Consider the following 72,089-nt stretch of genomic DNA (forward strand, 5'->3'; position numbering starts at 1 on the left):
ATTTCACTGTTGACTATAAATAATTAATCCCCCAATAAAGAAATTTTAAGAAATGAATCAAACATCTGGATATCAAGCCTGAAACTATCAAATACATAGAAGAACATATCCTTGACACATTTTAGGACCTTAACATTAAAGATGTATTTGGAGACTCCACCTCATAGGCAAGAGAAATAAAAACAAGACTAAATAAATGGGGCTACATCAAATTAAAGAGCTTCTACATGTCAAAAGAAAATTCCATGAGGATAAATAGAAAATCCATTAACTGGGAGAAGATATTTGCACACCACACTTCAGACAAGCAGTTGATATTAAACATCTATGAAGAATTCATATGTATCAAGGAAAAGCAAAAGAACAACTCAATTTTAAAAAGTGGGCAGAAGGGGGAGGAGCCAAGATAGAGACTTGGTAGCAGCTGCTGGTGTGAACTCTGACAACAATTGCTGGAAAGGATAGGATCCTGGACTTCAGTAGGACGGGGAACAAGGCGTTCTAAGCGTGACACCAAGGAGGTGACTATAGCTCAATTTGGGTTAGAAAATAGTGAAAAAAGAAAGGAAATCTTTTGATTATTTCTGAAACTCCCCCCTCTCCCCAATAACCAGACCCCAGGGGTAGGGAGCCCCTGCTAGCAGGCTCCTTGCTGACCTTCTTTCTTTAACAAGATTCCTGGCTCACCAGGGGTGTCATTCCAATCCTGTTTCTTTCTGAATCCCTTGGCTCTTTTTTTTTTTTTTCCTGCATAAGTGACTTAGGCCCAATTGGAGTGATAAATATCTGACCAAGCAAAGCCTCATCCACCTGGTAAAGATTGCCTGGAAGTTTTTTTTCACCATCAGTTGTCTCTGCTCAGGGGGGCTGAGCTAATCCGGAGCCATTCAAGCTGCAGACACACTTTTAGAGCTTTTTACTGTGTTCTATTTTATAATTACTATTATATATACAAGTGTCCATTTGCCCCTCCTCCCTCAGGTTGACCAAAATTAACTCTTATTGTAGTTTTCATTGCTAGGTGACTGAATCTCTTGTTCATTGTGAGAGGAACTTGTTTCACTCTTCCTACCTCCTCTATCTACTCTCCCCTTCTCCCTCCTCCTAGCTAATTAAAATAAATAAATAAAGTAAAAATTAAAAAACTCTCTTTTCACTGCTCTTTTTTTTACTGTTTTTTCTTTTTTCTTTTCTTTCTCTCTTTTTTCCCTATCTTCCTTTCTTACTTCCTCCTTCTGCTTTCTGAATTCACTGATACTCATTTGTGAATTATTTTGGAGAAGAAATCTGACTTAGAGTGGACTCTCTTTGTGTGTGTCTCTGCTCTACTTCTCTTTCTCCTCTTGATACCCCTAGAATTTACAGTGGACAGTAGATTTGCATAATTGTGTGTTCTTGCTATCCCTTTTTTCCTTTCTATTTCTTTTTCATTTGGATTTGGTTGCTGTTTTTTTTCTTGGACTGGAGACATTGTTGAGCTAACTGGCATTGGTTAAACTGCTTGAATCTTTCCTTCAGTTACTATTGTAATTTCTGAGGGTGGTGATTACATTTGTCATAAAGATATTTAGTATAGTGTGGCTTGTACTCAAAACATAACAATTGAGGAACAACATAACATAAAAATAAAAACAAATTAATTAGAAAAATTGGTTAAACCAAGAGCAAATAAAACCGCTACTACAATGAATGAAGACAAGAGCCCAGAATAAACTACAAATCAGCCAGAAGTAACCATAGATAAGAAAAGTATGCAAGCAATAATATACTTATTAATCATAGAAATGAAAACAACTTTGGAGGAAAGGGCTAGCAGTATTAGGTAAACAATAGATGAGACCCTCAAGGAAAATACTAACTACCTCAAGGTAATTAGAGAACTGAAAGCTGAAATAGCTTAACTGAAGAAAGCAGCTGAGGGAAGGGAAATCACACTAACAGAAGCAGAAAACAGAATTAGCCAGACAGAGGATGAGCTAGAGAAAACTAAGAAAGAGGTAAAAGAGCTCAAAAAGAGATTGAGATACACTGAAAACAACAACAGAGACATAGGGGATGATCTCAAAAGGAGTGACATTTGTATAATTGGCCTGCCAGAGGAAGGAAGAGAGGAAGGGGAAGTAAACATTCTAGAAGAAATTATAGAAGAAAACTTCCCAGACCTGAACAACAGAAAGGATATTAAGATTCAAGAGGCTGAGAGAGTCCCAAATGGAATCAATTTAGACTGGAAGATGCCAAGACACATCATAGTTACAATGAAAAGAAGTAAGGATAAAGAAAGGATCCTAAAGGCTGCAAGAGAGAAACAAAAAGTCACACACAGGAGAAAACCCATAAGACTATCAGCAGACTTCTCCACTCAAATTCTAAAATCCAGAAGAGAATGGCAAGATATGCATGAAAAAGAGTTTTAACCAAGGATAATATATCCTGCTAGACTTTCATTCAAACTAGATGGAGGGATCAAAACCTTCTTAGACAGCAGTTAAAGGAAGCAACCAGCACAAACCCTGCACTGAAGGAGGTTCTAAAAGACCTCTCATAAATATGAGCATCACTATAATACTTGCAATACATCAGAGCAAATAGAAAATTGTTGAATAATGGCATTACAATACATTAAATCCATAATATCAGTAAATGCCAATGGCTTAAATTCACCCATTGAAAGGCACAGAGTTGGAGGATGGATCAGAAAACATAACCCAACCATAAGCTACTTGGAAGAATCCCACTTGACCCATCAAGGTAAATACAGACCTAAAGTTAAAGGATGGAAAACCATCATACAGGCTAATGGACCACATAAAAAGGCAGGAACAGCCATTCTCATCTCTTACACAATAGATTTTAAATTAAATAAAGTAATAAAAGATAGGCAAGGCCATTACATAATGATTAGAGGATCAATCAGCCAAGAAGACTTAACAACTATTAACATCTCTGCACCCAATGAGAGACCATCTAAATATATCAAGCACCTACTCAAAGAACTTCAAAAATACATCAATAGTAATACAATAATAGTGGGAGACTTTAACACCTCACACACTTAGAGAGATCAACAAATCAGAGAATCAACAAAGAAACAAGAGAGTTAAATGAAAAGATGAAAAGACTAGACTCCTGGACATTTTCAGAGTTCTTCACCCCAAAAAACTGGAATACACGTTCTTTTCAAATCCACACAACACATACTCAAGGATAGACCACATGTTAGGTCAAAAAGACAGCATCAGCAAATTCAAAGCATTGAAATCATCCTAAGTATCTTCTCAAATCACAGTGTAGTAAAGCTAACATTTAACAACAAACAGAAAATTATTAAAAGACACAGAATGCAGAAACTAAACAGCATACTCCTTAAGAACCACTAGGTCAGAGAGAAACTCAAGCAAGAAGTTCAAATATTCCTGGAAACAAATAAAAATGAAGACACAAGCTATCAAAATATTTGGGACACAGCAAAAGCAGTATTAAGAGGGAAAATCATAGCCATACAATCACATATTAAAGAACAAGAAAAAGCTCAAATAAACGACCTTGCTGCACATCTTAAGGATTTAGAGGAAGAGGAACAAAGGAACCCTAAAGCAACCAGAAGGACAGAAATCACTAAAATTAGAGCAGAAATAAACATTGAAAATAAGAGAACCATACAAAAGATCAATGAAGCCAAATATTGGTTTTTGAAAAATTAAACAAGGTTGACAAACCCCTAGCCAGACTCACTAAACAAAAAGGGAGAAGACTCAAATTAATAGAATTCTAAATGATAGCAGAGATATCACAACTGACAGCACAGAAATCCAGAAAATCATGTGAAACTTCAACAAAGAACTATACGCCACCAAGCTAGAAAATCTGGAAGAAATGGAACAATTCCTAGAAACATATGCCCTTCCAAAACTGAACCAAGAAGAACTACAAAACCTAAATACACTAATCACAGACAAAGAAATCGAAACAGTTACTAAGAATCTCCCCAACTACAAAAATCCTGCATCAGATGGCTTCATAAATGAATTCTACAAAACCTTCAGGGAACAGCTAACATCCATACTTCTATAGCTTTTCCATAAGATCGGAGAAACAGGAACACTTCCTTCCACCTTCTATGAAGTCAACATCACCCTGATACCAAAAGAAGATAGGGACAAAACAAAAAAGGAAAACTGTAGACCAATATCTCTGATGAACAAAGATGCCAAAATATTAAACAAGATCCTAGCCAACCACATACAGAAGTACATCAAAAAGATTGTTCGCCACTACTAAGTGGGATTTATCCCAAGAATACAAGGATGGCTCAGCATACCTAAGTCAATCAATGTCATTGAACACATCAATAAAAGCAAAACCCAAAACCACATGATTATCTCAATAGATGCAGAGAAAGGAGAAAGCCTTTGACAAAATCCAACACCCATTCATGCTCAAAACTCTACAAAAAATGGGAATAGATGGAAAATTCCTCAAGATAGTGGAATCCCTATATAGCAAACCTGCAGCCAACAACATACTCAATAGACAGAAGCTGAAAGCATTCCCCCTCAGATCGAGGACTAGACAGGACTGTCCAATATCACCATTACTCTTCAACATAGTATTGGAAGTTCTTGCCAAGGCAATCAGACAAGAGAAAGAAATCAAAGGAGTACAGATTGGAAGGGAAGTGGTCAAGCTCTATTTGCAGATGATATGATAGTATATATAGAAAAACCTAAAGAATCTGGCAGAAAATTACTGGAAGTTATTAGGCAATGTAGCAAGGTGTGAGGCTACAAAATCAGTGCACAAAAATCAGTGGCATTTCTTTATGCAAACACTAAAACTGAAGAAGACATCCAGAAATCACTCCCATTCACTGTTAGAGCAAAGTCAATAAAATACCTAGGAATAAAACTGACCAAAGAAGTGAAAGAATTGTATACTGAAAACTATGAGTCACTATTCAAGGAAATAGAAACTTATACCAAGAAATGGAAAGACATCCCATGCTCATGGATAAGAAGAATAAATACCATCAAAATGAATAGTCTCCCCAGAGCCATATAAAAATTTAATGCAGTACTCATCAAAGTTCCACCAAGCTTCTTTAAGAGAATAGATCAAACACTACAATCATTTATCTGGAACCTGAAAACACCTAGAATTGCCAAAACCATCTTGAGGAAAAGAAACAGAAATGGAGGCATCACACTCCCAGATCTCAAACTATATTGTAAGGCCATCATCATCAAAACAGCCTGGTACTGGAACAAAAATAGGCACACAGACCAGTGGAACAGAATTGAAAGCCCAGAAATAAATCCCCACACCTATGGACATCTAATATTTGATAAGGGGGCCCAAAGTATTAAATGGAAGAAGGAGGCTCTCTTCAATAAATGGTGCTGAGAAAACTGGGTTATAACATGCAGAAGAATAAAATTGAACCACCTTATCTCACCAGAAACAGAAATCAACTCCTAATGGATCAAGGACCTGGATGTTAGATCTGAAACTATCAAATACTTAGAGGAAAACATTGGTAAAACAATTTCCCACCTACACCTCAAGGACATCTTTTGTTGTATGCTTTACATTGGGTTGTTCTAGCTCTCCCCCTGCCAAGAAAATTGGTTCAGTCCTGCTAGTTTCGCGGGCCTGCTTGTCCCTACCCCAAGGAACCCCAAGAGAGTTCCAGAGTTCCAGAGTTCGAGAGTGTTTGGCGCCGCCGCGGGGGAAAGAGGCAACAGAGTTCTGTTTGGTGATTAGTTTGGGTTATTTTATTAATCGTTGTTCCTGAATAAAGAAATACAGCTTCCTTGCCCAGCCGTATGTCTCTGGTTGTCTCTGTTACCTGCCCGTGAAGCTAACCCAGCCAGCTGGAGCCTCAGAATTTTAACAACAATCTTTGATGAAACAAACCCAATTGCAAGGAAGACTAAAGCAGAAACAAACCAATGTCACTACATCAAATTGAAAAGCTTCTGCACAGCCAAAGAAACTATCTCACAAACAAAGAGACCCCTCACAGAATGGGAGAAGATCTTCACATGCCACACATCAGACAAGAGACTAATAACCAAAATATAAAAAGAGCTCAGCAAACTTCGCAACAAAAAGCAAATGACCCCATCCAAAAATGGGCAGAGAATATGAACAAGACATTCACTTCAGAAGAGGTCCAAAAGGCTAACAAACATATCAAAAACTGCTCCAGGTCACTGATTGTCAGAGAAATGCTAATAAAGACAACATTGAAATACTACCTAACTCCTCACTCCTGTGAGAATGTCATACATCAAAAAGGACAGCAGCAACAAATGCTGGAGAGGATGTGGGGACAGAGGAACCCTTCTACACTGCTGGTGGAAATGTAAATTGGTCCAGCCTCTCTGAAGATCAGTCTGGAGAATTCTCGCAAGGCTAGACATAGACCTTCCATATGACCCAGTAATTCCTCTCCTGGGGATATACCCCAGGGAATCCATAATGCCCAATCAAAAAGATACGTGTACATCCATGTTCATAGCAGCAAAATTCGTAATAGCTAAAACCTGGGAGCAGCCCAGGTGCCCAACAACAGATGAGTGGCTGAGAAAGCTGTAGTATATACACATAATGGAATACTATGCAGCTATTAAGAACAATGAACCCACCTTATCTGACCCATCTTGAATGGAGCTAGAAGGAATTATGTTAAGTGAGCTAAGTCAGAAAGATAAGGATGAGTATGGGGTGATTCCACTCATCCACAGAAGTTGAGAAAGAAGAACATAAAGGGAAACTAAAAGCAGGATCTGACTAAGTTGAGATAGGGCACCAAAGTAAAAAGCCCTATGGTGAGGGGGAGGGTGGACATTCAGCTTCCTGGGCTGGCAGGGGATTGTGGGGCTGGGTGGATGGAATGGGACACAGTCTTTTGGTGGTGGGAATGGTGTTTATGCACACTCCTATTAAAGTGTAGTCATATAAATCACTAATTAATATGAGAGGCAAAAAATTGATTGTATGTCTCAAACTTTTTAAAACACAGACTGAGTCTTTTTAATACATAGGCTGAGTCTTTGATATGCAGACTCTCTCAAAAGCCTAGACCAGGTAGATCAGAAACAACTGGTGGCATAGCTATATACAAGATACTGGGTATTATACAGCAAACCCTAACAAAGGGACTTTTCAAAGTTAACCCAGTTACCAAATAATGTGATGATAACAATAGCTATCCATTGTCTTCTTGAACCCTAAGACAGCAGGAACCTCACATTTCCACAATAGAGCCTATATTTTCCCCAGTCCTGGAACCTTAGGGTGGGACCCACTTTCCTGCATGCTCCTTTCAATTCATATCAAATAATATTGCATCTGACGATTACAACCTAATCAACACAACAAGTGCCACCTCAGCATGTTTCACTTCAGACTGTTCAGAGATTTCATGTGTGGGATGACAACCCTTCAGCTTCATTACTTGGGTGAGACCTTTCCTTTCATAGTATTCTCTAATTCCATTCCAGGTGGTCCACTTCCTAATAAAGTCCCCAAACCTAGATATAGACCAGGTCCCAGGAGATAGAGCATATGTTCAAATGTTTCCATAAACCAGGGCAAAATATATACCTGAAAGCAGAATTACACAAGAGTCTGCAGTGAGTACCCCCCCCCCCAACACTTCATCTGCACTATTGCAGCCATTAGGTCCATGATTTTTCAACAATTTGTTTGGCTTTGTATGTTAACTCTCTTTTCAGCCACCAGGTTCTGGATGCTAGCATGATGCCAACCAGACTTCCTGGACTGACGACCCCAGTAATGTGTCCTGGAGCCCCACATCCCCAGAGACCCACCCTACTAGGGAAAGAGAGAGGCAGACTGGGAGTATGGATCGACCAGTCAACGCCCATGTTCAGCAGGGAAACAATTACAGAAGCCCGACCTTCTACCTTCTGCAACCCACAATAACCCTGGGTCCATACTCCCAGAGGGATAGAGAATGGGAAAGCTATGAGGGGAAGAGATGGGATATGGAGATCTGGTGGTGGGAATTGTGTGGAGTTGTACCCCTCCTATCCTATGGTTTTGTTAATGTCTCCTTTCTTAAATAAATAAAGTGGGCAGAAGATATGAATAGACAGTGGACAGAAGATATGAATAGACAGTTTTCTAAAGAAAACACATGGTTGGGGCCGAGTGGTGGTCCACTTGGTTGATTGCACATAATGCAATGTATAAGGACCCAGGTTTGAGCCCTCAGTGTTGTAGGTATCTCTCTGTCTCTATCCCTCTTTATAAACTCTACCCTTTTGATTCCTGCCTGTCTTTATCCAATAAACAAATATATTTAAAAGAGGTGGGCACACAACCCGCAGACATAAGTGAAAACTCCACTTCATTCATTAAATAAATGCAAATGAAACCCACATTGAAATTCCACCTCACACTTATGAGAATGACCTCATCTACAAAACAGGAGAGGATAAGTATGGAGAGAGAGAGAGAAACTCTATTACAAGGCTGCTGGGAGTGCAAACCGTTGCAACCACTGTGGAGAACAATATGTAAGATACTTAAACAGATACAAATGAAAACACCTTATGATCCAGCAATTTCACTAGAAGCTAGAAGCTCTTTATCCAAGAGACATAAAAACACCAATTCAAAGGGATATATGCAAACTGATGTTTATAGCTGCATTGTTCACAATAGCCAAAATATGGATGCAATTATCCTGGGTCCATACTCCCAGTGGGATAAAGAATATGAAAGCTTCCAGTTGAGGAATGGAAGGTTTAACTCTGCTGGCAAGAATAGTGTGGAATTGTACCCCTCTTATGCAAATGATTTGTTGATCATAATTAATTTTTTTAAAAATTTAAAAATGATTAATGATAATTGAAAAAAAATGTTTCCCTGGATAAGCAACTGGCCTCATTATGCCTTATTTGTTTAAAACCCTAGAGCTGAGGGTTTTTTAAAATATGTGTTGAAGGGTTGGTAGGGGGGAGTGGGTGAACGGGATAGGATTCCTGATTTTCAGGTCAATGGGAGTTTCAACATTGTTTGATCTATTTCCCCTCTGATTCCAACTCCAGATCTGATATGTGTGGTGTGTACACAGTCACCCAGGGCTAAATGTTAGGCTTTTCCAGCCAACCCAGTCTATGTTTATTGCTTTCTCTATGTAGCTACCTGCCTCAGTGCCAAGTCTGCACTTCAGATGTTTCCATCTGTGTTTCTCTCCTCCCTTCTCCCAGATCAACTAGGAATACCAAAGGAGACCACCTGGGACCTCAACAAGGCAGGACTAGAATGACTTCAGAAACCCATCAAATCACCAGTGAGTGCCAACACGTGTGGCTCATGGACAAAGAGGAGACTAGGGAGAGATTAAGTGGCTGGTAAAAGTTCAGCAGTTTACCAGTTGAGACACTACCTCAAGTCTGTTTCACCAACAAAAAGATGGTTGAAGGGAGGAGAGGACTCCCTTAAGACTCACCAAATGCAACTGGGAGTCTCCATTGCTACTGCCATCAGAGTCTGGAGCAGCAGGGGAGAGACCCTGTGCTGACACCAGGGGACAGAGAACTAACCAGAAAACTCAGGAGAAGACCTATACCTCAGTGGCCTAGCGGTGGGGCTATGAGAGTCTCTTTGAATAACCACTGGATTATCTATACCTCACCCTGCTTTATCTCTAAGTCAGGAGTCAGTGATTAAGCTAAGAAGCCTACTTATATTTTAAAAGCCCTCAGGCTCCCATAGCCTACAGGGAAGGAAAAGAACAAAAGAGGCTTCTAAACCACTGTGCTCCAACACAGGGATTAAAATAATATTGAAAAAACTGTCAATTTCCACAACTGTGAACCCTTTAATTACCTTACTTAAACACAAGTCAATCCAGGCAACAGTGAACAGTATTTTGAAAAGTACTGAGAGAAGAACCTCATAACATACTATATAAAATGGTTAAACCAACAAGAAGAAATATTGGAGAAATGAATCAGAACAAGAGTCCAGATAAAAGTCCCCCAAAGGGTGAAGAACAAAATAATGAGGTCAACATCCAAACACTAGTTAAGGAAATAATCAGAGGAGTGAGTAAAGAGTTTGAAAGAATTGTCATCAGAAATATAGGAGCAACAAATGAGACTCTGGAAGAAAACACTAATTATCTCAAGGTTATTAGAGAGCTGAAAGCTGAAATAGCTGAGCTAAGAACACAACTAGCTGAACAAGCTAAAACAGTATCAGAACAGGGTAACAAAATAGATGAACTCCAGAAAACAGTAGAGGGGAGAGAGAATAGAATCAATGAGGCTGAAGACAGAATTAGCAAGATCAAGGATGAATTAGAGACAACTAAAAATGAAGTAAGAGATCTCAAAAAGAGACTAAGAGACACTGAAAACAACAACAGAGACCTATGACATGGCTTCAAAAGAAACAATATACTCATTATTGTCTTACCAGAGGAAGAAGAGAGGGAGGGAAGAAAGCATTCTTCAGGACATAATAGCTGAAAACTTCTCTAGTCTAGACAGCATAAAAGACATAAAGGTTCAAGAAGCTCAGAGGGTCCCAAACAGAATTAACCCAGACTTAAAGACACCAAGACACATCATATTTAGAATGGGAAGAAATAAGGATAAAGAAAGGATCCTGAAGGCTGCAAGAGAAAAAACAAAGAGCCACCTACAGAGGAAAACCCATAAGATTAGCAGCAGACTTCTCCACACAAACACTAAAGGCCAGAAGAAAATGGTAAGGTGTATATCAAGTGCTCAATGAGAAAGGCTTTCAACCAAGAATACTGTATCCTGCTAGAGTGTCATTCAGACTATTTGGAGGCATAAAAACCTTCTCAGACAAGCAACAGTTGAAAGAATCAGCTATCAGCAAGCCTGCCCTGAAAGAAGTTCTGAAAGGTCTCCTATAAACAGTCAGACCACCATAAATATGCCATATATGATAACATTCTAAAAATCTACAAGAATAGCATTCAAATATCTTCAATCTTTGATATCAATAAATGTCAGTTGCCTGTATTTACCAATAAAAATGCACTGAGTAGGAAGATTTATCAGAAAAAAAGAACCCAACAATACGCTGTCTACAGGAAATCTACATAACTCAACACAGACTCAAAGTGAAAGGATGGAAAACTATCATACAAGCCAATGGCCCATAAAAAAGGGCAGGAACAGCTATTCTCATATCTGACACGATAGACTTTAAAACCAATATAATAAAAAAAGATATGGATGGACACTACTTAACATTCAGAGGATCAGTCAAACAAGAGGTCTTAACAATTAATACAATATATGCACCCAATGAGAAGCCATTTAAATATATCAAACATCTACTGAAAGAGCTACTGCAATTTCTTAATAGCAACACAGTCATAGTAGGGGACTTCAACACTCCACTCTCTCAACTTGACAGATCATCCATGCAGAATATCAATAAAGAAATGTGGGAGCTAAATGAGGAAATAGATAAACTAAAACTATTGGACATTTTCAGAGTCATTCATCCCATGAAAGTGGAATACACATTTTATTCAAGTCCACATGGGTCATTATTATCAAGGGTAAACCGTATGTTAGGCCACAAAGACAGCATCAGCAAATTCAAGAGCACTGGAATCATCCCAAGTATCTTCTAAGACCACAGTGGAATTAAACTAACACCTCACAATCAACAAAAGATTAGTAATCGTCCCAACATGTGGAAGCTCAACACTACTTAACAACTGGGTCAAAGTGGAAATAAAGTAAGAAATCAAAATATTTTGAGAGTTCAATAAAAATGAAGATACGAGCTATCAAAATATTTGGGACACATCTAAGGCAGTACTGAGAGGGAAGTTCATAGCCATACAAACACACATTAGGAAAGAAGAAAAAGTACACATAAACAGCCTGATTGCACATCTTATAGACCTGGAAGAAGAAGAACAAAGGAACCCTAAAGCAATCAGAATGATGAAATCATAAAAGTTAGGGCAGAAATTAATAACATTGAAAATAAGAAAGCCACACAAAAGAGCAATGAAAGTAAATGTTGGTTCTTTGAAAGAGTGGACAAACTTGACAAATCTTTAGCCAGACTCACAAAACAAAAAGGTTAGATGACCCAAATAAATCAGATACTAAATGAAAGAGGAGATATCACAAGAGAAACCACAGAAATTCCGCATACCATGCTAGATTTCTATGGACAACTATATGCCACCAAGATAGAGAACCTGGAAGAAATGGATGATTTCCTAGATACCGATGAACTTCCAAAATCAAGTAAAGAGGAACAAAAAAACATGAACAGGCCCATCAAGCTAATGAAATTGAACAGTTATCAAAAACCTTCCCAAGAATAAAAGTAATTGACCACATGGTTTTGCAAATGAATTCTACAAAACCTTCAAAGAAAAACTAATACCTCTACTTTTAAAAGTCTTCCAGAAGATTGAAGACACTGGAGTACTCCATGCCAGCTTCTATGAAGCCAACATCACTTTGATACCAAAAGCAGACAGGGACACAACCAAAAAAGAAAACTACAGACCAATATTTCTGATGAACATAGATGTGAAAATATTGAACAAAATTCTAACCAACTGGTTATAGAAGTATATTAAAAAGATTGTTCATCGTGGTCAAGTGGGGTTTATCCCAGTCATGCAAGGTTGATTTAATATACATAAATCAATAAACGTGATCCACCGCATCAACAAAAGCAAGACCAAGAACCACATAGTTATATCAATAGATACAGAGAAAGCCTTTGGCAAAATACAACATCCCTTTATGACAAAAAGACTACAAAAAATGGGAATAGATGAAAAATTCCTAAAGTTAGTGGGGTCTATATACAGCCAACATCATACTCAGTGGTGAAAAACTGGAAGCATTTCCCTTCAGATCAGGTACTAGATAGAGATGCCCACTATCACCAGTACTATTCAACATAGTTTGGAAGTTCTTGCCATAGCAATCAGGCAGGAGCAAGAAATTAAATGGATACAGATTGGAAGAGAAGAAGTCAAACTCTCCCTATTTACAGTTGACATGATAGTATACATTGAAAAGCCTAAGGAATCTAGCAAGAAGCAATACAGTAAGGTGTCAGGCTACAAAATTAACATTCAAAAGTCAGTGGCATTCCTCTATGCAAATACTAAGTTAGAAGAAGTTGAAATCCAGAAATCAATTCATTTTACTATAGCAACAAAAACAATAAAATATCTAGGAGTAAACCTAACCAAACAAGTGAAAGACTTGTGTACTTAAATTATGAGTCACTACTCAAGGAAGTTGAAAAAGACACAAAGAAGTGGAATGATATTCCATGTTCATGGGTTGGAAGAATTAACATAATCAAAATGAATACACTACCAAGAGCCATATACAAATTTAATGCTGTCCCCATCAAGATTCCAAACACATTTTTTAGGAGAATAGAACAAATGCTATAAATGTTTATCTGCAACCAGAAAAGACCTAGAATTGGCAAAAAAAAAAAAAAAAAAATCTTGAGAGGAAAGGACAGAACTGGAGGCATCACACTCCCAGATCTCAAATTGTATTATAGAGCCATTGTCATCAAAACTGCTTGGTATTGGAACATGAATATACACAGTGACCAGTGGAATAGAATTGAGAGCCCAGAAGTGAACCTCCACACCTATGGACGTCTACTCTTTGACAAAGGTGCCTAGACTATTAAAAGGGAAAGCAGAGTCTCTTCAACAAATGGTGGAAACAATGGGTTGAAGCATGCAGAGGAATGAAACTAAAGCACTGTATTTCACCAAATACAAAAGTAAATTCCAAGTGGATCAAGGACTTGGATGTTAGACCACAAACTATTAGATATTTAGAGGAGAATTTTTGCAGAACCCGTTTCCACATAAATTTTAAAGACATCTTCAATCCAACTACAAAGAAGACTAAGACAAGCATAAACCTAGGGGACTACATCAAATTAAAAAGCTTCTGCACAGCTAAAGAAACCACTAGGCAAACCAAGAGACCCCTCGCCAAATGGGAGAAGATTTTTACATGCCATATATCAGACAAGAGTTTATTAACCAAAATATATAAAGAGCTTGCTACACTCAACAACAAGAAAACAAATAACCCCATCCAAAATAGGGAGAGGACATGGACAGAATATTCACCACAGAGGAGATCCAAAAGGCCAAGAAACACATAAAAAATTGCTCCAAGTCTCTGATTGTCTGAGAAATGCAAATAAAGACAACAATGGGATGACACTTCACTCCTATGAGAATGTCATACATCAGAAAAGGTAACAGCAGCAAATGCTGGAGAGGTTGTGGGATCAAGGGATCCCTCCTGCACTGCTGGTGGAAATGTAAATTGGTCCAATCTCTGTGGAGAGCTCTTAGGCTAGATATGGACCTACCCTATGACCCTGCAATTCCTCTCCTGGAGATATATCCTAAGGAACCCAACACACCCATCCAAAAAGATATGTGTACACATATGTTCTTAGCAGTACATTTTGTAATAGCCAAAACCTGGAAGCAACCCTGTTGTCCAACAACAGATGAGTGGCTGAGCAAGTTGTGGTATATATACAGAATGGAATATTACTCTGGTATGAAAAATGGTAACTTCACCATTTTTCAGCCATTCTTGGGTGGTCCTTGAAAAAATCATGTTAAGTGAAATAAGTCAGAAACAGAAGGATGAATATGGGATGATCTCACTTTCAGGCAGAAGTTGAAAACAAGATCAGAAGAGAAACACAAGTAGAACCTGAACTGGAATTAGCATATTGCACCAAAGTAAAAGACTCTGGGGTTGATTGGGGGGGAGAGAATACAGGTCCCAAAAGGATGACAGAGGACCTAATGGGGATTTTATTGTTGTATGGAAATCTGGGAAATGTTATGCATGTTCACACTATTGTATTTACTGTCAAATGTAAAAGACTAATTCCCCAATAAAGAAATTTAAAAAAAAAGTCTCCGTCTGTTTTCCCTCAGCAGTTCTATGATCCAGATGCCTCTGCCCCATGTTGTTGCCTCCCAACCCATTTCTTTTCTTTTGTTTTTTTCTGAAAACCTCCCCTACCCCCACTGCAGTGTGATATTCCTTCCTTGCTACTCCTTGTCCATATCCATTGAACTTCCATTCTTCATTTTCATTTTAGATAACCCAGTTACTATTTCTCTCTCAGAGCTGGCTTAGTGGTAATGATTTACTTTAGCTATTGGTTGTTGTAAATCTTTTCATCAAACCTGAGTGTTAGCCTAAATGGATAGGGTGTTCTTTATTTTATTTTATTTTATTTGGATAGAGACTGAAGTTGAGAGGGAATTAGGAGATATAGAGGGAAAGACAGACACCTGCAGCATTGCTTTACCACTCTTAAAACTTTCCCACTACAGATGGGGACCAAGGGCTTGAACCCAGGCCTTTTCTCACTGTAATATGTGTTATACCAGGTGTGCCACTGCCCAGCCCCAGAGTAGGATAATTAGAAAAAAAGTGCTTGAAATGTTGCTATGTTAGCAGAAGTTTACCACCAGTCAGTAAAAGTAATGTAGTATCCTCTCCTCATTATATATGTATACATACATATATACATAAACAGGATATAATGTATATTATAATTCAAAGAGATTGACAAAGTCAACATTTAAATAAGACATACAATTAAATATTTATGTACAGTTTAGTTTTAATAGGATTTGTATATACATAACAAATTGAAATTCTGCTATATAATCTAGCAAAATGTTGCAGAATGATTATTACTGTAATGTAGCAAAGTAGATTATGAAGTCTTTGAAATCTAGGTTCTCACTTTTTTTATTTGCTTAGGATTGCATCCTAGTATCAAGTAAACAAGCTTGTACACCATAGATGCTCAAATTAGTGAAAATTTTATATGCATTGATATACAGAAAATTGTTATATACACAGATACTATCACTGAAATCTGAGAAAGCTTACTGCTCTATTTCCCACGATGGAATTTATAGAGTTAATAATTGCTGGTGACTGAGCTCTGAGCTCTGCCCCAATGGTCACCTTCCACACAAGTGGGTGGGACAATCCTTCACTGAGGGAGGACTGATATGAGCTAAGGAGATCAAAAACAGTCAGGAACAGCCATTGAGAAGCTGTGCACCATGACTGAGTCTGTGCTGAGCACCCCCAGGTCCCTGGGCAGCATCTCTGGGCTCCTGCAAGTGGTCTCCCTGCTGAGCCTGGTTCTTCTACTGCTTAAGGCAGCCCAGCTCTACCTGAAGAGACAGAGGCTGCTCAAAGCTGCCCAGCAGTTCCCATCCCCTCCCTCCCACTGGTTCTATGGACACTCCAGGGAGGTAAGAAGGAACTGGGTGGGAGTGGGAGGGCATAGAAAGTGGGCTTTGAGAGTAATGATAATGTTAGACCATTGTACTGAGTCTCTGCATATGACAAGGGAAATCCAATTTACCTCTCAAATCTTGGGACTCTTCATCATACTCGGGGGATTTCTATTCTTTTAGAAATACATTGCTGGTATCTCAGATCTGTCAGATTCTCCTTTCTGAAGCTGTTCTCATGGTGTTACACTTTGTGTAACAATAGTGGCTATTCTTTCTTTTTTCTCCTCAATCTTGCTGAGCACCTCTTGCTCTTCTTACTGAAGAAGGTTTCTAGATGCCTTTTGCCCAGTAAATGAGTCCCATCCTCTCCAGCTGGCCCTCTGCTTGCCAAGGATGACAAATATCACCTGCCCTGTGTGAGTCATAGTCTATTAAGATGATGAACAGGGGTCTCAGAACATGTCAGGTAACTAGCTGAGGGGTTAATCTGGGGGAAAGGTGGGAATATCAGATTTAAGAGACAGTTTGCACTTGCCCAGGACAAAAGTTTGTAGGTAATGATTTTAGTGATAAAACCCTGATGTGTGGTTGGTACATGTGTGACAGAAATTTCAAATGGCCTCAGTTACAGAGTATTTGCATTTCAATTGCACAATTACACAGAATGTTACCAACCCTGGCTCTCATTCCTGAAATCTCTGTGCTGTTGGAACTGAGGGTGTCATCTTCCTCACCCCCAATAGCCAGTACATAGTTAACATAGAGGAGTGTTTGTTTAGATGTGTGTAGAGATGGAAGAAGTAAGGAGAGAGCAAGTGCTGACTGGGAGAGAGCCAGTACTACTCACCATATTCTTCCAGTACCAAGACCAAAGCAGGAAGCCTAAGAGTGAAATGAGGGGTGGGGGTCTCCAAGGAGGATTCATTAAAAGGTTTGTGGGTTAAAGAAATATTGGAGGAAATGGAATGCTGCAGATAGTTGGGGTTTCTTTCATTCAGAAAAAGCAATATGATTATCAATGGAGAAGAGTTACACCATGCCCTCTATGTCAACTGACCATGTCTCTTGTGTGTCATTCTGACAAAGTGCAGTCCCAGTCACCCCCTCCAAGTTGTCTTTTTTGGGTCTCCAAGAACAGTAGAATACCTCCTCACCCTTCAAAGCAGCACTGACTGGATTCATTTGTTTCATATGTAGGGTGACAGATGTGATCACTTGGGAGAAGTGGTCTCTGATTCAGCTTTATAACTCAGTAGCATCTTGGGCAATGATGATTCAATGAAGGAGCAAAGTTCATATAGAGAAGCTGATATTCACTTCTAAATAGGTCATCTTTCCTATTCTCTATTATGTAGCATTAATAATACTCTACTGGCATGTCCTCTTACTTTCTTTTCAGTCTTCTCCACACAGGTAAGGATCTGTACTTGTGTCCTAATTCAGTATCTAATCAGAGCCCGGCTCAACAAATAAACAAATATATGCTGAATGAAGGAGCCTTGCCCATAGTCAGGCAAATTTTATTCCTTTTTCCAGGAAGGTGCAGGCAGAGGTTAGATGCCTGCAGAGCAGAGAAACTGAGTTCATTAGAAGCAGTGAAATAAAGGAGAGCTGACCCAATGAGTCTGTGTAAGCTCAAGTATCTATGAGAATTCCAGGGGCAGCAAATCAGAGCTGTCTTAAAAGCTGAAAGGAGGTAGTTGCTCTGTGTCAATGAGCAGTGGAGCTCATTGACACAGCTAGAGGCAGGAGCCTGTGCACATGCAGTAAGAGGCTTGGCAGGTGTGAGGAGCAGCAGCAGCATCTCTGTGATGGAGCAGTGTGTCAGGTTGTGTCACGGGGGAGAGAGAAGAGACCGGAGCTGAGCAGGAACAGAAATCTTCATTCACACAGGCACCCCAGAAATGGGCAGACACCCCAGAAATGGGTGAGAGCAGAGTAGTTTAGACCACTTGGAGCTAGCAAAATGGCTGCCTCCCACTATGACTAGCAGCCCTTTTCTGGGTCAAGTCGCATAAGAGAAAAAAGGAGCAAGAGAGAGAAAGCGGAAGCAGGAGGGCTTTTATGGGAGAAATTCCAGAAGTGGCAAGTTGGGACGGGATTGGCTAGAAAAGGGGGTGGAGAAAACAAGGCATTCTGGGAAGGTAGAAAGCTTCCATAGCAATGGTTGCTAGGGTTTCAGCTCTCCTGGGAATGGGCGATACCCTGAGGGGATAATATGGTGGTGGAGGAGTTACTTTAAAACAAGGCAGAAGATTGATATGTAAATAATAATACTCTCATGGAAATATGGTGGTTTGTGGGTCCTGCCTAACTCAACCACATCTGTACAATATCCCAACACCTCCCCCTTTCTTTTTATCTAATGGCCATAGTATAGGACATTTAGAGTGGAGCAGGCTTAAATGTTTTTTAAGGAATGCCAGGCTCCGGTGGGAAGATGTAGGATGTTTCTGTGGGGGAGGGAAGACTTACATAGCTGCCAACCTTGTGAGATTTATGTGTCCCCCTCTTTTGCTCAACCCCTCTGTAGAGAGAAAGACTTACCTGGAGGGACTTATCTCATAGGTTAATCTCTGCCAGGCTTCACCATTTCTTCACAATTTTTTCTACATCTTTCCTACATCTTTCCCTATCTTTCTATCTAGTCATCACATTAAAATGGGTCAATGTCTGAAAAGACTCCATCTGTGACCGAGGAATAGTAGTATAGGGGTGAACAGAAATCTTTTGGGCATAAACCTGAACGATATCATGCAGGCATTTCAAAAGAACAAGACAGGAAGGGACAAATAGGAGAGCAGCAAGAGCCAGTGTGATGCCAAGGGGAGGCCTGGTGCTCATAGGGGTGTTTCCTGCCTCTGGGGGGGCATCTCCTGCCTCTGGGGGCAGGGGTAGTAATGAGGGGGCATTTCCTGCCTCAAAGGGCAGGGTCTGCAGGTGAGAGGCTATAGCCTGCCAAGCCAAGGGGCTATTCATCGCTGTATAGTCCCCAAAGCAACTGGCTGCAAAGTCCATGAACTACTATAGGTCAGCCTTTGAGAAACCCAGCAGTGTAAAGGGAAGGAAGCTGCTGTAAAATGGTATAAAGTGTCCAAGAGGTGTACCAACAAGTCCTATAAAAGTGTCAGTTCAATGTCGACGACCAGGAGAAGAAATGACAGGGGTTGAAACGCTGCACATCTATCTCGATGGGGAAGGTCAGCCACTGGAATTCTGCTTTTCTATAGGGAGTGAGTTGGAACCACCAAAATGTGACAGGTGAAGCAGAAGCAGGAAGGGCAGACATCGATGGGCAAGAGAAGGCAATAAGAAAGTTCTGTCCTTGAAGTCTGTGAATAAGGTTTTTTAGATCATGTCAGGTCACATCATGGGTCACAGGGGGTTTGCTGTAGTCATGTCATCTTGTGGGCGATGTCAGAGGACAGGAGTCCAAATGGATTTCTGGGAATTCCTATGAAGGAAACACAACAAATCTGCTTCCCATGGTTAGCAGGGCATCTGGTTCAAATTTTTATAGATATTTAAAAAGGTTTAATGTAACTGAATATTGGGGGGATGTATCTCCCCTTTTTTCTTTACTTGATTGGGCCTAGGCATTTGGCGGGCCTTTTCAACAACCATTTGTCTTTGGGGGTTGTAAGGGATGTCTGTGGCATGGGTGATGTATAAAGGAAAAATAAGTCTTTAAATTGTTGGCTGACAAAGGCAGGCCTATAGTGGCAAAACGAGATACACCAGTTAAGTGTAGAAAAATATGTGAATTTTGTTAATTTATATAAGTTGAATATGGAGGAATGTCTTATAGTTTAATACCTTACCATATGAGCAGATGCTTCTTCATGTGAAGGTTTGACAGCTGTAGTCACTTACTTACAAAAAAAAATAAAACTTGTAACAAGTTAGCAGTTTACTGTAATTGATAACTTAATCATTATAATTGGTTTAAGTACCTTTATAATTTTGGAAGGCCTTTCTAGTATGATTTTAAGGCTGTTTAACCAATTTAAGTGCAATAAAATGTGGTAAGGCAAAGAACCATTGCTAGAGCCTCAGGCATGAGAATCATTAGCATATCCATTATGTAATCTATCATTCGCCTGGGCTGGTTCTACCTCTTTAATTTAGAAGGTATTTGAGAGCTTTACATATCAGTAAAGTCTTTTCTACCTTTTGTTACACCCATTTAAGATGGAGACACACCCTAGGTGTGTGCAGGATTTTCAGACCAAATTTAGTCAAAATATATTGATTTTTAACTAATTTTTACCTTAGACTTTAAATGCAAATTAATTTTATCTTATGAGAATTATGTTGAAAACTCTTTTATTTAACTTTGTTTGGTAAGAATGTAGCTTCAAATTTACACTTTTAACCTTAAAGTTAATGTTTACCAAACTTTACACACACACATAAACATGGTCTTTAATACACAAGAGGAGAAAAGCTTTTGTTATGAAGACATATCATTTTAAACACAAATTTAGATCTGTACTGTCCTAGTTGAACCATTTCTACTCACACAGTTTAAGTCTAAAACGTTTCACATTTATACCAAGACTAAAAAAAAAAAATCAAAAGAGGAAAAAACAATTTTTTGGACATCTCTAGAAACCATGGCTGTGTCCAACATTTTTATATAAAGATCTGTAATACAGCTCTCCAGCTCAAATGTAACTTCTGGGGGCCATGCGGGATCAAGTGGATTCCTCTCTGGTTCATTCTCTGCTCCAATGAACAAGAATTTCAAAGGACATGCCTTCAGGTGTATGCTTTCTAAATTCTTTGTTAGAAGTGCAAAGTAAAGTTAAGAGGAGAGACTGGGGGGGATGGATTTCCTGAGGGTCTTTGGGCCCAAAAACCCAGGTTAAAAGCCCAAGGTCAGGGGCTAGGTGGTGGTGCACCTGGTTAAGCATATATGCTACAGTATGCAAGGACTCAGGTTCAAGCCCCTGGTCCTCACCTACAAGGAGAAAGCTTTGTGAGTGGTGAAGCATTGCTGCAGGTGTCTCTCTGTCTCTCTCCATCTTTATATTCCCCTTCCCTATCAGGTTTCTGGCTGTCTCTATCCAATAAATAATGATAATAAAAATTAAAAAACAAAAACAATGTCAGTGACCAAGGCCCAAGACCCTCTTTGTTCAAAATCTGCTCCTTTATAACACTCCTTATATCACACCAGGGCCCACTTTTCATTGGCTGGATCAAGGTAACTCCTCCCCCTTCATATAGTGCAAAATGAAAAAAGGGAACCCTTCATCAAGTGAATCTCTGCTCCACATAAGCAAACTCAGTGAGAATAAACTATGTTCAGAATATGCTAGCATGCATCCCAGTTCCATGTGTGTCAACCCAGCAAAAACTGAATGTACTTTCAAGGACCCCCCTGTGTCCTGAATTTTTCCTCAGCATAACCAAAGAATGAGACTGAGGCTGCTTGGAGGCCAGGGAGTTATATTTATTCCTCATTAATGGGTTTCAGGTCAATTCCCACCAGGCCTGAACACCTTTTTACCTCTGCACCCAGACTTTTAATCTTTTTTCAAGCTGGGCATGGCACAAGCTGAGTGGTAACCAACAGAGTCCATCAAGGTGCTGACAATGTCAAAAGTGAGAGCAGACTGACTACAATCAAAGGTTTCCTACCAAGATTTCCACTCAGGATATTGCAATGTGAAAGTGAGAGTCTACCACTTGCAGTGGTTTTCCTTTTCTATTTTTTTCCTTTGAATTTTTCATTTCAATTTAACTCTAAATGCACAGGTTCAATGAAGGCATATTTTGCCTTCTCCTGGCCACCGATGCACAAGGGATCCAAAAAAGAGAATAAGACAACAGCAAAGGTTTTGGGGGGGAGTTTATTATTAAGAAATAGTCATCAGGAAGGAGAAGACAGAAGAGTAAGAAGGAGTCTTCTGCTTCAAAGCTGAGACAGAGACTTGTCAGCAACTTCCAGCTGCTGGGCTGGAATGCATTGGTTTTTATACATTTCAATAAAAACTGTTGTCAGTGGGAAAGTAGGGATTAGGGTTGTGTCATAATTGCCCTGGTGTTAGGGGCAGATCTTATTCAATTGCCTCCAACTGAATTGCCAGCTGTGGGAGCCTTAACCTTTGATATTCATAATGACAATGTTTTTGTACTTGTAAATGTCTTAAACCTTGGTGTATTCACTGTCCTAGTTCTGAACTGTCAGCCAGGCAAGAGAATTATCATTTCCAAACTTCATTTTAAATGGACATATTAAGTACATTGAATGACATCTACAGACAATTTTTTAATTATCTTTATTTGTTGGATAAAGATAGCCAGATATCAAGAGGGAAGGAGATGAAAGAGAAAGAGAGAGGGAGAGACAGAGAGAGAAAGGGAGAGGGACCTACAGCCCTGCTTCACCACTTGCAAAGTTTCCCCCTGTAGGTGGGAAATGGGGCTCGAACCTGGGTCCTTGTGTATTGTAATGTGCACTCAACCAGGTGAGGCACTACTTGGACCCTTGTGTTTATTTTTTTTAGTCATCCATATGACTCCGCTTCCCCAGAGACCCACCCTACTAGGGAAAGAGAGAAGCAGACTGGGAGTATGGATCGAACAGTCAATGCCCATGTTCAGCGGGGAAGCAATTACAGAAGCCAGACCTTCTACATTCTGCAACCCATAATGACCCTGGGTCCATGCTCCCAGAGGGATAGAGAATGGGAAAGCTATCAGGGGAGGGGGTGGGAAATGGAGATTGGGTGGTGGGAATTGTGTGGAATTGTACGCCTCCTACCCTATGGTTTTGTTAATTAATCCTTTCTTAAATAAAAATTAAAAATAGTCTCTCCTCTCCCGGATCAACTAGGAATACCAAAGGAGACCACCCAGACCGAAACAAGACAGGACTAGAATGACCACAGGAACCCAGTAAATCACCCGTGAGCACAAACACGTGTGGCTGGTGACAGAGAGGAGAGAGTGGCCTAAGGAGAGATTAAGTGGCTGCTAACAGTTCAACAGTTTATCAGCAGAGACACCACCTCCAGTCTGCTCCACAACAAGGGGACAGCTGAAGGGAGGAAAGGACTCCCCAGAGACTCACTAAGTGCAACTCTGAGTCTCCATTGCTACTACCCTCAGAATCTGGAGCAGCAACAGGGAGGGACACCAGGGGACAGAGATCTAACCGGGAAACTCAGGAGAAGACCTATACCTCAGTGGCATAGCTGAGGGGCTGTGAAAGTCTCTTTGCGTAACCACTAGATTATGTCTGCCACACCCTGCTTTATCTCTTGGTCAGGAGTCAGTGATTAAGCTAAGAAGCCTATTGATAGTTTAAAAGCCCTCAGGCTCCCATAGCCTACAGGGAAGAAAAAAAAAGAGGCTTTTACACCACTGAGCTCCAACTAGGGATTGAAAAAACTGTTAACATATATAAAATGGTTAAAACAACAAGAAAAAATATTGGAGACTTGAACCAGGACAAGAGTCCAGCTAAAAGTCCTCCAGAGGGTGAAGCATAAAACAATGAGTTCAACATCCAAACATTAGCTAAGGAAATAATAACAGGAGTGAGTAAAGAATTTGAAAAAATTGTAATCAGAAATGCAGGAACAACAAATGAGAATATGGAAGAAAATTCTAATTATCTCATGGTTATTAGAGAGCTGAAAGCTGAAATCGCTGAGCTAAGAAGGCAACTAGCTGAACAAGCTAAAACAGTATCAGAGCAGGGCAACAAAATAGATGAACTCCAGAAAGCAGTAGAGGGCAGAGAGAATAGAATCTATGAGGCTGAAGACAGAATTAGCAAGATTGAGGATGAATTAGAGACAACTAAAAAAGAAGTAGAGATCTCAAAAAGAGACTAAGAGATGCTGAAAACAACAACAGAGTCCTATGGGATGACTTCAAAAGAAACAATATACGCATTATTGGCTTACCAGAGGAAGAAAGAGAAGGAGAGGAAGAAAGCATTCTCCAGGCCATAATAGCTGAAAAATTCTATAGTCTAGACAACACCAAAGATATAAATATTCAAGAAGCCCAGAGGGTCCCAAACAGAATTAACCCAGACCTAAAGACACCAAGACATGTCATACTTTGAATGGAAAGGAATAAGGATAAAGAAAGGATCCTGAAGGCTGCAAGAGAAAAACAAAGAGTCACCTACAAAGGAAAACCCATAAGATTAGCAGCAGACTTCTCCATACAAACACTACAGGCCAGAAGAGAATGGCAAGATATCTATCGAGTACTCAATGAGAAAGGCTTTCAGCCAAGAATACTATATCCTGCTAGACTGTCATTCAGACTAGATGGAAGCATCAAAACCTTCTCAGACAAGCAACAGTTGAAGGAAGCAACCATCACCAAGCCTGCCCTGAAAGAAGTTCTGAAAGGTCTCCTATAAACAACCAGACCACCACAAATAGGACATCTATCAAAACACTCTAAGACTCTACAAGAATGGCGTTAAAATATCTTCAATCTTTGATATCAATAAATGTCAATGGCCTGAATTCACCTATTAAAAGACACAGAGTAGGAAGATGGATCAGAAAACACAACCCATCAATATGTTGTCTACAGGAAACTCACCTAACTCAACAAGACAAACACAGACTTAAAGTGAAAGGATGGAAAACTATCATACAAGCCAATGGCCAACAAAAAAGGGCAGGAACAGCTATTCTCATATCTGACATGATAGACTTTAAAATAGATAAGATTACAAAAGATAGGAATGGACACTACTTAATGCTCAGAGGATCAGTCAATCAAGAGGACTTAACAATTATTAATATCTATGTACCCAATGAGAAGCCATCTAAATACATCAAACTTCTACTGAAAGAGCTACAACAATATATTAACAGTAACACAATCATAGTAGGGGACTTCAACACCCCACTCTCTCAACTTGACAGATCATCCAGGAAGAAAATCAGTAAAGACATAAGGGAGCTAAATGAAGAGATAGATAAACTAGAACTATTGGACATTTTCAGAGTCATTCATCCCAAGAAACTGGAATACACATTTTACTCAAATCCACATGGATCATTCTCAAGGATAGACCATATGTTAGGCCACAAAGACAGAATCAGCCAATTCAAGAGCAGTGAAATCATCCCAAGCATCTTCTCAGACCACAGTGGAATTAAACTAACACTTAACAATCAACAAAAGATTAGTAACAGTCCCAAAATGTGGAAGCTCAACAGTACACTTCTTAACAACTTCTGGGTCAAAGAGGAAATCAAGGAAGAAATCAAAATGTTTCGAGAGTTCAATGAAAATGAAGACACAAGCTATCAAAATATTTGGGACACAGCTAAAGCAGTCTGAAGAGGGAAGTTCAGAGCTATACAAGCACACATTAGGAAACAAGAAAAGGCACAAATAAACAGCCTGATTGCACATCTTAAAGACCTAGAAGAAGAACAACAAAGGAACCTGAAGCAACCAGAAGGACAGAAATCACTAAAGTTAGGGCAGAAATAAATAACATTGAGAATAGGAAAACCATACAAAAAATAAATGAAAGTAAATGTTGGTTCTTCAAAAGAGTAAACAAAATCGACAAACCTTTATCCAGACTCACAAAACAAAAAAGGGAGAAGACCCAAATAAATCGGATAGTAAATGAAAGAGGAGATATCACAACAGACACCGCAGAAATTCAACATATCATGCGAGGCTTCTATGAACAACTATATGCCACCAAGCTAGAGAACCTGGAAGAAATGAATGATTTCCTAGATACCTACCAACTTCCAAAACTAAGTCAAGAGGAAGTGGATAACATGAACAGGCCCATCACAGCTAAGGAAATTGAAACAGTTATCAAAAATCTTCCCAAAAATAAAAGTCCTGGACCAGATGGTTTTACAAATGAATTCTACAAAACTTTCAAAGAAGAACTAATACCTCTACTTTTAAAAGTCTTCCAGAAGATTGAAGACACTGGAATACTCCCTGCCAGCTTCTATGAAGCCAACATCACCCTGATACCAAAAGCAGACAGAGACACAACCAAAAAAGAAAACTACAGACCAATATCTCTGATTAACATAGATGCAAAAATATTGAACAAAATTCTCGCCAACCGGATACAGCAGTATATAAAAAAGATTGTTCATCATGACCAAGTGGGGTTTATCCCAGGCATGCAAGGTTGGTTTAATATATGTAAATCAATCAATGTGATCCACCACATCAACAAAAGCAAGACCAAAAACCACATGGTCATATCAACAGATGCAGAGAAAGCCTTTGACAAAATACAACATCCCTTTATGATCAAAACACTACAAAAATGGGAATAGATGGAAAATTCCTGAAGATAGTGGAGTCTATAGATAGCAAACCTACAGCCAACATCATACTTAATGGTGAAAAACTGGAAGCATTTCCCCTCAGATCAGGTACTAGACAGGGCTGCCCACTATCACCATTACTATTCAACATAGTGTTGGAAGTTCTTGCCATAGCAATCAGGCAGGAGCAAGGAATTAAAGGCATACAGATTGGAAGAGAAGAAGTCAAACTCTCCTTATTTGCAGATGACATGATAGTATATATGGAAAAACCTAAGGAATCCAGCAAGAAGCTTTTGGAAATCATCAGGCAATACAGTAATGTGTCAGGCTATAAATTTAACATTCAAAAGTCAGTGGCATTCCTCTATGCAAACACTAAGTTAGAAGAAATTGAAATCCAGAAATCAGTTCCTTTTTCTATAGCAACAAAAACAATAAAATATCTAGGAGTAAACCTACCCAAAGAAGTGAAAGACTTGTATACTGAAAATTATGAGTCACTACTCAAAGAAATTGAAAAAGACACAAAGAAGTGGAAAGATATTCCATGTTCATGGGTTGGAAGAATTAACATCATCAAAATGAATATATTACCCAGAGCCATCTACAAATTTAATGCTATCCCCATCAAGATCCCAACCACATTTTTAGGAGAGTAGAACAAATACTACAAATGTTTATCTGGAATCAGAAAAGACCTAGAATTGACAAAACAATCTTGAGAAGAAAGAACAGAACCGGAGGCATCACACTCCTAGATCTCAAATTGTATTATAGGGCCATTGTCATCAAAACTGCTTGGTACTGGAACATGAACAGACACACTGACCAGTGGAATAGAATTGAGAGCCCAGAAATGAGGCCCCACACGTATGGACATCTAATCTTTGACAAAGGGGCCCAGACTATTACATGGGGAAAGCAGAGTCTCTTCAACAAATGGTGTTGGAAACAGTGGGTTGAAACATGCAGAAGAATGAAACTGAATCACTGTATTTCACCAAATACAAAAGTAAATTCCAAGTGGATCAAGGACTTGGATGTTAGACCACAAACTATCAGATACTTAGAGGAAAATATTGGCAGAACTTTTTTCCGCATAAATTTTAAAGACATTTTCAATGAAACGAATCCAATTACAAGGAAGACTAAGGCAAGTATAAACCTATGGGACTACATCAAATTAAAAAGCTTCTTCACAGCAAAAGAAACCACTACCCAAACCAAGAGACCCCTCACAGAATGGGAGAATATCTTTACGTGCCATACATCAGATAAGAGTTTAATAACCAACATATATAAAGAGCTTGCCAGACTCAACAACAAGACAACAAATAACCCCATCCAAAAATGGGGGAAGGACTTGGACAGAATATTCACCACAGAAGAGATCCAAAAGGCCGAGAAACACATGAAAAAATGATCCAAGTCTCTGATTGTCAGAGAAATGCAAATAAAGACAACAATGAGATATCACTTCACTCCTGTGAGAATGTCATACATTAGAAAAGGTAACAGCAGCAAATGCTGGAGAGGGTGTGGGGTCAAAGGAACCATCCTGCACTGCTGGTGGGAATGTAAATTGGTCCAACCTCTGTGGAGAACAGTCTGGAGAACTCTCAGAAGGCTAGAAATGGACCTACCCTATGACTCTGCAATTCCCCTCCTGGGGATATATCCTAAGGAACCCAACACATCCATCCAAAAAGATCTGTGTACACATATGTTATTGGCAGCACAATTTATAATAGCCAAAACCTGGAAGCAACCCAGGTGTCCAACAACAGATGAATGTCTGAGCAAGTTGTGGTATATATACACAATGGAATACTACTCAGCTGTAAAAAATGGTGACTTCATCGTTTTCAGCCGATCTTGGATGGACCTTGAAAAAATCATGTTGAGTGAAATAAGTCAGAAACAGAAGGATGAATATGGGATGATCTCACTCTCAGGCCGAAGTTGAAAAACAAGATTAGAAAAGAAAACACAAGTTGAACCTGAAATGGAATTGGAATATTGCACCAAAGTAAAAGACTCTGGGGTGGGTGGGTGGGTGGGGAGAATACAGGTCCATGAAAGATGATGAATGACATAGTGGGGGTTGTATTGTTAAATGGGAATCTGGGGAATGTTATGCATATACAAACTATTGTATTTACTGTTGAATGTAAAACATTAATTCCCCAATAAAGAAATAAATTATTTTTAAAAAATTAAAAAATAAAAAACAAATTGCTTATATGAATATCACACCAACGACATCCAAAATTCTCTCTTTTTTTATTCTCTCTGTTTTATTTATAAAATGGAAATATTGACAAGACCATAGGTTATGAGGGGGTTCAATTCCACTCAATTCCCACCACCAGAATTTCCTATCCCATTACCTCCCTTGAAATCTTTCCTATTCTTTAACCTTTTGGGAGTATGGACCCAGGATCATTATGCGGTACAGAAGGTGGAATGTCTGGCTTCTCTAATAAATTCCCCACTGAACATGACATTGGCAGGGTAATCCATACTCCCAGCCTGTCACTCTCTTTCCCTAGTGGAGCAGGGATCTGGGGAGGCAGGGCTCCAGGACACACTGGTGAGGTCGTCTGCCTAGGGAAGTCAGACTGGCATCATGGTTATCATCTGGAACCTGGTGGCTGAAAAAGGGTTAAGATAGAAAGCAGAAAAAATTGTTGACTAGTCATGGACCTAAAGGCAAGAATACTGAAGATAAAGATTTGGGAATCTCCATTTTGGAAAAAGCTAGTAGGTCAATCTTAAGTATATTCCAAGGGGCCCATGAATTTACTAGTTTTTGCCTGAGCCTGACATCTAATATGTAGGTAGACCCAAGGTATTTTTAGGGGGGATGGCATCATATCTGGAAAATGGATTAGAAAGCTGGACCAGGGAAAAGAGTAGCTCCCAAATATGGGAAAAGTGTATAAATATTGTTAACTGTAGATCCCATCAATTTGAACTGGGTCCCATATTCAGCACAGGAGCCTATGTAACCTCTGCATCCCTGTAGGTCTGAGCTCGCATTCTATGGTCTCAGCTAGGAGCATTTCAGGCTGCACTAGTTTTAGGACCCATCTTTCTCGAGTGATAGAGTATGTTGCACAACCTCCCTTTGGAGAGTGGAACATTCCCTACCATTGTTGATACATACTGAGGGCAAGATCCTACAGGGGTGTACAAAGGGGTCCATTATGTTGTTCCTGATGGAGATGACTCATGACAGTGTAGAGAAGGATCCATTAGAGGTCTAGGCCCATCATATCTGTGTGGAAATCCCAGGACTCCCTGACTAGGGCCCCAGGTGATGGGGTGGCCTGGTAGTAACCAAAGAGACATCACCAATATATGCCAGTCTCTTGTCTTTATTCAGCTTTTGTAGTCCTTACTTTGTCTGACAAGGTTAGCTTTGGAGTGATTGAAGGAAGTGAAATAGGAGGTTGGTGAAGAGGGTGTCTAGGTCTAAGTAGAAACTATTTGATTAGGTACTTTTGGGTGTCTTTTTTAGGTCTTTGTACTTGCTTGCTGCATTTATTGACGCACTGAAAGTGATTTGCACTATTGCTTTAAGGTATATATTTTCCCCTAACTTATGGGTACATGTGTACATGTGCTCTCTCTCATGGGCCCTGGTCTATATCTGTGGGGCTATGTGTAAGCTTGGTAGAGTTTAGGGAAAATTTCCCCTCATCCTTGGATGAAGGTCTGGTAAAGACACCCCCTTGTTAACCTCTATCACAGAGATGAGCAAAGGGGAAAACAGTCTCTCAGACTCAGTTTCCCCTTATCAGACTCTCAAGCCCACAGAGATCTCACTGCTTCTCCTCACTAACTGCAGGCCACATGGCTGCCTGCCTTAAGGTTCATTCAAAGTTCACATAGTCACCCAGAGTTCACATAACCACCTCACTTTTGATCACTAAAGAGAACATACTCCATCAAACACCTCCCTGACATCAGTCAGTAAAGCCTCCAGAAACACTATATCCTTATAGCCTTTGAAATAATGGTTTACATCATGCATTGTTTATCTTCTATCTCACCCTGCTGGTTTAACCCCTATGCCTCTCTCAAATGCCTTTAGATAATTAACCTGTTTGCATCATGGAGAATAATTGTCTTGACCTTTGTGTATCACATCAACTCCTGTCATACCAGCCTCCTACCATAGGGGCAAGCTGACCTTTAAGAAATCTGTAATTTCTGACATATTTGAAAAATGTTCTTTGCTTGGATCTCTATTTAAACCCATGTCCACATGCCAATAAATGAGAGCTTTCCAATTCTCCCCAGTGAATTGCTTATTTTGCTGAGTCCCTTGAACTAGCGAGAGAGAACTGGTAAGCTTACCTTCCTTACTGAGAGTAACCCTGCGGGAGTGCCAGAATATATCTAGGTTTTGAGGCTTTCTCAGGAAGTGCACCACCCAAAATGGAATTAAGGAGTCCTTTGAGCTAGGAAAGGTCTCACCAAAGTAACGAAGTTGGAGGGTTGACATTCCACACACAACTGATGTTTCTGGACACAATCCGTAGTGAAACATGTCAAGGTGGTACTCGTTGCACTGAATACTTTGGTATTAGCAGATGCAGTATCAGTTGGTATGAATTGAGAGAAGCATGCAGGAAAGTGAGCTCCACCCCCAGAGTTTCCAAGACTGGGAGAAATATGGGGTTTGTAGAGAATGGGGAAGATTCCTGCTGTCTTAGGAGTTAAGAAGGCAATAGATAGTTATTGCTATAACCAATTTATTTGACATTTGGGTTAACTTGGAAAATCCTATTGTTAAGATTTGCTGTATCATACAAGACCTAGCCATAATTTATGTCCTTTAATGTTATTGCATATATCTTATAAAGTGATGTCAGCAGTTGCTTCTGTTTCCCTGATTTAAGCCTATAGTTGATTTATATTACAAAGAACGAATCATTATTAGGAATGTATTAACAATTTGATCCCACTGTTAAAATTTAATCTGATTACCAATTTGAAGTCTCAAGTGCTTAGATTAAAGGAATATATATTCAGAGCTATGGTTTATGCATCAAAAAGTTTGAGACACTCATTCCATATTCTCTCTCTCATATTAATTAAAAATTGATTTGTGAAACTATGAGTTAATAGGAGAGTGTATTAACACCATTTCTATCACCAAAGGTCTGTATGTCCACTCCCACAGAGAAACTGAACATCTACACTCACCCTACACCCAGAGTTTTTTACTTTTGTGCCATACTACAAACTCAGATTCTGCTTTGACTTTCCCTTTTTGTTCTTCTTTCTATTGTTTATAAGAGAACTTTCTGAACTTCTTTCAGGAAAGGCTTGGTGATAATTGATTCCTTCAAATGTTGCATGTCTGAGAAGGCTTTTGTTTTTTTTTAATTTCTTTATTGGGGAATTAATGTTTTACATTCAACAGTAAATACAGTAGCTTGTACATGCATAACATTTCCCAGTTTTCCATATAACAATACAACCCCCACTAGGTCCTCTGTCATCCTTCTTGGATCTGTATTCTCCCCACCTACCCACCTACCCCAGAGTCTTTTACTTTGGTGCAATATGGCAATTCAGGTTCTATGTGTGTTTTCTTTTCTGATCTTGTTTTTCAACTTCTGCCTGAGAGTGAGATCATCCCATATTCATCCTTCTGTTTCTGACTTATTTCACTTAACATGATTTTTTCAAGGTCCATCCAAAATCGGCTGAAAACAGTGAAGTCACCATTTTATAGCTGAGTAGTATTCATATATATATATATATATATATATATATATATATATATACACACATATATACATATATATATAACTTGCTCAGCCACTCATCGGTTGTTGGACACCTGGATTGCTTCCAGGTTTAGGCTATTACAAATTGTGCTGCCAAGAACATATGTGTACACAGATCTTTTTGGATGGGTGTGTTGGGTTCTTTAAGATATATCCCAAGGATGAGGAATTGCAGGATCATAGGGTAGGTCCATTTCTAGCCTTTTGAGAGTTTTCCAGACTGTTCTCCACAGAGGTTGGACCAATTGACATTCCCACCAGCAGTGTAGAAGGGTTCCTATGACCCCACAACCTCTCCAGCATTTGCTGATGTATGACATCCTCACAGGAGTGAAGTGGTATCTCATTGTTATCTTTATTTGCATTTCTCTGACAATCATAGACTTGGATGTTTTTTCATGTGTTTCTTGGCTTTTGGGATCTCTTCTGTGGTGAATATTCTGTCCATGTCCTCTTCCCATTTTTGGATGGGGTTATTTGTTGTCTTCCTGTTGAGATATGCAAGTTCGTTATATATTCTGGTTATTAGCCTCTTGTCTGATGTATGGCATGTAAAGATCTTCTCCCATTTGGAGAGGGGTCTCTTGGTTTGCCTAGTGGTTTCTTTAGCTGTGCAGAAGCTTTTTAATTTGATGTAGTCCCATAGGTTTATGCTTGTCTTAGTCGTCTTTGTAATTGGATTCGTTTCATTGAAGTTGTCTTTAAAATTTATGCAGAGATGAGTTCTGCCAATATTTTCCTCTAAGTATCTGATAGTTTGTGGTCTACCATCCAAGTCCTTGATCCACTTGGAATTTACTTTTGTATTTGGTGAAATTTAGTGGTTCAGTTTCATTCTTCTGCATGTTTCAATGCATTTTTTACAGCACCATTTGTTGAAGAAATTCTGCTTTCCCCATTTAATAGTCTGGGCACCTTTGTCAAAGAGTAGATGTCCATAGGTGTGGGGGCTCACTTCTGGGCTCTCAATTCTATTCCGTCACTGTGTCTATTCATGTTTCAGTACCAAGCAGTTTTGATGACAATGGCCCTATAATACAATTTGAGATCTGGGAGTGTGATGCCTCCAGTTCTGTCCTTTCCTTTCAAGATTTTTTTTTTTTTTTTTTTTTGCCAATTCTAGGTCTTTTCTGGTTGCAGATAAACATTTGTAGCATTTGTTCTATTCTCCTAAAAATGTGTTTGGGATCTTGATGGGGATAACATTAAATTTGTATATGGCTCTGGGTAGTGTATTCATTTTGATTATGTTAATTCTTCCAACCCATGAACATGGAATATCTTTCCACTTCTTTGTGTCTTATTCAATTTCCTTGAGTAGTGACTTATAGTTTTCAGTATACAAGTCTTTCACTTGTTTGGTTAGGTTTACTCCTAGATATTTTATTGTTTTTGTTGCTATAGTAAAATGAATTGATTTCTGGATTTCAATTTCTTCTAACTTAGTGTTTGCATAGAGGAATGCCACTGACTTTTGAATGTTAATTTTGAAGCCTGATACCTTACTGTATTGCCTGATGATTTCCAAAAGCTTCTTGTTGGATTCCTTAGGGTTTTCTGTGTATAGTATCATGTCATCTGCAAATAGGGAGAGTTTGACTTCTTCTCTTCCAATGTGTACGCCTTTAATTCCTTGATTCTGCCTGATTACTATGGAAAGAACTTCCAACACTATGTTAAATAGTAATGGTGATAGTGGGCATCATTATCTAGTACCTTATCTGAGGGGAAATGCTTCCAGTTTTTCACCATTGAGTATGATGTTGGCTGTAGGTTTGCTATATATAGACTCCACTATCTTGAGTAATTTTCCATCTATTCCCATTTTTTGTAGTGTCTTGATCATAAAGGGATGTTGTATTTTGTCAAAGGCTTTCTCTGCATCTACTGATATGACCATGTGGATTTTGGTCTTGCTTTTGTTGATGTGGTGGATCATATTGATTGATTTACATATATTAAACCAGTCTAGCAGGATACAGTATTCTTGGTTGAAAGCCTTGCTCATTGAGTACTCAGTAGATATCTTGCCATTCTCTTCTGGCTTGTGTGTTTGTGTGGAGAAGTCTGCTGCTTATTTATGGGTTTTCCTCTGTAGGTGACTGTTTGTTTTTCTCTTGCAGCCTTCAGGATCCTTTCTTTATCCTTATTCCTTTCCATTCTAAATATGATGTGTCTTGGTGTCTTTAAGTCTGGGTTAATTCTGTTTGGCACCCTCTGGGTTTCTTGAACCTTATGTCTGATGTTGTCTAGACTAGAGAAGTTTTCAGCTATTATGTCCTGAAGAATGCTTTCTTCCCCTCCCTCTCTTTCTTCCTCTGGTAAGCCAACAATGCATATATTGTTTCTTTTGAAGTCATCCCATAGGACTCTATTGTTGTTTTCAGTATCTCTTAATCTCTTTTTGACATCCTTTACTTCTTTTTTAGTTGTCTCTAATTCGTCCTCGTTCTTGCTAATTCTGTTTTCTCACTTATTCTATTCTATATCCCTTCTGTTGTTTTTGTTACCCTGTTGTAATAGTGTATTGGCTTGTTCAGCTGGTTGTGCTGTTAGCTCAGCTATTTCTGCTTTCAGCTCTCTTGTTACCTCGAGATAGTGTTTTCTTTTGGAGTCTCATTTTCTGACTCCCCTTTTCTGATAGTATTATTTTTAAACTCTCTCTTCACTCCTATGACTAATGCCTCAATTAGTGTTTGGATCTTGTCCTCAAAACCCTTTAGGGGAGTTTTTTTTTTTAATTTACCACAATTTTATTGTAACTTAATATTACATAAAATTAAGCTGAAAATTGAGGAAGTTGGTTAATTCATATGTTGTTCAAGAATCTCAAAACCCTTGAAGTTTGCTATCTTCTACTATCTTATTGGAAGGGGAAAACACTTTGAATGAAAATTCACTTCTTAGAAAAGAGCCAGGATTTATGTAGAGGCAGTTGGTATTGGTCAAAGTGAAATGCTCTTATTTGTCTGCAATGACAAGTAGATCAGGAACAGGAAACACTCTCAAAGCATAGTCAGATGCCCAATACACTGGGCAGACATAAAGAGGCAGAGGAATCAAGTGTCCTTGGGGTAAAATAGACTTGACAAAATGATTATTAATATCCAAATTGCTATTAGGAAAATGGATAGTTTCTACACATTTTATTTACTAAATCTTCACAGAAAACAATAATTACTTGTGTACGGTACTGAATTCTACAAGGATTAGTAGTAAAAACTGAAAAAGGTACTCTTTGTTTGAACGCATTTGTCATGCTTTCAGCCAGTGGGGGCCTTGGTAGAATGGAACCAAATCCAGGATCTTCTGGGCCAGGCACAAACACAAAACAGCTATTTTGGTGACTACTTGGATATTCACATATTGTGTATGCCAAAGTTTTTAGGAAAGCCTTCAAAGCTTGAACTTGATTTTTTCCATATGGTGCAGATGAGAAATTGCCACACAGTATAAAGAAAGTTGGAGGTGCTTGTGAATAACCAGAAAATATAGTGTGAAGTTTCTGTAACACTTCTACTTGACCTAACCAAACATCAGATATAAACACAAACATAGCATCTGTATTCTCATCATCATCAGTTTTGCAGAAGTCTTCACAGATGTGTTAGATGGTCCTTCAAAAAAAAAATTGTACTTCCACAGTATGCCCTAGTAGTACTAAAAGTTTCAGTGGTTAGAAATCCAAAAGCATTGACATGAAATATTTGATCTTCAAACCAACCTCCTTTAACTGAGTTATCATTCTAAGAACAATCGCACCTCCAATTTTGGCTGAATTGTCCAATAAGATTTCTACTGTTCTAAGGTGGAATTTGCTGCCACTTTTACTGGAGTGAGAACAGATTACTGGAGGAGTAAATAATTCATGTCTGTGTGTAGTCTGGCACAGAATAGTATACTGTTCCAGAAACAGCTCTGCTTTATCTTTTGCTTTTCCAAATAAATTTGATGCAGGGTGGTTGGTCATCATCAGAGGATGACTTTTTTTTCTTTCTGAGCTGTACACAAAGCATGGATTGTCAAATACTCCTATGATATTGAAAATATGTTCTGTGTTCTGGGAGGTGGCACAGTGGATAAAGTATTGGATTCTCAACCATGAGCCCCCAAGTTTAATCCCTGGAAGCACATGTACCAGAGGGGTGGGAAGGATTCGGGTCCTGGAACATGATGGCAGAGGAGGATATAGTTTCATCTATAAATTTTCTGCATTCTTGTACTGCTGCTTCCACTACAGATCATTCAATCATGTTTGATGACATCCCTGAGCAGCAAGCCTCACAGGTTGAAGGCAGAGAGCACCCAGTTCTGGACCCACTCCAGTGCCATGTTCACATTTTGGTGCCTCCTTTAGGGGAGTTTTATCTGCACTTTTGTCTTGGTTTAATTCTGCAATGTTTCTTCTTGGTTTAACCATTATATATGGTGTGTTATGAGGTCCCCCTTGTCAGTACCATCAGTCCACTCATCACTCTTGCCTGGATTGACTTGTGTCTGACTGGGGAGAGCCACAGCTGCTGCTACTCTGTGCTGGTTGTTGATGGCCAGCAGGTGGTGCTATTATGATCTCTAGGTTTCTCTTTTTTTGTATGATCCTACGTGGGTGGGATGGGGGGTTGGTTGATTTGGTCTATCTTGTGGTCACAAATGCTCTGATTTATGTTGTGTTCTTTCATTAAATTCAGAAAGCTCGATATCCCCTTAGTCAAGGTTTTAAGCCCCTTTCTCTTTTCTTCTGGCACTCTAAACAACCTTCATTGCTAGCTGTGCTTAAAGTGAAATCATCAAAATGGCACAGCTCAGCACTGTGCCTGTGGGAGCTCTGATTTGACTTTGCTGTTTTTCAGTCCACCACCCTTTATGCTCCAGCCACACATATGCATCCACCTGAGGCTGCAGAACCTTCAGCTGTAGATCATGACCTCAGATTGGCCTCTTGTATTTATTTGATGTTTTGGGAGGAGAGATGATTTAATCCTTATTATTCCATGGCCATGCCTCCTGGAAGTGACATCCAAAATTTTACACACTGAATTGATCCCTGCCCCAGTCCAGTGTGCAGACATTGGTGCTACCAACAATGGGACAGAACATAGCCTGAAGTCAAGCCTGGATTAGGCTCCAAGTCATAAGATATAATTCTGAACTTTCAGTTCTGCTGATGTAGATTATTTGCCTGTGATCATCATGCCATTCACCCTCACTTAAGGTTCTGGAACTGGAAAGTATTTTAATTGATTCTTCTTTCTTCCTGGTGACAGTTTAAAAAGGAGCAGGAGTTGCAACTGACATTGAAATGGGTAAAGAAATTCCCGTGTGCCTGTCCTCGTTGGTTGTGGGGGACAAATGTCATATTCTTGCTCTATGACCCCGACTACATGAAGGTGATTCTGGGGAGATCAGGTGAGAGCACAATCAGGAGCATGTCTAACCTCTTGGATACCTTTCCTAGTATGTAGGTTTCCAGAAGTTAGTAATAGCACAATTCTGCCAACTATTCTTACAGTTCATAAGTGAGCCTAATACCAACTCAAATTACTAGAAATGAATTCTTGGACAGTTATATATGGTCACTTATCTGTTTCTCAAACCAAATTTCCATAATTTTCTACAGAAATAATTCAATGAACTGTTCTGGAGGGATACAGGCATTTTGTTTGTGAGCAAGATATGTTAACACATTTTTGTAGAGGTGAAAAACTGTACTCCTGTGATCCAGGAGATGGCATAGTGCATAAAGTGTTGGACTCTCAAGGAAGAGGACAGGAGTTTGATCCCCAGCATTAAATATCCAAGAGTGATCCTCTGGTTTTCTTTCTCTCTCCCTTGGCCTTCCCCTTGCCCTCACCTTCTCTCTCTCTTATATTTTTCTCATTAATAAGTCTTTAAAAGGAAAAAAAATGTACCCCTAAAAAAGTCTTGTAAACTAGTATTACCTCAATTTAAAAAAGAAAAGAAAGCTGAAAAAAATTACCCTAGATCTGAAAGATATAGGTTTTGACTCCTCTAAACTGTGGTCTAACCTTAGTCCCGGCATGGATAAACCACCATAAACTGTAGAAAAAAATAATCTGACTTCCCCACTGGCATAAAGTAGAGCCTAAGCTCCTGCCAATTCACCATCCTAAATCAGTTCTACAGCTAGGACACTGAGTCTGACTCCCTGAGCCTACAGCGACTATGAGGACAGAGGGACCACACCATGGGGTGAGAGGTGATGGGAGGTGGCTTGAGACAGTTTGCTGACTAACAAACATCTGGAAGTGTTGGAAGCTCAAGTTTTAGACCACAGTTCCACCTGGAGATATTTACATTGTTTCGTTGTGGTCTGTAGGTTTCCAGAAGTTAGTAATTGCTCAATTCTAACCTTCTGCCAACTATCCTTACAGTTCATAAATGAGCCTAGTTTTTGCAATGTCCTTTCATTCCTTTCAGATCCCAAAGCTGATGAAGCCTATAAATTCCTTGCCCCCTGGATTGGTAAGTTAATTTGCCTAAGATGGTCTCTATCTAATAGTTCAGTTACCAAGAGTTGTCTATGTGGATGACAGAGAGCCACGATGGCCTGCATACATCAACAGCCTCATCTCTGAATCAAAACTCATTTCACTTTTTCTATTCAACTCTCACTCCTTTGAAGTGGTGCTGAGATTCTTACATAAGTTCAGCCTCTTCTATATTACTTCTCAGTTCTCTCAATATCTACTACCTGAATTTTAATTCTTTATATGACCTTTTCCCCTATTTTAATCCTTATCATACAGTGGTCATCTGAAATACTAATCATAAGGACATAGTAAGGTACATGTCAAACTCACATACCTTAAAGTTACTAGTTATTCCACAGAAGAAAAAAAAAACAAGCATGATTCCAAAAACGCCGTTTTGGCAGGTGAACTGCTTTATGCTAAAGGCAATTATGACATTAAAATATTGGGAAGAGGTTTTTATCCCATCATTTAATACCTGAAGGAATTTAGATAGAAGTTTTCTTCTAAAAGGTGGTGAATGTTGTTAAGTATGATAGACTGAATTCCTAGATTATTTCCTGTGATTATTATCATTTGACAGCATGGGTAACATTTACTTTCCAAACAACTGATCTTCACCCCTTTAGGGGTCTGAATTCTTTCGAGTTCCAGAGTCCTGGTACTTTTTCCTTAGTACTGAGGCACACCACCTCATTTTGTCAGTTTTTTTGAATCTTTCATTTCTATGTAGATTTCCTGCATTAATTTTTTCTCCTGTAAATTAGCTAAGTGCAATTAAATAATTTTCCATTCCTTAAAACACTAGAGGTACAAAGTAAAATTCTTGTTTTTTATTTCTTCCAGAGAAGCAAACAAAGAGAGAAAGACAGAGAAACAGGGGATACCCAAACTTCCTCTACTACCATAGCACCTTCTTGTGGTGCCAGGGCTTGAACCTAAGTCGTATGCATGGCAGTGGAGGCACCATAGCCGTGTGTGTGTGTGTGTGTGTGTGTGTGTGTGTGTGTGTGTGTGTGTGTGTGTGTGATGTTAATAATTTACATGCCCGTTGTTTATTGGGCTTTTGGGCTGCCTCTCAGTCCTCATAACAGAAAATTCTTACTCTCTAACATATGTTGTGTCTATTGTGTACCATCTTTTGAGAACACTTCCCTTCCAAATTGTCCCCAGTCTTTCTTCTGATCAATTTTCCCTTCCTCAAACACATCCATCTTTGCCTCAGGGTATGGTTTGCTCCTGCTGAATGGACAACCCTGGTTTGAACACAGGCGGATGCTGACCCCAGCCTTCCACTATGACATCCTGAAGCCCTACGTGGGGACCATGGCTGACTCTGTGCAAATGATGCTGGTAAGTCTGTCCTTCTCTTTCCTGCACACACCCATGCACAGAACAGCTCAGACTCCACTCCCAGACAACTCTTTGAATGTGCCACTCAGATAACATGAACAGGCTCAGACCTTACTGTGAGTAAGGATTCTCTACAAAGCAGCTCAGCAAGATGTTATCCAGGCAGCAGTTTGGATCCACATTTTCCTCAACACTCACAATGGAGTTATGGTGGGAAAAGCACCCCCCCATCCCTCTGTCAGTGCTTTAGCACTGTGAACCAGAGCCAGGCCATTCCCCTGGGCAGCAGGACAACCTGCCTCTGGCTGAACTGGGCATCCTTCACCTAGCGGTGGGGTGCATATCCCAGAAGGCACCCACTGGACTTGCTGGGACCCAGGGCTTCTGCATGAAATGAAGCTGCTCCATGGCCTGAGGCTTACTTTACTCTTGATACCTTTACTTGAATTTTTCCTTTCCCTTAGCTCTTCCAAACTATCCAGTGTGGGGTGAGGGGGAGACACAAGAGGACCCTACCCATATCCATGAGAAATATGTGCTCTGCCAAGATGTGGCTACTGTTGTATATGGTATAGTTCCTAGAATTCTAAGGCAGGATTACTGTAAAAGAACATGTTACAATTACACAACAGAGACATATGAAACAATAGGCATCACTTTATAAGCCTAAGTTTTATACTTTTACTTTTCTATGATGTTTCTGATCTGGAAAGTAAGGATTTCAAAAAGGATATCTGCAACAACAGGAAAAGCATAGACATTCAACAGAGACCTTCTGTGAGAGTAGAGTAGGGACAATGTCTCCTGACTCTACAGGACAAGTGGGAAGGACTCATCAGCCAGAACCCTCATCTGGAGATCTTTGAACACATCTCTTTGATGACCTTGGACACCATCATGAAGTGTGCCTTCAGCTACCAGGGCAGTGTCCAGACAGACAGGTCAGTGATCTCCCTTACCTGTGGGCCTTTTTTTCCTTCAGTGGCCTCTTCTTTTATTCACCAGCTTAATATTTCTTTATTTATTGCCATGTTTTGTCTTCTGTGGCTCATATGGGTCTTCATTCTTACTAATCTGACAGACAGGGCAACTGAGATAATTATGGGTGGGGTGTTGTGCTTTGTGGGGAACAAGATTCAGATTCTAGACCTAGAAAAGGTCAAATTCCACCATGGACTAAAATCTGTGCTAGACAGCTAATCCTGATCTTGAAACAGAGAGGAGACTGATATCTCCTGTCACTATAAAGAACTGAGGTCTCTTGAGTATAGACAAAAATGATAGTGCTTCATTGTTGCCTGTCCCCGTTGCTTGAAGAGACCCCAACTCCACTTCAAAGTCAGGGGATGCCCTTCTCTTCAGTCTATTTTGCCTTCTCTCCCTCCAGACACTCCAAATTCTACATCCAAGCCATTGAAGATCTTAAAAACCTGTTTTTCTCACGAGTGAGAAATGTCTTCCACCAGAATGACATCATCTACAGACTGGCCCCTGAAGGCTGCAGGAATGTTCATGTCTGCCAGCTGGCCCATGAACACACAGGTTGGACTTGCCCCTAGGCTGCTCCTCTCTTGGATCAGGCACATCAAAACGGTGTGGTCTTGATGCCTCAGGCAGAGCTGGGAGCTTGATGATTATTTAGGATTAGAAACACACCCTTTAGGGAGCATATCTCCCCACCCCTTGCAGAAGTCAGGAGATATGAAGGTACAGGAGGTTTTCAGGAGGTACATGTTGTCATCATATTGGTGATGGTTGTAAGAGACTCTTCCCAGAAGCATTCAGTGGCCTCTATGGGCTGTGCTATCAAAGCCACTAGTACTAGATAGTACTAGAACCCTCTCAGACACTGTCACCCACTCCCACAGTCATTCTGATTCAACAACACACTCCATCTGTAGCAGTGTGTGTGTGTGTATGTGTGTGTGTGTGTATGTGTGTATGTGTGTGTGTGTGTGTGTGTGTGTGTGTGTGTGTGTGTGTGTGTGTGTGTGTGTGTGTGTGTGTAGTCTGGGATGCCGCATCTGGGCATCCAGTGTTCTCAGCTCTGCCTGGGTCCACTGTTCTGGGACAGACCGAGTGATCCGGCTGAGGAAGGCTCAACTGCAGAAGGAGGGAGAGCTGGAGAAGGTCAGACAGAAGAGGCACCTGGATTTCCTGGACATCCTCCTCTTTTCCAGAGTGAGTGTGTGATGGAGAAACTGAGGCTTTGCCCAGATCCCCCAAGGAAGGGGCAAACCCTTTGCTGTCACTGTCCTTCCCCAGATGGAGAATGGGAGTAGCTTGTCTGACAAGGACCTCCGTGCAGAGGTGGACACATTCATGTTTGAGGGTCATGACACCACAGCTAGTGGCATCTCGTGGATCCTGTATGCTCTGGCTTCCCACCCTGAGCATCAGCAGAGGTGCCGGGAGGAGATCCAGAGCCTCCTGGGGGATGGTGCCTCCATCACCTGGTGAGTATCCCAGCCACGTGGAGCCCTGCCTGCCTATGGGAGGAACCCCAGGTGTGACCACGCCCTTCCTGTCCTCATGATGGGCTTTGTTTCAGGGACCACCTGGACCAGATGCCCTACACCACCATGTGCATCAAGGAGGCACTGAGACTCTACCCTCCAATACCAGGCATTGGCAGGGAGCTAAGCAAGCCCATCACCTTCCCTGATGGAAGATCCTTACCCAAAGGTGAGGATTCACAACATTGATTTAAACCACTTTAATGGACAGAATATCAGACATGCATTTATTGGAAATAGTATACTTTTCCTGGTTATTGTCTTCTCTCCCCAAAATCTAAATAGTTCAGCTTGGTATAAAAGAGGTGTCTTGAAATGCTTTGAATCAGCTTTTTCTGAGTTCAAACAAATAATGTTTTCTGAATTTTGCTATAGGAATAATTGTTGTTTTTGACGGGCTATGTTGTTTTCGCTGGGCTGGCTTCATGGGCGGGTAACAGACGACCCAGGACTCATGGCTGGGTTGTATGCAGTATCTCTTTATTCATGCAGGACGCAGCACAATCTAAGCTGAGCTAAGCTAAAACTAACTACTGCAAACAATCTTGTCCTTCTAAATATACTAGCCCAGTAGGGTGGGAACAGAATGCGATGCAGAGAGGGTGGAGAGAAAAGTGACTGGTGAAAATCAGGGTATGATAAGGAGAGGGGGTGGAGCAGGTGAGAATTCTACCACTAAACCACCAATGCCCTGGAGGGAAGGTGGTGCTTATTAACAGAGGTTATGTAAATAGAATACAGTGTTATGTAAATAGAATAGTGTTAAGAAGGGGGGATTAAACTAATGAAACAGAAGGGGTTTTTAAAAGCATACCAACAAATAATGTTTAAAATTATTAGTTTCTGATCTAATTGATGAACTCAGATTGGGAGAGGACAGATGTGTCTTTCTCCTTCTGTGTTCTAGTCAAATGAGGGAGATCAGAGAATCAGCTGGTTTTTTCTTGTTTTTTTTTAAATTTAAAAATATCTTAATTAACATTTATTGGTTAGAAACAGAGAGAAATAGAGAAGAAAAGAGAAGATATAAAAAGAGTGAGAGAAACAGCTGCAGTACTGCTTCACCACTTGTGAAACTTCCTCCCTGCAGGTGGGGGTATGGGGCTTGAACTGTTACATCAACCAGGTGCATCACCTGGTTATGTATTGCATGGAATAGCTTCTGAGGATCCTTTCAGTTGGAACAGGGATCAACTGATGGCCAGGTCTAATACCTCTGGCACAGTTAAGGGCTACCCTTTGGCTCATAATTCCATTGGCTCTGAATCTCTACCCCTGCACACCATACATTGTCATCATCAGTAAGTCACTCAACCTTTCTGAGGCTCAGGTGCCTTATCTGAACCATGGGGATATGAATGATTTCCATGGAAGGATCTTATAAAGACATCATACTTTGCATATTTTCCTAGCTCATGGATGTAATTCATCAACTCAGTTGTCACTAGAATTGCTACAAATGTAATCCTCCAATTATTTCTTGCTCCATCCTACATCAAAGGCATCCTCTGCTATCCCATGCACATGTGTTTCACCATGTTCACTGCCTCTCACTCTAACATTATTCCTACTCAGAGTGACTCTCACTACAGTTCCCAAGACTTTTATGCATACACATGCCCACTACTGGTTGGGGGACAAAAACTCAACACAAGATTTTGATTAGTTTTCCCTTTTTTCTTTCCTGTCCCTCAGGAGCCATAGTGGTGCTCTTCCTTTATGGTCTGCATCATAACCCAAAGGTGTGGCCGAATCCAGAGGTATGGTAATAATAGCAAGGGATGGGAGGTGGGTAAGGAATAACCTCTGCTGACCAACACCTCCTCCAACTATCTCCTGGGAGTCTTGTCCTTTCATGGCTTGCAAGAAGGTCTTTACACTACTTCTTGTCATGGTGCTCTCTTTGCAGGTTTTTGACCCTTTTCGGTTTGCACCTTACGCTACTCGACACAGTCATGCTTTCCTACCCTTTTCAGCTGGGTCAAGGTGAGGTCATTTGTCCTTGAGGGTTTGGGAGGTTCCCTGGGTGCATGCCTTGATGCATGTGATCTTCTACTCAATTTATATAGTGATGTTTGCAGTTATGGTCTTATAGGTTGGCTTATCAGGAAGGGGACATGAGTGTGAGCACAAAACAAATGATGACATTTCAAGATACTCTGTCAAGACATTGACCCATTGATATTTCTCAGTGGATTCTCACAATTCAATGTCAGGGATTATTCCAAAGATCATTGTATTCTGATATTTTCTTCACATGGGGATTATTACTTTCAGAATTAGAATTTTCCCTTGAGTTTAATGTTAGATTTTTCAATATTTTTTTATTTGTGACTAATAGTGGCTTATAAGAATATAAGATTACAAGGTATTGTTCCACACCACAGCCAACATCAAAGTTCTATGCCTCCACCCTCCCAACAATAAGCGATATTGTTGTCACAGTCTTAGAGACAGCTTGTTTGTTTCTCTCTCTCTCTCTTTTTTTTTTGCAAGTTTAAAACTTCAGTTCTCTATATTCTACATGTGAGTGAAGCCATCCCATTTTATCCCAAAGAACACAGTATCATCTTCTTAGATTACAGAGTAGCATATTATGGGGTATATATACCATAACTTCTGTTTAAAATATTTATTTATTTATTTATTCCATGAAAGAGGTATAGAGCAAAAGATACATGCAGGCTTGAGCACTAATTAGTTCTGGTTTATGGCGGAGCTAGGGATTGAACTTGAGACTTAAGAGCCTTAGGCATGAAAGATTGTGTGTGTGTGTGTGTGTGTGTGTGTGTGTGTGTGTGTGTGTGTGTGTGATCATTATAATATCTCCCTATCCCTATCCAATAACTTTTGTCTAGTCATCTATTGATGGTCATTTAGAATGCTTCCACTCTTTGGCTATTGTGAATAATAGCCATCTCCTCTTGTCAGAATGGCCTACATCAACAAAATAGGTAATGACAGGTGTTGGTGAGGTTATGGAGAAAAAGGGACTCTGCTACACTGCTGATGGGAATGCAAAACCTTTGGAAGACTGTATGGAGAGTCCTTAAACAAAGAGTGAAATTAACTTATAACCCAGCAATACTACTGTTAGATATTTATCAAAAGGATATCAGATATTTTTGAAGGGATATATGTTCCCTTATATTCATAATCTTCATATTCTTGACTAAGCAGTCTCATTGAATAGTGATTTTCTCTCTTCACACATTCTCAATACATCCACTGGGTATTCTATTTAATATAGCAATTCAGCTCACAAATACTAGTTACTTTGGGGTGTGTGTTTGGATTTATATCTTCTTGCTTTCTACATGAAAGGTTTCCTTAGATGTGTGGAGAAACATTGACATCAATTTTTCTACTCTATTTTTGCAGTCTAGTCTAACAAATTTTTGACCATTTTATGTTTTCTTAACCATGACAACTTTTCTCATTGGCAAATCCTATGTATGAAGTAGGATTTAACTGCTACAGTTCTACAGTCTACATAGTGCAATGCTGGACAATAAACTCTTTTTTTTTTTTGCCTCCAGGGGTTATAGCTAAGGCTTGGTGCCTGCACTATAAACCCACTGCTCTTGTAATTTTTTAAATGATATTTTGGATAGGACAGAGGGAAATTGAGAGAGGAGAGGAAGATAGACACCTGCAGACTTGCTTCACTACTTGTGAAGCAACCCCCTGCAGGTGAGGAGTCAGGGACTGGAACCAGGATCCTTGTGCTTGTGAACTTAGCCGAGTAGGCCACTGCCCAGCCCCTTGGACAATAAATACTTTGAGAAAACATCTACTGTTGACAAGCCAACATTGAAAGCGTCCTGGTATAATATATGAAACAAGCTGAAAACAGCTCTTGAGCTGGGCTAGTGCTCTTCCAGTGGCTTCTGTGAAAGTCTTCCACTGCTGCTGACTCAAGTGTGACATAGTGGCTTCACATACTTAATAAGTAGCTATTAGACATTATTACAAACAATTAATTTCTAGTAACTAGGAGTTTTAGGTAAGTAGTTATTATAAGTAGTTTTTAGAAACAAACCCCTTTCAGCTTCATAATCTTTTTTTTTTCTGTCTTGTTTTTACTTTCGCAGAACTGCCATTGTCAAGTTTTTCTTCCAGAATTGGCACTAGTATTTTATTTTTCTAGAACCAAGTTCCTGTTAAACATTAACTTCAAGCCTTATAACTTTCAATATATGGCAGGCAAGCTGTAGGTGACAGACTCCTAGGTGGACTTTCTTTTTCCCATTATTTTACTATAAATTTAGCTAACGTCATTAAAATATAAAACTATGGGACCAGAAGATAAATCATTCATTGATGCATCTTCCTTACCATGTGGGAGGTCAAATGTTTGAACCCCAGAAATACCTGGGAGCACCAGGGTACTGGGGGAAGTTCCACAGATCTCTCTCTCTTCCTCCCTCCCTCCCTCTCCCTCTCTCTTTCCCTCTCCTCTTTCTTAAAATAAAGTTGAAAAGTATTTCCCCCAAAACAGTGGAATCATTCAAACACAAAGTTCCATCATCATCAATCAAAACAAATGTAGAAGTATGTGGGGAGTCGGGCGGCAGCGCAGTGGGTTAAATGCACGTGGCACAAAGCACAAGGACCAGTGTGAGGATCCCGGTTTAAGCCCCCAGCTCCCCCCCCCCCACCTACAGGGGAGTTGCTTCACAGGTGGTGAAGCAGGTCTGCAGGTGTCTATCTTTCTTTCCCCTTCTCTGTCTTCCCTTCTTCTCTCCATTTCTCTCTGTCCTCTCCAACAACGACATCAATAACTACAACAATAAAACAACAAGGGCAACAAAAGGGAATAAATAAATATTTAAAAAATATTTTTTAAAAAAGAAGTATGTATGTATTAAGCTTGCCATTATGTGCCAAGTACTGTGCTAAGATGGGAACACAGCACAGTGCCATTCCTGCCTCCAAGAGTAAAGTCAAGGATAAGCACCCATGCTCAAACCAGATTTTATTCACTCATCTTTCTTTCATTCATTCATTCATTCATTCACTCATTAAGCAATTATTAAATGTCCATATTCCAGGAACTGTTTGGGCAGCGAAGGCTGAAATGTTTTTGAGTAAAATACTAACTATGACTTGGGTCCTGGAAAGTGGGGGTTCAGCAGCTGAGGGGGTAAAGTAGACTGTCATTGAACTTTGTCTTGAGTATGTGTGACCTTGAGATGGAAGCAGGACTTTTTCAGATTTCAACATAAGTTGAGCAGGAAGTGGTATAGGACAAGTTACAGATGAGAGAGGCAACAGTACATGGAAGGACTGGCACTAGTTCAGACACCAGGACATGTTCTTTCTATGATACAAGGCCAGCAGAGCCTGAGCTGGCTCCTGACTCCAGTGTCTATTATAGAAGAAAGGGAGACAGGAAGTGGAAACATGTAGGATCAGGGGGGTGTTTCTGGGAAGGATGTTACAAAAATAGAATTGAAAATACACAGCAGATGACTGAAAGAATGACACATTGAAACCTCAACTATTAATTTTCAGCAGATGGAACATTGTGGGTTCTTAAATCATTGCCATCCCAGAAACTTTCTATCCACTATAATTTTCTTACATGACTCTACCTGGTCCTTTCTAACAATTAAGGTGATCTGTTTATCTCTAAATGGCGAGATCCTGAGTTTGTAGCCCAACCAAACCTACCATATCTTCAATTGTCCTTTATTTTGCAAAAGTCAAAGCAGTTGATGAATTAGTAAAAAAAAAAAAAAAAAAAAAAAAAAAGAAAGAAAGAAAGAAAAAGAAAAAAGAAAAAAAAAAAAAACACCTAAGTTTTTAGTGATTCACTTGACTTGACTATGATTTGGAGCACATTCACACACCTAGTAGGACTTCAGATTCCTAGTAGAAGAAATAGGGGTGGAAACTGTTTCTATAACATAAGTAAATTCTGTAGAGACTGAGAGAGAGTGTGTAGTAGATGTGTGATCTTTTTTTGTTTGTTTTTTAATTAGTGATTTAATATTGATTTACAAAGTTAAAAGATAACAGTGGTATAATTCCACAACATTCCCACTACCAGAGTTCTGGATCATCATTCCCTTCATTGAAAGCTACAGCAGGTTACTCTCTCTCTCTCTGCTTTGCAGTTTTTTATTTTATTTTTTATTAGTGATTTAATAGTGATAAACAAGATTGTGGGATAAGAGGGTTACAATTCCATATAATTCCCACCACTAGAGTACCATATATCTTCCTCTTCATTGGAAGGTTCCCTATTCTTTATCCCTCTGGGAGCATGGACTTGGGATCCTTATGGGGTGCAGAAGGTGGGAGGTTTGTCTACTATAACTTCTTCTCCAATGGACATGGGCATTGACAGGCTGATCCATACCCCCAGCCTGTTTTTATTTTCCCTAGTGGGATAGGGCTCTGGGGAAGTGGGGTTCCAGGACATATTGGTGAGGTTGTCTGACCAGGAGAGTCAGGTTGGCATCATAGAAACATCTGCAACTTAGCAGCTGAAAAGCATTAAGATATATATATATATGTATATATATATTAATATTTGTATATATATAACAAATTGTTTAATGATCAGGAACCTAAAGCTAAGAGTATAACAGATGAGATTTGGGGTCTTCATGCTGGAAGAAGCTAGAAAGTCTAGTTTAGGTATATTCTAAGCGGCCCATGACTTTATTAATTTTTGCCTGAGCCTCAGTGTGTGATATTTAAGAAGGGGGGATCTGAATTAGGCCAGGTGAAGAATGTTCTGTTTATGCAGGGACTCTGACAAATGCTGCCTAGCTCAGAATGGATTTAAGGCCATTTCATTCTTTCCTAGGAACTGCATTGGGAAGCAATTTGCCATGAATGAGATGAAGGTGGCTGTGGCCCTGACTCTGCTCCGCTTTGAGCTGGCGCCAGATCCCTCCAGGGTCCCAGTTCCCAGCTCACAAATTGTGTTGAAGTCACAGAATGGCATCTATGTGTCTCTCAAGAAACTCCCATAACTCTCATGTGACAAGGGCAAAACTTAGTCCTCTTCCTTTATTCTGTTTACCTGTCACCTATTCATGACCCCATACTTCTTTGTCCACCTGCCAGTTTACTTATTTTCCTGCCTTCTGTTGGTCAAATCATTTGAATTCACACATTCTTTTCTCTAGGCTTCCCATCTGTTTGTCCACCTGTCTCCACTCACCTGCATCTATACTGTATATCTAACTCCCTATACCTGTCTGTCCTGCATGCTGGCTATTTCTCCTTCTTCCTTCCTTCCTAACTTCCTTCCTTCCTTCCTCTCTCCTTCCCTTCCTTTCTTCCTTCCTTCCTCCCTGCCTCTTTTTTCCTTCCTTCCTTCCTTTCTTTTTTTCTTTCCTTCCTTCTTCTTTTTCCTTTCTTTTTAAATTGTGTTTAAAAAAATTTTTTTTTGCAAGAGCACTGCTTAGTTCCAGCTTATGGTGGTGCAGAAGATTGAACCTGGGACCTTTTGTGCCTCAAAAGAGTCCTTTTGCATAACCACTATGTTATATGCCAAGTCCCCACCACCACCACCTTTCTTTCTTTTTAGTTGTATTTTGCAACAAGAGTTATTTATAATCATATCAAGGTAAACAGAAGAACCACAGTTAAAAGCCTCAGGCATGAGAATAATTAACATAATCATTGCACTATCTGCCCCACCCATAACTCATACAGTTTTCAGGATTAAACGTTTCAGATTCATGTCAAGACGTAAAAGAGAAATCAAAGGAGGGAAAAAACAATTTTTTGGATTGTTTCTGGATGTCTCTAGAAATCATGGCTGTGTCCAGCATTTTTTTTTAAGTCAATGTCAAACAAAAATTCAGTCATTCAAATCATTCTCTTATGAAACGCAACTTGAACCAGATTATCAAGATCTCACCATGTAGGATTAAGAGTCCCCGGAGAGCGTCCTAGTCCAAAAAGCTCCTCGAAATTCCATTTAGGGTGCTTCTGACTGTTCCTGCTGGATTGCTTCAGGCACCCATTTTTAAAAGCGTCTTCCCATCAAAGAAAGAATCCAATCAGGAGAGTAGAACTAACCACGTGTCTCCATACTTGGGAACTGCCAGGGTACTCAAGAATGTTCTTCAAATTAGAGTAGTCCTTCTCCATGGGAAACATGCGAGAAGAAGTCCAGAAAGTCCCAGTGGAAATCCCCATGCATATCCCAAGGTCTACGATCATGGTCATAAAGAACCAAATTGTGGCCCAGAGCAAAATGCAGTCCTTCTCCTCGGGAAACATGGGCAAGGGAATCCAGAAAGTCCAAGGAGAAATTTCCGTGTATCTCCCAAGCTCTATGATCCCGGTCATAAAAAATCGAAGTTCCCGGTCAGGGAACTGAAATGTGGCCCAGAGTAAAATGTTCCAGAGACAGAGAAACTGTCCCATAATGAAACAGTAGAGGCTTTGGCAAACCTCTTCATAAGTAGAAGAGAAGACCATAGTGCATAGGTAGGCAAAGTCTTCACTTATCTGGGAGTTGCGCAGGTCCGGTCCCATGTTGTAGTGCCATATGTTGTTTTCGACGGTTTATGTTGTTTTTGCCAGGCTGGCTTCACGGGAGGGTAATAGATGAACAGGGACTCATGGTTGAGCTGTAGGCAGTATCTCTTTATTCATGCAGGACGCAGCCCAATCTAAGCCGAGCTAAGCTAAACTCAAGGTACTGTAAAACTCACAATGCTGTCTTTATATATACTTGCCAAGTCGGGTGGAAACAGGATGTGACATAGAGAGGGTGGAGAGAAAAGTGACTGGTGAAAATAAGAGTGTGACAAGGAAGGGGCAGAGCAGGCGAGAATCCTATCACTGAACCACAAATGCCCTGGAGGGAGCATGGTGCTTGTTAACAGCGGTTATGTAAATAGAATGAAGTGGTTATGTAAATAGAATAGTGTTAAGCAGAGGGGATTTAAACCAAATGAAACAGAAGGGGTCTCATGCATACCAACAGTTTCATATATTTGGCTTCACTCATATTAAGACCATTTTATCTGATAGCAGAAAATCTATACTTTCCCTTTTTTCTGCATTATTGGCTTAGGATACATTATTCCAATCTGTCACTGGAGGTTCTGTTTATCATTCTTTCAAATGTGAGTTTACTAGAGGCATAGAATAGATAGGTTTTGCTTTATAATCTTCTTAGTTACTCTCAAACTTTTGACTAGTGAATTTAAGCCATTTTCATTTGAGGTAAATATTAATAAATGTAGTTTGATTATACTCATACTGGCTTTTGTTTTGAGGCTTTGTTTATATTCTTGTTGAGTTTTATTGTTGGCTTCTGCTTGTTTCTTCATATGGATGGTTTTCTATAATTGTCTTGCCTACTATATATGTTTCCTATTTGTCTCTGAGCTACATTTTGTGTTTATCATGAGCACTGTGTCTAACAATATCTACAGAAGTCTTTTTTGAAGTTGGCCTTGGTATTTCAACATTTGATTATATCTTTCTGTCCATTTTGTCCTACCCCTTTCTGTGTCTATTTCCTTGTTATGTTCCCAGTTCTATTCTATACTGATTACCTTACTATAACTTGGAATTCTTTTGCTTCTTCTTTTCATGTGGGACTCCTCTCAGTATATTTCTTATTGATAGTAATGAATTTCTTCAGTTTCTGAATGTTTGAAATGATCTTACTTCTTCAAACTTAAAAGATAAGTTAGCAGGATACAGTATTCATGGGTGGAAATTCATATCTTATAATACTTTGAATATACTATTCTACTCCCTCCTTGCTTCTGGTTGTTTTAATGATAAATCTGATGAAATCTTGGTGGCTCTGCCTCTGTATATGAGTTTCTTTCTTTCCCTAGCAGTCTGCAATCTTTTTTCTTTGTCCTTGCTTTTGAATAGCTTTACTATTTTTTTTTTGCACCCTTCCCCCCACCCACCCAAGAGTTATTTTTTTACTTTGGTGAAATGCACCAACAGATAGCTTTACAATTATGTGTCTTGGTGTGTGCTATTTTGGATTCAGGAACTTAGGTGTCATTTGTCTTCCTAATGCCTATGTTTTGATCATTTTTCAGATGTAGAAAAATATCTGCTATAATTTCTTTGAGTATGTTCTCTGCTCCTCTCTTCTTCCTCAGGGATCCCAATAACTCTCACAATTATCTCTCTAATGGAATCTGCTGTTTCATAGAAAAGTGATACATTTTTTTCTAAACCTTTCCTCTCCAGCAGCTTTAAATTCATAAATTTGGCTATGTGGTTATGTCTTCTAGCATTTATATTTTCTCCTCCACCTGATTTAGCCTATTACCTGAGCCTGAAGTATAAAGTGTCCTTAACACCCTGAAGCTCTGTTTATAGTTTCCCCACACTGGTTTATATTTGTTTGATGAAATAATCTCTGAGTTCATTTCTGAGCTTTAGAATTCTGTCATTATGTTAAGCTTAGTTTATTGAATTGATGTCATGGTGATTTTCTGAATTCTATCTTTGTCATTTTTTCTATATCTGTGTCTGTCTGATAGATTGTATTGTCTGTCATTACTGCTGTTGGTGTCATATTTCTCAGGTTTTGCATTTAGCATGGCTTCTATTGTGCTAGAGGTGATGCTGTGGCTGTGGTGATGGATTTCCCTGTTATATATTGTGGTGGAACAGAGGAGATTTTTTCCTAGGTCACCTGGCCAGTTTATTTATTTATTTTATTTTTTCCAAGAGGATAGTAAATCCTCTTAATGATAATGGATGATGCACCAGCTTAATTCCCATCTAAATTTTATCTGGTACTAAATGCAACATATATTACATAGGATGCCTAACAACCATTAAAATAACCAAATCAGCGACAATGACTTTGCCTGGCTGACCCTTTTTAAATTGTATAATTCCAGTCACACAACACAGTCAGTTCAATTGTATCATGATTTTTCAAGACAATAATGGCTTCTTTGCCCAAGTTGGTTAATTTTCAAATGGAACCTGGCACCATCCTGAAAGATTTCTAAGTTTACAACTATTGTGTTTAAGTTTACCAAGATGCTTTCAGAGTAGACTAATTTTACACAGCACATTAAAAAGACACATTTATTCAGTGTCATTACCAGACTACTACATTTAGCAATCAACAGCATGAGTGCAAAAAAAATTACATTAAAACTTTTTGTTGGAATGCTTTATACTTCCCAATAAACAGAGACTAAAATAAACTCTTACACAATTAGTCATAAATACAGTCCTCCAAAGTTTTTTTTTAAGTCTATGCACAAGAGTATTGTCTTACACAAGTCTTTTTTTGTAGCAGCTAGACCCTGCCACCACTGTGCTTGGCTAAATTCAAAAATCTGTTGCAACCTACTGCTTCCTTGTCACTACTCTGGCTCCTCTCTCCTGCTAAGCTGTTTCATGGCAGTTAAAACCTTCTACTACTGTCATAGTTACTGTTGCTGTTGGAACCACCATATTCACCTTGACTTCATGGTTTTTCACAGTATTAGCCACCACCACCACAGGAGCTAGAGCTTTGGCCCTCAAAGTTTCCTCCTGCCATAAGTTCAAAATTTGAGGACTGATTATTATAATTGCCAAAATCATTGTAGCTTCCACAAATTCCAAAATTGTTTCCATCATTGCCAAATCCATTGTAGCTATCCCCACTGCTACCATATCTACCACCACGTTGGCTGCCACCAAAGCCACTTCAACATTTAAAGTTTCCTTAGAGGCCAAAATTGTCATTGCCACCAAACCAATCTTCACAGCTACCACCAGTTTCTAGAACCACTTTGTCCTATTTGGTTGGATGAGGCACTAACTATCTCTTGCTTTGATAAGACTTTCCTTACTTCACAGTTGTGGCCATTCATAGTATGGTATTTCTGAATGGCAATTTTATTTGCAGAATCATGGTCACAAAAGGTTACAAAAGCAAAGTCTCTCTTTTTGCACTGCCCCATCATTCATATTTCAATAACTTTAATTTTCCCATATTGTTCAAAATAATTTCTTAGATGTGTCTTTAAGTGTCTTCTTTAATGCCACCAACAAAAATCTTTTTTCTTCTTTTTTTTTAAAATTTTTATTTATAAAATGGAAATATTGACAAGATCATAGGATAAGAGGGGTACATCTCCACACATTGTCCACCCCCAGAGCTTCATATCCAATCCCCTCCCTTGATAGATTCCCTATTCTTTATTTCTCTGGGAGTATGGACCCAGGATTATTGTGGAGTGCAAAAGGTCTGGCTTCTGTAATGGATTCCCCACTGAACATGGCATAGGCAGGGCAATCCATACTCCTAGCCTGTCTCTCTCTTTCCCTAGTGAAGCAGGAGTCTGGGGAGGAGGGGCTCCAGAACACATTGGTGGGGTTGTCTGCCTAGAGAAGTCAGGCTGGCATCATGGTATCATCTAGAACCTGGTGGCTAAAAAAACAGCTAAGATATAATGCAGAACAAATTGTTGACTAATCATGAATCTAAAGGCAAGAATACTGAAGATGAACATTTGGAGATCTCCATTTTTAAAAAACTAGTAGGTCAGAAAGTGAACCACCTGAGATGAAATTAAGAGTATACTATGAAAGGAAAGGTCTCACCCGAGTAATGAAGCTGAAGGGCTGTCATTCCACATGTGAAGTCTCTGGACACAGTCTGAAGTGAAGCATGTTGAGGTGGCAATCGTTGCATTGGTTAGGTTGTGATCAGCGGATGCAATATTATTTGATATGGATTGGGAGAGGCATACGGGAAAGTGGGCCCTACCCAAGGGTTCCAGGACTGGGGGAAGTAGGGGCTCTATAGTGGAGATGTGAGGTTCCTGCTGTCTTAGGGTTCAAAAGACAATCGATAGTTAATGTTATCATCACATTATTTGGTAATTGGGTTAACTTTGAAAAGTCCTTTTGTTAGGGTTTGCTGTACAGTACCCAGTATCTTGTATATAGCTGTGCTATTGGATGCTTCTGATCTACTTGGTCTAGGCTTTTGAGAGAGTCCGCATATCAAATACACAGCCTATATATTAAAAAGATTCAGTTTGTGTTTTGAAAAACTTTGAGACATACAATTGATTTCCCCCCTCATATTAATTAACTAGTGATTTATATGTCTACATTTTTCTAGGAGTGTACATAAACACCATTCTAACAAAGTCCCAAAACCTAGATATACACCAGTTTCTGTGAGAGAGAGCATATCTTCACACGTATCTATAAACTACTGCAAAATATATACCTGAAAGCAGAAGTACACTAGAGTTTACAGTGAGTACCTCCCTAACACTTCCTCTCCACTATTCCAAGTTTCGGGTCCATGATTGCTCAACAATTTGTTTGGCTTCGTATGTTAACTCTCTTTTCAGTCACCAGGTTCCATATGCCACCAGGATGCTGGCCAGGCTTCCCTGGATTGAAGACCCCACCAATGTGTCCTGGAGCTCAGCTTCCCCAGAGACACACCCTACTAGGGAAAGAGAGAGGCAGACTGGGAGTATGGACCGACCTGTCAATGCCCATGTTCAGCGGGGAAACAATTACAGAAGCCAGACCTTCTACCTTCTGCAACCCACAATGACCCTGGGTCCATGCTTCCAGAGGGATAGAGAATGGGAAAGCTATCAGGGGAGGAGGTGGGATATGGAGATTGGGTGGTGGGAATTGTGTGGAGTTGTACCCCTCCTACCCTATGGTTTTGTTAATTAATCCTTTCTTAAATTAAAAAAAAAACTAGTAGGTCAATCTTAGGTATATTTCAAGGGGCCCATGATTTTGCTAGTTTTTGCCTGAGCCTGACATATAATATGCAGATGGACCCAGGTTATTATATGGGGAGATGGTGTCATAGTTGGAAAAAAGGACTAGAAGACTACATCAGGGAAGAGAGTAGCTCCCAAATATGGGAAAAGTATATAAATGTTAACAGTGAAGCCCATCAATTTGATCTGGGGCCCATGTTCAGCCCAGGAGCCTATGTAACCTCTGCATCCCTGTAGTTCTGAGCTTTCATTTTGTGGTCTCAGCTAGGAACATTCCAGGTTGCACTAATTTTTGGACCCATCTTCGTTGGGTGATAGGTAGAGCATATTGTCCAACCTCCTTTTGGAGAATGGAACATTCTCTACCATTGTTGATCCACATTGAGGGCTAGGTCCAATGGGAGCCAACAAATGAGTGCATTATGTTGTTCCTGATGTATATGACTCGTGACAGTGGAGAGTTGGATCTGTTAGAGGTCTAGGCCCATCATGTCTGTGTGGGAACACCAGGGCTCCCTGACTATGGCCCCAGGTGATGGGGTGGCCTGGTAATGACCAAAGAGTCATTGTTAAAGTATGCCAGTCTCTTATCCTTATTAAGATTTTGTAGTCCTTACTTTGACAAGGTTTGCTCTGGAGTGATTTGGAGGAGGGTATCTAGGTCTAATTAGAAACTGTTTCATTAGGTATTTTACAGTGTCTTTTTAAGTCTTTCTACTTGCTTGCTTCACTTATTGATTCACTTCAAATTATTATGCACTTTTGCTTTAAGGTATATATTTTCCCCTAACTCATGGATACTTATGCCCTATCTCATGGGCCCTGGTCTATAGCTAGGTTTTAAGGTTTTGTTCAGAAGTGTGCCACTCCAGAGGGCTAAGCACACATGGTGTAAAGCGCAAGGACTGGAGTAAGGATCTCGGTTTGAGCCCCTGGCTCCCCACCTTCAGAGGGAGGGTCACTTAACAGGCAGTGAAGCAGGTCTGCAGGTGTCTATCTCTTCTCTCCCTCTCTGTCTTCTCGGCCTCTCTCAATTTCTCTCTGAAAAGAAGATGAAAGAGAAGGAGGAGGAGGAGGAGGAGGAGGAGGAGGAGGAGGAGGAGGAGGAGGAGGAGGAGAAGAAGAAGAAGAAGAAGAAGAAGAAGAAGAAGAAGAAGAAGAAGAAGAAGAAGAAGAAGAAGAAGAAGTGCACCACTCGAAATGGAGTTAAGAAGTCCTATGAGCTAGGAAAAGTCTCACCAGAGTAATGAAGCTGAAGAGTTAACATTCCACACCCGACATCTCTGGACACAATCTGAAATGAAGCATGCTGAGTTGGTACCGGCTGCATTGTTAGGTTGGGATCAGAAGATGCAGTATCAATTGGTATAAATTAAGAGACGCATGCAGAAAAGTGAGCCCCACCCATAGAGGTTCCAGGACTGGGAAAAGTATGGGCTTTATAGAGAAAGGAGAGTTTCCTATTGTCTTAGGGTTTAAGAAGGTAATAGATAGTTATTGCTATAACCAAATTATGTAGCAATTGAGTTAACTTTGAAATTCCCATTGTTAGGATTTGCTGTATCATACAAGACCTCACCATAATTTATGTCGTTTTATGCTATTTATATATAGCTGGATCTTATAAAGTGACACCAACAGTTGCTTCTGTTCTCCCTGGTCTAAGTTTTTTGGAGAAAATATTTCAAAGAACATGTAATTATTAGAAATGTATTAACAATTTGAGACCACTATTAAAATTCAATCTGATTTCCAATTTGAAGTCATAAATGCTTAGATTAAAGGAACATATACTCAGCCTATCGTCTATGCATCAAAAAATTGAGATATTCAATCCGTTTTCCCCTCTCATACTAATTAAATAGTTGTTAGACTGTAAGTTAAAAGGAGTGTATATTAACACCATTCCCACCACCAAAGGTCTGCGTCTCCTCCCGCCCAACCCAGTGAAGCTGAGCATATCCCTCACCCTCCACCCAGAGATTTTCTCTTTGGTGTCCTACTCCAAACTCAGTCAGAATCTGCTTTGAGTTTCCCTTTCTGTTCTTCTTTCTCAACTTCTGTTTATGAGTGGGATCATCCCATAACCATCTTTGTCTTTCTGACTTATCTCACTTAACGTAATTCTTTCTAGCTCCATCCAAAATGGGTTAGAGAAGATGGGTTCATTGTTCATAATAGCCATATAGTATTCCATTGTGTAAATATACCACAGCTTTCTCAGCCATTCATCTGTTGTTAGGCATCTGGTTTGCTTGCAGGTTTTAGCTATTATGAATTGTGCTGCTATGAACATAGGTGTACAATACTTTTTTGGTTGGGTGTTATGGAATCCTTGGGGTGTATCCCTAGGAGAAAAATTACTGGGTCACATGAGTGGTCTATTTCTAGCCTTGTGAGAGTTTTCCAGGCTACTCTCCACAGAGGTTGGACCATTTACATTCCCACCAGCAGTGCAGAAGGGTTCCTTTCTCCCCACAATCTCTCCATCATTTGTTGCTGCTGTCCTTTTTGATAGATGCCATTCTCACAGGGGTGAGGTGGTATCTCAGTGTTGTATTCATTTAAATTTCTCTGACAATTAGTGACATGGAGCCATTTTTCATGTGTTTGTTGGCCTTTTGGATCTCTTCTGTAGTGAATATTCCATTCATATCCTTTGCCCATTTTTGGATAGTATCATTTGCTTTTTTATTTATTTATAAAAAGGGAACACTGACAAAACCATAGGATAAGAGGGGCACAACTCCTCACAATTCCCACCACCAGAACTCCTTATCCCATCCTCTCCCCTGATAGCTTCCCCATTCTTTATCCCTCTGGGAGTATGGACCCAAGGTCATTATGGGGTGTAGAAGGTGGAAGGTCTGGGGATCATTTGATTTTTTTGTTGTTGTTGCTAAGTTTGGTGAGAACTTTATATAATTTGATTATTAGCCTCTTGTCAGATGTGTGGCATGTGTGAGGGGTTTCTTTGGATGTGCAAAAACTCTTCAATTTGATGTAGTCCCATTGATTTATTTCTGTTTTAGTCTTCCTTGCAATTGGGTTTTTATCATCAAAGATGTCCTTGAGGATTAGGTGGGAAAGTGTTCCACCAATGTTTTCCTCTAAGTATTTGATAGTTTCTGATCCAAAATCCAAGTCCTTGATCCATTTGGAGTTGACTTTTGTTTCTGGTGAGGTAAAGTGGTTCAGTTTCATTCTTCTGCATGTTACAACCCAGTTATCCCAGCACCAATTATTGAAGAGAGCCTGCTTCCTCCATTTAATAATTTGGGCTACTTTGTCAAAAATTGGATGTTCATAGGTGTGTGGAAAAAATCTTTTTCACATTTAAGTGGGCACCATGTCATTGAGAATCTTCTCTAGAAACAGCCTTCTTTGGTTCCACAACTCTCCTATCTTCCTTGCATACAAGGCCTTTCATTCATGGAAGCATCCACCTCCTCCACAGTGGCATATGTGACAAACATGAAACCTCTGGAGCTCTTGGTATTTAGATCTTTCATCACCATGCAATCTGTGAGAGTTCCCCATTGTTCAACATGGCTTCTCAGACTCTCATAAGTTTTTTAAGACTCTGATGAAGAGCTTCTGCAGCTGTACTAGCTCCTTGGGAGACTCAGATTTTGACATGGTGGCAACTGAAGGCAACAAGTTTGCAGTGCTCACTTGTTGATGTCCATTGGCAGAGTAACATACCTGACTTGTTTCACCTGGCCAGTTTATTTTCTGTAGTGTCAATATGGGATCTTCCTGCTGTCTTTCCAGTCTCTGGGTGGTAATAGCATGGGAGAAATACTTTCTCCTGAGTGTTCAAAGAGCTAGCAGGATTTATTTCCCTAGCTGGCTGCAAAGGCCTGAGTATAGGTGTAGTTCTTGGTCATGTTTTCCCTCAAATCCCAGTGATCCCTGTGAGCAGCTTAATATCTGATGCTCTGAGTTCACAGGGTAAGATGCCAAAAATCCCCTACCTTCCTTCCTCCAATCATATGCTCACTTTGTAACTAGCAAAATGATGCTAGCTGCCACTAAGCACTGCTTCTTAAATCTTGAGTCTCTGCTTCAATCATTTTCTATCCACTGACGTGTGCCTGCAAACAGTTATGGCTAAGTGAGTTAGTTTTTTTTTTTTTTACTTTAAAAGTATATTTATTAATTTGAGAGAAAGAGGGAACCAAAACATCTCTATGGCACATAAAATGCCAGCAATCAAATTCAGGATCTCATGCATTCAAGTCCAATGCTCTAACTATTGTACACTAACACATCCTGCCTGATTTTCTACTGGTTTCTGGTTTTTACATCAAGCCTTATAATGAATGAAATTTTTTAATTAATTTATTCATTTTAAAAAGGAGACATTAACAAAACAGTAGGATAGGAGGGGTACAACTCCACACAATTCCCACCACCAGATCTCCGTATCCCATCCCCTCCCCTGATAGCTTTCCCATTCTTTATCCCTCTGGGAGTATGGACCCAAGGTCATTGTGGGTTGCAGATGGTGGAAGGTCTGGCTTCTGTAATTGCTTCCCCATTGAACATGGGTGTTGACTGGTCGATCCATACTGCCAGTCTGCCTCTCTCTTTCCCTAGTAGGGTGGGTCTCTGGGGAAGTGGAGCTCCAGGACACATTGGTGAGGTCGTCTGTCCAGGGAAGTCTGGGCTGCATCCTGCTGGCATCTGGAACCTGGTGGCTGAAAAGAGAGTTCACATACAATGTGGGACTATGTGTAAGCTTGGTAGAGTTTAGGGAAAACTCCCCCTATCCTTGGATGGAGGTCTGGAAAGACACCCCCCTGTTAGCCTTTCTCACAAGAGATGAGCAAAGGGGAAAAATGTCTCTCAGACTCAGTTTCCCTTATCAGACTCTCAAGCCCACAGAGCTCTCACTGCTTCTCCCTGATAACTGCAGGCCACATGGCTGCCTGTGTTAAGGCTCATTTACTCAAAGTTCACCTCACCTTCTGATCACAAAGGAGAACACACCTTATCACACACTCCTAGCAGTGCCCTTTGATGTCCTTAATAGCATCAAACCTTGCTTATCTTCTCTCTATCTCACCTTCACTGGTTAACCCCTATTCTCCTCTCAAATGCCTTTGAGTAATTAAATGCCTGCATCAGGAGACTAATTATCTTGACCTTTTTGTATCTGCATCAGTTCTTGTCATACCAGCCCCCTACCATAGGGGCAAGCTGACCTTTAAGAAACCTGTAATTTCTGATGTATTTGAAAAATGTTCTTTGTCTGCATCCCTATATAAAACCAAGCCCACCCCCAAATAAATGAGAGTGTTCCAATTCTCCCCGGTGTCTCTTGACTAGATCATTGAGTCCCTTGAACTAGTGAGGGAGAACCGGTAAGTTTACCTTCCTTGCTGAGAGTCACCCCACATAAGTGTTGGCAATACAAAGCCAAACAAATTGTTGAACAATTATGGACCTAAAGGCTGGAATAGTGCAGATGAAGTGTTGGGGGGTACTCACTGCAGACTATTGTGTACTTTTGCTTTCAGGTATGTATTGTCCCCTAGTTTATGGATATGTGTGAACATATGCTCTGTCACCTGGGACCTGGTCTATATCTAGGTTTTGACTTTGTTAGGAAGTGAACTGCCTGGAATGTAATTAAAGAATACTATGAAAGGAAAGGTCTCACCCAAGTAATGAAGCTGAAGGGTTGTCATTTCACACCTGAAATCTCTGAACACAGTCTGAAGTGAAGCATGCTGAGGTGGCACTCATTGTGTTGATTGGGTTACAATCGGCAGATGCAATATTATTTGATATGAATTGAGAGAAGCATGCAGGAAAGTGCACCCCACCCTAAGGTTCCAGGACTAGGGGAAATATAGGCTCTATAGCGGAAATGTGAGGTTCCTGCTGTCTTAGGGTTAAAGAAGACAATAGATAGTTATTATTATCATCATATTATTTGGTAATTGAGTTAACTTTGAAAAGTCCCTTTGTTAGGATTTGCTGTATAATACCCAACATCTTGTATATAGCTGTGCCACTGGTTGTTTCTGTTCTCCCTGGTCTAGGCTTTTGAGAGAGTCAACATATCAAAGACTCAGCCTATGTATTAAAAAGATTCCATCTGTGCTTTAAAAAGTTTGAGAAATACAATCAATTTTTCACCTCTCATATTAATTAGTGATTTATATGACTACACTTTAATAGGAGTGTGCATAAACACCATTCCCACCACCAAAAGACTGTGTCCCGTCCCACCACCACACCCCACACCCCTGCCGCCCCAGGAAACCTAATGTCCACCCTTACCCTCACCCCAGGGTTTTTACTTTGGTGCCCTACTCCAGAATGAATTTTTTTTTTTTTGTCAACAGTGCTATCACTTGGATTGAGAATCTGTATAACTCCACTACTCTCAGTGAAAACTTCATATTCTTTTTTTAAAAAACTATTTTATTAAGTAATGAAAGAGAGAGAGCCTCAAAATCCCTCTGGCATTTGCAATGCCAGGGATCTAACTTAAATTCATTCTTTAGGTCCAATGCTTTATCTACTGTGTCACTTCCTGAACCACCGGTGCTCACTTTGTGTTTATGTGGTTTGTTTGTTGGTTTTGCCTCCAGGGTTATTGCTGGGGCTCAGTGCCTGCACTACTCCTGGAAGTCATTTTTTCATTTTTTTACAAATTGGATAAGACTGAAAGAAATTGAGAAAGGAAGGAGAGATAGAGAGGGATAAAGAAAGACAGATACCTGCAGACCTGCTTTCTGAGAACCAAAGAGGACTTTCAGTATATTTAGCAGTTTAAGGACTGAATATGTGAGAGAAGTTAGAAAAAAATAGTATCTAGGAACTTCAGCTTCCATAATCTTGCTTCCACTTTGCTGAAGGAGTATATAGTGAATCCAGACTTGAATTCAGTGCTGAAAGCTTGCGGAATGATCTGGCATTCTGGCCTACATAATAAAGTTTGCTTTCACCTTCACCCAGTCCTGGCTCCAGTCTCCTTGATTTTCTGGTGGGATTCCAAGGTTGATTTCCCTAGCATCATCGTCTCATGAAGCTTACCACATATAAGGAATTTACTGAATTTATTATTTCTGGAGTTGCTACTTTTCTTGGTGGAGTCTTCTGTTTTTGCTATACATATATATTTTCATGTTTTCTTTATTTATTGGATAGAGGTAGAGTGAAATCAAGAAGGAAGAGAGAGGGAGAGAGGAAGAGAGACACCTGAAGCACTGCTTCACCACTTGTGAAGCTGCCCTTCCACAGGTGAAAATCTGGAGCTTAAAGATTACATGGTAATGTGTGCGCTCAACTAGATGCATTACCACCCAGTTCCCTAGGTATATTTTCATGTGATTGAAATTATTAGTAGTTTACTTTTTTCTCTTCTGGTTCATACTGCTTTTATTATCTTATTCTTGCTAGTTGCTATAACTTTAATTACTTTTTAAAATTTTATTGAGTGATTAATGGTTTATAGTTAACAGTAAAATACAAGTTTTTACATGCATAATATTTCCAAATAACAATACAACCCCCACTAGGTCCTCCTTTGCCATCATGTTTCAGGACCCAAGCCACCCACCCCCACCCCAGAGTCTTTTGCTTTGGTGTAATACACCAACTCCCGTCTAAGCCCTGGTTAGAGTTTTACCTTCTGATCTTGTTTTTCAACTTCTGTTTATAAGTGAGATCTTCCCATATTCATCCTTTTGTTTCTGACTTATCTCATAACATATCTTTGAGCTCCATCCAAAATGGGGCAAAGAAGGTGAATTCACTGTGAACCTGAGACCTTGGAGCCTAAGGAATAACAGTCTTTTTGCATAACCATTAGGCCATCTACCACTGTTCACATTTCTGTTTTCCACATAACAATTCAACCCCCATCTAGGTCCTCCTCTGCCATCATGTTCCAGGACCTGAACCATCACCCCCCTCTTCCCCAGAGTCCTTTACTTTGGTATAATACAACAGACCCAGTCCAAGTTCTACTTTGTATTTATTCAACTTTTTTTTTAAATTGGACTCATTTCATTGACAGTGACTTTAAAATTTATATGGAAAAGTGTTCTGCCAGTATTTTCCTCTAACTAGTTGATAGTTTTTGGTCTAACATTCAAGGGGTGTTGAAATCCCCTCTATTACTGTGTTGCTGTTAATATATTGCTGTAGCACTTTCAGTAGATGCTTGATGTATTTAGATGGCCTCTCATTGGGTGCATAGATGTTAATAATCATTAAGACCTTGATTGACTAATCCTCTGAGTATTAAGTGATGTCCATCCCTATCTCTTAAAATTTTACTTGTTTAAAGGTCTATTGTGTCAGATTGCGAATTGTTCCTGTATTTTTTTGTGTGGTGCATTGGCTTGTATTGTAGCTTTCCATGCTTTCACATTGAGTTTGTGTTTGTCTTGTTGAGCTAGGTGGGATTCCTGCAAACAACATATGGCTGGATTGTGTTTTCTGACCCATCTTCCTACTCTGTGCCTTTTAATGGGTGAATTCAGGCCATTGACATTTATTGATATTATAGAATGAAGATATTTTAATGCCATTATTCTAAAATTTAGAGTGTTCTGATATATGGCATGTTTATGATGATGTAATTGTGTATATGAGACCTTCCTTTCAGAACTTCTTGCAGCATAAGCTTGGTGATAGTTGATTCCTTCAGCTGTTGTTTGTGTGTCTGAGAAGGTTTTTATGCCTCCATGTAGTTGAATAACAGACTAGCAGGATACAATGGTCTTGGTTGAAAGCATTTCTCATTGAGCACTTGATATATATCTTGCCATTCTCTTTTGGCCTTTAGTGTTTGTGTGGAGAAGTCTTATCCTAATTTTATGGGTTTTCCTTTGTCGGTGACTCTGTTTTTTTCTTGCAGTGCTCATTTTCCTTATCCTTATTCCTTTTCATTCTAAATATGATGTGTCTTTAAAATTTATATGGAAAAGTGTTCTGCCAATATTTTCCTCTAAGTATTTGGTAGTTTTCGGTCTAACATTCAAGGGGTGTTGAAATCCCTTGTGTTGCTGTAAATATATTGCTGTAGCACTTTCAGTAGATGTTTGATGTATTTAGATGGCCTCTCATTGGGTGCATAGATGTTAATAATCATTAAGACCTCTTGATTGACTAATCCTCTGGGTTAATTCTGTTTGGGACCCTCTGAGCTTCTTGAACATTTATATCTTTTATGTTGTCTATAGCAGGAAATTTCTCAGCTATTATGTTCTGTAGAATGCTTTCTCCCCCGCTCTTTCTTCCTTTTGCAAGCCAATAATGCATATATTACTTCTTTTGAAGTCATCCCATATGTCTCTGTTGTTGTTTTCAGTATCTCTTAATCTCTTTTTGAGATATCTTACTTCTTAGTTTTCTCTAATTCATCCTAAATCTTGCTAATTCTGTTTTTCTGCCTCATATATTCTATTCTCTCTCCCCTCTGTTTTCTTTTTTTTCTTTTTTTTTTGAGTTAAGTTTTTTTTTTTTAATTTAAGAAAGGATTAATTAACAAAACCATAGGGTAGGAGGGGTACAACTCCACACAATTCCCACCACCCAATCTCCATTTCCCACCCCCTCCCCTGATAGCTTTCCCATTCTCTATCCCTCTGGGAGCATGGACCCAGGGTCATTGTGGGTTGCAGAAGGTAGAAGGTCTGGCTTCTGTAATTGCTTCCCCGCTGAACATGGGCATTGACAGGTCGGTCCATACTCCCAGTCTGCCTCTCTCTTTCCCTAGTAGGGTGTGTCTCTGGGGAAGCAGAGCTCCAGGACACATTGGTGGGGTCTTCAGTCTAGGGAGCCTGGCCAGCATCCTGATGACATCTGGAACCTGATGACTGAAAAGAGAGTTAACATACAAAGCCAAACAAATTGTTGAGCAATCATGGACCCGAAACTTGGAATAGTGGAGAGGAAGTGTTAGGGAGGTACTCACTGCAAACTCTAGTGTACTTCTGCTTTCAGGTATATATTTTGCAGTAGTTTACAGATACGTGTGAACATACGCTCTCTCTCACAGAAACTGGTGTATATCTAAGTTTTGGGACTTTGTTAGAAAGTGAACCACCTGAGATGAAAGGAAAGGTCTCACCCGAGTAATGAAGTTGAAGGGTTGTCATTCCACGCGTGAAGTCTCTGGACACAGTCTGAAGTGAAGCATGTTGAGGTGGCAGTCGTTGTGTTGGTTAGGTTGTGATCGGCAGATGCAATATTATTTGATATGGATTGGGAGAGGCATACGGGAAAGTGGGCCCTATCCAAGGGTTCCAGGACTGGGGGAAGTAGAGGCACTATAGTGGAGATGTGAGGTTCCTGCTGTCTTAGGGTTCAAAAAGACAATCAATAGTTAATGTTATCATCACATCATTTGGTAATTGGGTTAGCTTTGAAAAGCCCTTTTGTTAGGTTTGCTGTACAGTACCCAGTATCTTGTATATAGCTGTGCTATTGGTTGCTTCTGATCTACTTGTTTTTATTATTAAAAAAGGATATTATTTAAAAAGGATACATTAACAAAACCATAGGATAAGAAGGGTACAACTCCATACAATTCCCATCACCAGATCTCCATATCTCATCCCCTCACCTGATAGCTTTCCCATTCTTTATTCCTCTGGGAGTAGGGACCCAAGGTCGTTTGGGATGCAGAAGGTGGAATGTCTGGCTTCTGTAATTGCTTCCCCACTGAACATGGGCGTTGACTGGTTGATCCATACTCCCAGTCTGCCTCTTTCCCTAGTAGAGTGGGGCTCTAGGGAAGCAGAGCTCCAGGACACATTGGTGAGGTCATCTGTCCAGGGAAGTCTGGTCGGCATCATGCTAGCATCTGGAACCTGGTGGCTGAAAAGAGAGTTAACATACAAAGCCAAACAAATTGTTGAACAATCATGGACCTAAAGGCTGAAATAGTGCAGATGAAGTGTTGGGCCTGACCAAAGAAGTGACCATTGTTTTTAACCTAACTACATGTGCATCTAATTCCTGGTTGGAAATAATGGATGTTCTTAAAAAGATAAAAATTGTAAAAAGAAGTGTGATACATATTTGACTGCAATTGCTCTTAGACCTCTTAAAATTAAGAGGTTGTTTGATCTGGGGCCCATATTCAGCTTAGAAGCCTAAGTAACCTCTGCATCCCTGTAGATCTGAGCTCAGATTCTGTGGCTACTAGTATGAATGCTCTAAGCTGCCCCAATTTCAGGACCCATCTTCCTCAGGTGGTAGATAGAGTATATTGTCCAGCCTCCCTTTGGAGGATGGAACATTCTCTACTGTTGTCGATCCATATTGAGGGCAAGGTCCTACGGGGGCCCACAAAAGGGTCTATTGTGTTTTTCCTGATGGAGATGACCAATAACAATGGAGAGAGAGAGATCTATTTGAGATCAAATCAATGGTGCTTACAATCAACAATATTTATACATCTTTCCCATATTTGGGAGTTACTCTTTTCCTGATACAGCTTCTTAGACCTTTTTCCAGCCATGACATCATCTCTCCAGACAATAAGTTGGATCCACCTGCTTATCAGATGTCAGGCTAAAAAAAATGCTAGTCTACTTATAGGCCTTTTGGAATATAATTAAAATAGACCTATAAGTTATCTACAAAATGGAGACCCCCAACTCTTCATCTGCACTATTCCAACCTTTAGGTTCATGATTAGTCAACAGTGGGGACCAGGGGCTTGAACTTGGGCCCCTGCACACTGCAATGTGTGTGCTTAACTAGGTGCACCACTGCCTTGTCCCCCAGAAAATAGCTTAGTGTAGAGTGCATATCTTGCATGTGTGAGACCCCTGGTTTGATCCAGGCACTGCATAGGACAAAGTCCCCCTCCCCCTCAAAAGAAGCATCTCTCTTTTTTTTTTAATAACTTTTTTTATTAGTGATTTAATAATGATTGACAAGGTTGTGGGGTAAGAGGGGTACAATTCCATACGGTTCCCACCACCAGAGTTCCATATCCCACTCTCTCCACTGGAAGGTTCCCTATTCTTTATCCTTCGGGGAGTATGGACCAAAGATCTTTATGGTGTGCAGAAGGTGGGAGGTCTGACTTATGTAATTGAAGTATGCTTTTAAAAACATTGGAGCAGTGCTCTGTGTCTGTCACTCACTCTGTCTCTTTCTAGAGGCCTTTTTTCACATTAAAAAAATTTAATACAGATTCATTATGATGACTATATGAAACTTGTCAAAACACTTGTCCCAGCAAATGTCTTTAACCAGAAGAGCTGGGTCTCTGAATGTGGTCTCAGGAATTTATCTCTGGAACTAGATTATATTTTCTTTTACAATTAAAGACAAATTTGCTATTTAAAATTTTTAATTATCTTTATTTATCAGAAAGAGGCAGCCAGAAATCGATACAGAAGTGGGAGATAGAGAGGAAGAGAAACAGGGAGACACCTGCAGCTCTTCTTTACTACTCGCAAAGCTGTCCCCCTACAGGTGGGGACGAGGGGCTAGAACCCGGGTCCTTGCACATTGTAAAATGTGTGCTCAACTAGGTATACCACCACCTGGCCCCAAGAACTATATTTTCTGATTTTATAGGACTAGAGGGAGTTAGGCAGGTACAAGGAAGATTTGAACCTCTCCTTCTGGGCTCCAGGAAAAAGAGGATCATTGGAAAATCCAGTGTCACAGGTCAAATTGTATACGAAGATGCCGCTGAAGGGGCTAGTGACCAGACATGACACCCCAGCCATGGCCAGAGGTCACCTCTGGATTCACTCATTCACTGAGTTTGAATCTCAGTCTCTTCCAGTCCTACTGTGGGATCCTAGGCAAGTCACTGAGCCTCTCTGAGGCTCAGGAACTTCATATCAACTATGGAAATATGAGTGCTTCCATGGGGGACTTCCATGAGGATTGACACTTACCAAAGGCTCACAGATAAAATTTAACAACACATTTTCACTTGTGTTTTCAAAAGTAGATTTCCTGTTTCCACTAAGGGTCATCGTTCGATACTCCCAATCTGTGCACCTGAGATTTGCCATGTCCACACCATCTCTCCTCAAAGGAGTGTCCAGTGCAAACATGGCATTCACAGTGGCTCCAAATATATTTGTATGTTCACATACCCTCTGTAGGTAGGAGACCTGGGTCTCTACTCCATGATTATGATGAGTCTTCTTTGCTTCTCCTTGCCCCCACAGGATTAAGAGTGTTTCTCTTCTTTTATGGTCTGCACTACAATTCGAAAATGTGGCCAGACCCAGAGGTATGATGGCCATGGGGAATGGGAATGAAATAATTTCTGCTGACCATCTACTCTTCTGTGTCTTTTTTTTTTTTTTTTTGCCTTTAGGATTATCGCTGGGGCTCAGTGCTATCACTATGAATCCATTGTTCCTAGAGGCCTTTTTTCCCCCCACTTTATTGAACAAGACAGAGAGAAATTTAGAGAGAAGGGGGAGATAGAGAGGGAGAAAGACAGATACCTGCAAACCTGCTTCACCACTTGTGAATTGCCCCCCCCCCTCACCAGGTGGGAAGCCAGGGACTCAAACCTGGATCTTTTCATTGGTACTTGAGCTTACTACTATATACACTTAACCAGCTGTGCCACCACTGGCCCCCTCTCCTCTTTTGTTTCCACATGAGATTGTTGTCCCCATTGGATTAGAAGTAGGAACTTGCAATATTCTGTTCAGGGTGCTCTCTCTGAAATTTTTTTTTAAAAATTTAGTCTCTCTTGTTTGTTTGTTTTTTACCAGAGCACTGCTCAGCTATGGCTTGTTGTGGTGTGTGGGGTTGAACATGGGACCTTGTAGTCTCAGGCATGAGAATCAGTTTGCATAATCATTATGCTATTTACCCCCATCCAACTTCAGTCTCATTTAATTAGGAAGAGGTTAACATACTGCCAAATACTTTGTGATGATAAACTATACATATGTAATTCTTCGGATTTTTTATCTTTCCCGATTTACACCTGGTTCTGCTCAGCACAGCCATGCTTCCCTGCCCTTCTCAGCAGGGTGAGGCTACTTGTAATCAGGTGGGGGTGGTAGTGGTGTGACCATCCCCACCTATATGTGGTATTTGCATTTAGGCCCTTGAATGTTAATACTGGGAAGTGTATGAGTCTGTTGATGTACAAAAGAAAGGTGACACTTTAGGTCATGTCAGTGAGACACTGATCCATTGTTCTTTAGCAGTGGCCACCCATAATGCAGCTTCTGTGGCTATTCTAGACTTCAGTACTATGATGCTTTCCTACTTCTATGTATATGACATTTCATATTAGAATTAGTCATGAAAACTGCACTTCTAATCCCCAGCACTACCATCAGCTAGAGCAGACCAATGCTTTAGTGAAAGAAGGAAAAGAGAAGGAGCTCAGGGAGTTGTGCATATCATTAAACTCACACATTATAATACGCAAGGACACAGGTTCAAGCCCCTAGTCCCTACCTGCAAGGGGAAAGCTTCATATGTGGTGAAACAAGGCTAACAGGAGAGGAATTGCAGGATCATAGGGTAGGTCCATTTCTAGCCTTCTGAGAGTTCTCCAGACTGCTCTCCACAGAGGATAGACCAATTTACATTCCCACCAGCAGTGCAGGAGGGTTCCTTTGTCCCTACAACCTCTCCAGCATTTGTTGTTATCTTTTCTGTTGTATGACATTCTCACAGGAGTGAAGTGGTATCTCATTGTCTTTATTTGCATCTCTCTGAACTGGTCATATTATTATAGCTAGCCTTTATGACTGTCTTCTATTCTCTAATTTGTAGACCTTGTTATCAGAAAAAGCCTTTTCTAGTAATGATTCTTTGCTAGTTGGGGAGACTCAAATCTTTGTTCATAAAGGGTCTGAACCACTTAGGAATCAGATATCTAAAAATGGTTACATTGCACACTAGTCTTGACTAAACTGGGTTGATAGTTTTGCATTTACTTGAAAGTAAATGGCAGGACACAAAAATAGCAAGAGGTGGACTGGGGAGACATCATAATGATTATGCAAAAGATATTCATACCTGAGGCTCCAAAGTCCTGGGTTCCATCCCCAGCACCACCATAAGCCAGAGCTGAGCAGTGCTCTGGCACTTTCTCTCTATCATTAAAAATAAATTAATAAGTAAATATAGCAAGAGATACACTATGGTCTCTCTTGTATCACAGGTATTTTCTTCCTTGTTTTCATTGGTATGGAAACCATGGTTTCACTCAGTCATCAGGACCAATCCAATACTGTACCAGCTTTTTGTTTTAGAAGTATAAAACCCACAGTGCTTGGGGGGGGTGGTCTTACCTTTCAACTCAACATAACTGATGTAGTCTCTTCCACTTGGAATTCAGACCTCTAAACTAGCAAAACATAACCATTAGTAAAAAATTTGCTCCCTCGGCTCCCCACCTGCAGGGGGGGGTCACTTCATGGTGGCGAAGCAGGTTTGCAGGTGTCTATCTTTCCATCTCTATCTTCCCCTCCTCTTTCCATTTCTCTCTGTCCTATCCAACAACAACATCAGCAATAACAACAACAGTGATAAACAAGAAGGGCAACAGAAGGGAAAAAATGGCATACA

The 72,089-nt window shown here is 40.0% G+C and overlaps 1 protein-coding gene and 2 pseudogenes across 2 annotated transcripts; 1 reads left to right on the plus strand and 2 right to left on the minus strand.

Moving 5' to 3' along the window:
* The first annotated feature begins 16,114 nt into the window (after positions 1-16,114).
* LOC103112002 (cytochrome P450 4A6-like) lies at positions 16,115-49,942 on the plus strand. Of its 2 annotated transcripts, XM_060205978.1 has the most exons (12): positions 16,115-16,354; positions 37,715-37,856; positions 38,889-38,933; positions 40,167-40,294; positions 41,111-41,235; positions 41,682-41,836; positions 42,369-42,475; positions 42,560-42,750; positions 42,846-42,979; positions 44,506-44,570; positions 44,720-44,796; positions 49,631-49,942. In XM_060205978.1, the coding sequence occupies exons 1-12, from the start codon at positions 16,160-16,162 to the stop codon at positions 49,797-49,799; spliced, it is 1,533 nt and encodes a 510-aa protein (XP_060061961.1). In that variant the 5' UTR covers positions 16,115-16,159; the 3' UTR covers positions 49,800-49,942. The 2 variants fall into 2 exon arrangements, with proteins under 2 accessions (XP_060061961.1, XP_060061962.1); XM_060205979.1 differs by lacking the exons at positions 44,506-44,570; positions 44,720-44,796 and having other exon boundaries at positions 16,116-16,354; positions 49,631-49,744.
* On the minus strand, positions 35,198-36,499 carry LOC103112022 (DNA polymerase epsilon subunit 2-like; annotated as a pseudogene).
* Positions 49,943-54,190: 4,248 nt separating the features above from the next.
* On the minus strand, positions 54,191-60,173 carry LOC107522408 (heterogeneous nuclear ribonucleoprotein A1-like; annotated as a pseudogene).
* Positions 60,174-72,089: the final 11,916 nt, after the last annotated feature.

The sequence above is a fragment of the Erinaceus europaeus genome, chromosome 13, assembly GCF_950295315.1.
Source record: "Erinaceus europaeus chromosome 13, mEriEur2.1, whole genome shotgun sequence".
NCBI classification, from domain to species: domain Eukaryota; kingdom Metazoa; phylum Chordata; class Mammalia; order Eulipotyphla; family Erinaceidae; genus Erinaceus; species Erinaceus europaeus.

What these genes read in the sequence shown, in the direction of transcription:
- LOC103112002 (XM_060205978.1), top strand. Translation starts at nt 16,160, where the DNA reads ATGACTGAGTCTGTGCTGAGCACCCCCAGGTCCCTGGGCAGCATCTCT. An exon ending in GGCAGTGTCCAGACAGACAG is followed by an intron (nt 41,236 to 41,681) that starts GTCAGTGATCTC and finishes CTCTCCCTCCAG; the next exon opens with ACACTCCAAATTCTACATCC. An exon ending in AGGTGTGGCCGAATCCAGAG is followed by an intron (nt 44,571 to 44,719) that starts GTATGGTAATAA and finishes CTCTCTTTGCAG; the next exon opens with GTTTTTGACCCTTTTCGGTT.